Below are 72,089 nucleotides of genomic sequence, written 5' to 3'. Positions count from 1 at the left end.
TAGAGCCAGCAGAGTGCTGCCCATATACAGTATAGAGCCATCAGAGAGCCCCCATATACAGTATAGAGTTAGCAGAGTGCCCCCATATACAGTATAGAGCCAGCAGAGTGCTCCTCATATACAGTATAGAGCCATCAGAGAGCCCCCATATACAGTATAGAGCCAGCAGAGCGCCCCCATATACAGTATAGAGCCAGAAGAGTGCCTCCATATCCAGTATAGAGCCAGCAGTGTCCCCATATACAGTATAGAGCCAGCAGAGTGCTCCTCATATGCAGTATATAGCCATCAGAGAGCCCCCATATACAGTATAGAGTTAGCAGAGTGCCCCCATATACAGTATAGACCCAGCAGAGTGCTCCTCATATACAGTATACAGCCATCAGAGAGCCCCCATATACAGTATAAATTTAGCAGAGAGCCCCCATATACAGTATAGAGCCAGCAGTGTCCCCATATACAGTATAGAGCCAGCAGAGTGCTCCCCATATATAGAGCCAGCACAGGGTCCCCATATACAGTATAGAGCCAGCAGAGTGCTCCCCATATACAGTATAGAGCCAGCAGAGTGCTCCCCATATACAGTATAGAGCCAGCAGAGTGCTCCCCATATACAGTATAGAGCCAGCACAGTGCCCCCATATACAGTATAGAGCCAGAAGAATGCCCCTATATACAGTATAGAGCCAGCAGAGTGTCCCCATATACAGTATAGGCCAGCAGAGTGTCCCCATATACAGTATATAGCCAGCAGAGTGCTCCTCATATACAGTATAGAGCCAGAAGAGTGCCCCCATATACAGTATAGAGCCAGCAGAGGGTCCCCATATACAGTATAGATCCAGCATAGTGTCCCCATATATAGAGCCAGCAGAGTGTCCCCATATACAGTATAGAGCCAGCAGAGTGCTCCCCATATACAGTATAGAGCCAGCAGAGTGTCCCCATATACAGTATAGAGCCAGCAGAGTGCCCCCATATACAGTATAGAGCCAGCAGAGTGTCCCCATATACAGTATAGAGCCAGCAGAGTGCTCCCCATATACAGTATAGAGCCAGCAGAGTGCTCCCCATATACAGTTTAGAGCCAGCAGAGTGCTCCCCATATACAGTATAGAGCCAGCAGAGCGCTCCCCGTATACAGTATAGAGCCAGCAGAGTGCTCCCATATACAGTATAGAGCCAGCAGAGAGCCCCCATATACAGTATATAGCCAGCAGAGTGCTCCCATATATAATGCTAGCAGAGTGCTCCCATATACAGTGTAGAACCAGCAGAGTGTCCCCATATACAGTATAGACCCAGCACAGTGCCCCAATATACAGTATAGAGACAGAAGAATGCCGCTATATACAGTATAGACCCAGCAGAGTGCCCCCATATACAGTATAGAGCCAGCAGTGTGCCCCCATATACAGTATAGAGCCAGCAGAGTGCTCCCTATATACAGTATAGGGCCAGCAGAGTGCTCCCCATATACAGTATAGAGCCAGCAGAGAGCCCCCATATACAGTATAGAGCCAGAAGAATGCCCCTATATACAGTATAGAGCCAGCAGAGTGCTCCCTATATACAGTATAGAGCCAGCAGAATGCTCCTCATATACAGTATAGAGCCAGCAGTGTCCCCATATACAGTATAGAGCCAGCAGAGTGCCCCCATATACAGTATAGAGCCAGTAGAGTGCTCCTCATATACAGTATAGACCCAGCAGAGTTCTCCCTATATACAGTATAGAGCCAGCAGAGTGCTCCCTATATACAGTATAGAGCCAGCAGTGTCCCCATATACAGTATAGAGCCAGCAGAGTGCTCCCTATATACAGTATAGAGCCAGCAGAGAGCCCCCATATACAGTATAGAGCCAGCAGAGAGCCCCCATATACAGTATAGAGCCAGAAGAATGCCCCTATATACAGTAAAGAGCCAGCAGATTGCTTCCAATATACAATATAGAGCCAGCAGAATGCTCCTCATATACAGTATAGAGCCAGCAGAGTGTCCCCATATACAGTATAGAGCCAGCAGGGTGCTCCCCATATATAGAGCCAGCAGAGTGCTCCTCATATACAGTATAGAGCCAGCAGTGCCCCCATATACAGTATAGAGCCAGCAGAGTGCCCCCATATACAGCATAGAGCCAGCAGAGTGTCCCCATATATAGAGCCAGCAGAGTGTCCCCATATACAGTATAGAGCCAGAAGAATGCCCCTATATACAGTAAAGAGGCAGCAGATTGCTTCCAATATACAATATAGAGCCAGCAGAATGCTCCTCATATACAGTATAGAGCCAGCAGAGTGTCCCCATATACAGTATAGAGCCAGCAGGGTGCTCCCCATATATAGAGCCAGCAGAGTGCTCCTCATATACAGTATAGAGCCAGCAGTGCCCCCATATACAGTATAGAGCCAGCAGAGTGTCCCCATATACAGTATAGAGCCAGCAGAGTGTCCCCATATATAGAGCCAACATAGTGTCCCCATATACAGTATAGAGCTAGAAGAATGCCCCTATATACAGTATAGAGCCAGCAGAGTGCTCCCTATATACAGTATAGAGCCAGCAGAATGCTCCTCATATACAGTATAGAGCCAGCAGTGTCCCCATATACAGTATAGAGCCAGCAGAGTGCCCCCATATACAGTATAGAGCCAGTAGAGTGCTCCTCATATACAGTATAGACCCAGCAGAGTTCTCCCTATATACAGTATAGAGCCAGCAGAGTGCTCCCTATATACAGTATAGAGCCAGCAGTGTCCCCATATACAGTATAGAGCCAGCAGAGTGCTCCCTATATACAGTATAGAGCCAGCAGAGAGCCCCCATATACAGTATAGAGCCAGGAGAGAGCCCCCATATACAGTATAGAGCCAGAAGAATGCCTCTATATACAGTATAGAGCCAGCAGATTGCTCCCTATATACAGTATAGAGCCAGCAGAATGCTCCTCATATACAATATAGAGCCAGCAGAGTGCCCCCATATACAGTATAGAGCCAGCAGAGTGTCCCCATATATAGAGCCAGCATAGTGTCCCCATATACAGTATAGAGCCAGCAGAGTGTCCCCATATACAGTATAGAGCCAGCAGAGAGCTCCCCATATACAGTATAGAGCCAGCAGAGTGCTCCCCATATACAGTATAGAGCCAGCAGAGTGTCCCCATATACAGTATAGAGCCAGCAGAGTGTCCCCATATACAGTATAGAGCCAGCAGAGTGCTGCCCATATACAGTATAGAGCCATCAGAGAGCCCCCATATACAGTATAGAGTTAGCAGAGTGCCCCCATATACAGTATAGAGCCAGCAGAGTGCTCCTCATATACAGTATAGAGCCATCAGAGAGCCCCCATATACAGTATAGAGCCAGCAGAGCGCCCCCATATACAGTATAGAGCCAGAAGAGTGCCTCCATATCCAGTATAGAGCCAGCATTGTCCCCATATACAGTATAGAGCCAGCAGAGTGCTCCTCATATGCAGTATATAGCCATCAGAGAGCCCCCATATACAGTATAGAGTTAGCAGAGTGCCCCCATATACAGTATAGACCCAGCAGAGTGCTCCTCATATACAGTATACAGCCATCAGAGAGCCCCCATATACAGTATAAATTTAGCAGAGAGCCCCCATATACAGTATATAGCCAGCAGAAAGCCCGCACATACAGTATAGCGTAAGCAGAGTTCTCCCCATATACAGTATAGAGTAAGCAGAGTGCTCCCCATATATAGAGCCAGCAGTGTCCCCATATACAGAATAGAGCCAGCAGTGTCCCCATATACAGTATAGAGCCAGCAGAGTGCCCCCATATACAGTATAGCCCCAGCAGTGTCCCCATATACAGTATATAGCCAGCAGAGTGCTCCTCATATACAGTATATAGCCATCAGAGAGCCCCCATATACAGTATAGTTAGCAGAGTACCCCCATATACAGTATAGAGCCAGCAGAGTGCTCCTCATATACAGTATATAGCCATCAGAGAGCCCCCATATACAGTATAGAGCCAGCAGAGTGCCCCATATACAGTATAGAGCCAGCAGAGTGCTCTCTATATACAGTATAGAGCCAGCAGAGTGTCCCCATATATAGAGCCAGCAGAGTGTCCCCATATACAGTATAGAGCCAGCAGAGTGTCCCCATATACAGTATCAAGCCAGCAGAATGCTCCTCATATACAGTATAGAGCCAGCAGCGTGTCCCCATATACAGAATAGAGCCAGCAGAGTGCCCCCATATTCAGTATAGATCCAGCAGAGTGCTCCCATATACAGTATAGAGCCAGCAGAGTGCTCCCATATATAGAGCTAGCAGAGTGCTCCCATATACAGTATAGAGCCAGAAGAATGCCCCTATATACAGTATAGAGACAGCAGAGTGCCGCCATATACAGTATAGAGCCAGCAGTGTGCCCCCATATACAGTATAGAGCCAGCAGTGTGCCCCCATATACAGTATAGAGCCAGCAGAGTGTCCCCATATATAGAGCCAGCAGAGTGTCCCCATATACAGTATAGAGCCAGCAGAGTGCTCCCCATATATAGAGCCAGCATAGTGCTCCTCATATACAGTATAGAGCCAGCAGAGTGCCCCCCATATACAGTATAGAGCCAGCAGAGTGCCCCCATATACAGTATAGAGACAGCAGAGTGCCGCCATATACAGTATAGAGCCAGCAGTGTGCCCCCATATACAGTATAGAGCCAGCAGAGTGTCCCCATATATAGAGCCAGCAGAGTGTCCCCATATACAGTATAGAGCCAGCAGAGTGTCCCCATATACAATATAGAGCCAGCAGAGTGTCCCCATATATAGAGCCAGCAGAGTTCCTCATATACAGTATAGAGCCAGCAGAGTGTCCCCATATACAGTATAGAGCCAGCAGAATGCTCCTCATATACAGTATAGAGTCAGCAGAGTGTCCCCCTATAAAGTATAGAGCCAGCAGAGTGCCCCCATATACAGTATAGAGCCAGCAGAGTGCTCCCATATACAGTATAGAGCCAGCAGAATGCCCCTATATACAGTATAGAGCCAGCAGAGTGCTCCCCATATACAGTAGAGAGCCAGCAGAGTGCTCCCTATATACAGTATAGAGCCAGCAGAGTGCTCCCCATATATAGAGCCAGCAGAGTGCTCCTCATGTACAGTATAGAGCCAGCAGAGTGCCCCCATATACAGTATAGAGCCAGCAGAGTACCCCCATATACAGTATAGAGCCAGCAGAGTGCTCTCTATATACAGTATAGAGCCAGTAGAGTGCCCCCATATACAGTATAGAGCCAGCAGAGTGTCCCCATATATAGAGCCAGCAGAGTGTCCCCATATACAGTATAGAGCCAGCAGAGTGTCCCCATATACAGTATCGAGCCAGCAGAATGCTCCTCATATACAGTATAGAGCCAGCAGAGTGTCCCCATATACAGAATAGAGCCTGCAGAGTGCCCCCATATACAGTATAGAGCCAGCGGAGTGCTCCCATATACAGTATAGAGCCAGCAGAGTGCTCCCATATATAGAGATAGCAGAGTGCTCCCATATACAGTATAGAACCAGCAGAGTGCTCCCATATATAGAGCTAGCAGAGTGCCCCCATATACAGTATAGAGCCAGAAGAATGCCCCTATATACAGTATAGAGCCAGCAGATTGCTCCCTATATACAGTATAGAGCCAGCAGAATGCTCCTCATATACAGTATAGAGCCAGCAGAGTGTCCCCATATACAGTATAGAGCCAGCAGAGTGCTCCCATATACAGTATAGAGCCAGCAGAGTGCTCCCATATACAGTATAGAGCCAGCAGAGTGCTCCCCATATACAGTATAGAGCCAGCAGAGTGCTCCCTATATACAGTATAGAGCCAGCAGGGTGCTCCCCATATATAGAGCCAGCAGAGTGCTCCTCATATACAGTATAGAGCCAGCAGAGTGCCCCCATATACAGTATAGAGCCAGCAGAGTGCCCCCATATACAGTATAGAGCCAGCAGAGTGCCTCCATATACAGTATAGAGACAGCAGAGTGCCCCCATATACAGTATAGAGCCAGCAGAGTGCCCCCATATATAGAGCCAGCAGAGTGTCCCCATATACAGTATAGAGCCAGCAGAGTGCCCCCATATATAGAGCCAGCAGAGTGTCCCCATATACAGTATAGAGCCAGCAGAGTGCCCCCATATACAGTATAGAGCCAGCAGAGTGCCTCCATATACAGTATAGAGACAGCAGAGTGCCCCCATATACAGTATAGAGCCAGCAGAGTGTCCCCATATATAGAGCCAGCAGAGTGTCCCCATATACAGTATAGAGCCAGCAGAGTGTCCCCATATACAGTATAGAGCCAGCAGAGTGTCCCCATATATAGAGCCAGCATAGTGTCCCCATATACAGTATAGAGCCAGAAGAATGACCCTATATACAGTATAGAGCCAGCAGTGTCCCCATATACAGTATAGAGCCAGCAGAGTGCCCACATATACAGTATAGAGCCAGCAGAGTGCTCCTCATATACAGTATAGACCCAGCAGAGTTCTCCCTATATACAGTATAGAGCCAGCAGAGTGCTCCCTATATACAGTATAGAGCCAGCAGAATGCTCCTCATATACAGTATAGAGCCAGCAGAGTGCCCCCATATACAGTATGGAACCAGCAGAGTGCTCCCATATACAGTATAGAGCCAGCAGAGGGCTCCCTATATACAGTATAGAGCCAGCAGTGTCCCCATATACAGTATAGAGCCAGCAGAGTGCCCACATATACAGTATAGAGCCAGTAGAGTGCTCCTCATATACAGTATAGACCCAGCAGAGTTCTCCCTATATACAGTATAGAGCCAGCAGAGTGCTCCCTATATACAGTATAGATCCAGCAGAATGCTCCTCATATACAGTATAGAGCCAGCAGAGTGTCCCCATATACAGTATAGAGCCAGCAGAGTGCCCCCATATACAGTATGGAACCAGCAGAGTGCTCCCATATACAGTATAGAGCCAACAGAGGGCTCCCTATATACAGTATAGAGCCAGCAGGGTTCTCCCCATATATAGAGCCAGCAGAGTGTCCCCATATACAGTATAGAGCCAGCAGAGTGCCCCATATACAGTATAGAGCCAGCAGAGTGCTCCCTATATACAGTATAGGGCCAGCAGAGTGCTCCCCATATACAGTATAGAGCCAGCAGAGTGCTCCCTATATACAGTATAGAGCCAGCAGGGTGCTCCCCATATACAGTATAGAGCCAGCAGAGTGTCCCCATATACAGTATAGAGCCAGCAGAGTGCCCCCATATACAGTATGGAACCAGCAGAGTGCTCCCATATACAGTATAGAGCCAGCAGAGTGCTCCCCATATACAGTATAGAGCCAACAGAGGGCTCCCTATATACAGTATAGAGCCAGCAGGGTTCTCCCCATATATAGAGCCAGCAGAGTGTCCCCATATACAGTATAGAGCCAGCAGAGTGCCCCATATACAGTATAGAGCCAGCAGAGTGCTCCCTATATACAGTATAGGGCCAGCAGAGTGCTCCCCATATACAGTATAGAGCCAGCAGAGTGCTCCCTATATACAGTATAGAGCCAGCAGAGTGTCCCCATATACAGTATAGAGCCAGCAGAGTGCTCCATATATACAGTATAGAGCCAGCAGACTGCTCCCCATATACAGTATAGAGCCAGCAGAGTGCTCCATATATACAGTATAGAGCCAGCAGAGAGCCCCCATATAAAGTATAGAGCCAGAAGAATGCCCCTATATACAGTATAGAGCCAGCAGAGTGCTCCCTATATACAGTATAGAGCCAGCAGAATGCTCCTCATATACAGTATAGAGCCAGCAGACTGCTCCCCATATACAGTATAGAGCCAGCAGAGTGCTCCCCATATACAGTATAGAGCCAGCAGAGAGCCCCCATATACAGTATAGAGCCAGAAGAATGCCCCTATATACAGTATAGAGCCAGCAGAGTGCTCCCTATATACAGTATAGAGCCAGCAGAATGCTCCTCATATACAGTATAGAGCCAGCAGTGTCCCCATATACAGTATAGAGCCAGCAGAGTGCCCCCATATACAGTATAGAGCCAGTAGAGTGCTCCTCATATACAGTATAGACCCAGCAGAGTTCTCCCTATATACAGTATAGAGCCAGCAGAGTGCTCCCTATATACAGTATAGAGCCAGCAGTGTCCCCATATACAGTATAGAACCAGCAGAGTGCTCCCTATATACAGTATAGAGCCAGCAGAGAGCCCCCATATACAGTATAGAGCCAGGAGAGAGCCCCCATATACAGTATAGAGCCAGAAGAATGCCCCTATATACAGTATAGAGGCAGCAGATTGCTCCATATATACAGTATAGAGCCAGCAGAATGCTCATCATATACAATATAGAGCCAGCAGTGTGTCCCCATATACAGTATAGAGCCAGCAGAGTGCCCCCATATACAGTATAGAGCCAGCAGAGTGCTCCTCATAAACAGTATAGAGCCAGCAGAGTGCCCCCATATACAGTATAGAGCCAGCAGAGTGCCCCCATATACAGTATAGAGCCAGCAGAGTTCTGCCATATACAGTATAGAGCCAGCAGAGTGCTCCTCATAAACAGTATAGAACCAGCAGAGTGCCCCCATATACAGTATAGAGACAGCAGAGTTCCCCATATACAGTATAGAGCCAGCAGAGTGCCCCCATATACAGAATAGAGCCAGCAGAGTGTCCCCATATATAGAGCCAGCAGAGTGTCCCCATATACAGTATAGAGCCAGCAGAGTGACCCCATATACAGTATAGAACCAGCAGAGTGCTCCTCATAAACAGTATAGAGCCAGCAGAGTGCCCCCATATAGAGTAGAGAGACAGCAGAGTGCCCCATATACAGTATAGAGTCAGCAGAGTGCCCCCATATACAGTATAGAGCCAGCAGAGTGTCCCCATATATAGAGCCAGCAGAGTGTCCCCATATACAGTATAGAGCCAGCAGAGTGTCCCCATATACAGTATAGAGCCAGCAGAGTGTCCCCATATATAGAGCCAGCATAGTGTCCCCATATACAGTATAGAGCCAGAAGAATGCCCCTATATACAGTATAGAGCCAGCAGAGTTCTCCCTATATACAGTATAGAGCCAGCAGAATGCTCCTCATATACAGTATAGAGCCAGCAGTGTCCCCATATACAGTATAGAGCCAGCAGAGTGCCCCCATATACAGTATAGAGCCAGTAGAGTGCTCCTCATATACAGTATAGACCCAGCAGAGTTCTCCCTATATACAGTATAGAGCCAGCAGAGTGCTCCCTATATACAGTATAGAGCCAGCAGTGTCCCCATATACAGTATAGAACCAGCAGAGTGCTCCCTATATACAGTATAGAGCCAGCAGAGAGCCCCCATATACAGTATAGAGCCAGGAGAGAGCCCCCATATACAGTATAGAGCCAGCAGAATGCTCATCATATACAATATAGAGCCAGCAGTGTGTCCCCATATACAGTATAGAGCCAGCAGAGTGCCCCCATATACAGTATAGAGCCAGCAGAGTGCTCCTCATAAACAGTATAGAGCCAGCAGAGTGCCCCCATATACAGTATAGAGCCAGCAGAGTGCCCCCATATACAGTATAGAGCCAGCAGAGTGCTCCCATATACAGTATAGAGCCAGCAGAGTGCTCCTCATAAACAGTATAGAGCCAGCAGAGTGCCCCCATATACAGTATAGAGACAGCAGAGTGCCCCATATACAGTATAGAGCCAGCAGAGTGCCCCCATATACAGTATAGAGCCAGCAGAGTGTCCCCATATATAGAGCCAGCAGAGTGTCCCCATATACAGTATAGAGCCAGCAGAGTGCCCCCATAAACAGTATAGAACCAGCAGAGTGCTCCTCATAAACAGTATAGAGCCAGCAGAGTGCCCCCATATACAGTATAGAGACAGAAGAGTGCCCCATATACAGTATAGAGTCAGCAGAGTGCCCCCATATACAGTATAGAGCCAGCAGAGTGTCCCCATATATAGAGCCAGCAGAGTGTCCCCATATACAGTATAGAGCCAGCAGAGTGTCCCCATATACAGTATAGAGCCAGCAGAGTGTCCCCATATATAGAGCCAGCATAGTGTCCCCATATATAGTATAGAGCCAGCAGAGTGTCCCCATATACAGTATAGAGCCAGCAGAGTGCTCCCCATATACAGTATAGAGGCAGCAGAGTGTTCCCCATATACAGTATAGAGCCAGCAGAGTGTCCCCATATACAGTATAGAGCCAGCAGAGTGTCCCCATATACAGTATAGAGCCAGCAGAGTGCTGCCCATATACAGTATTGAGCCATCAGAGAGCCCCCATATACAGTATAGAGTTAGCAGAGTGCCCCCATATACAGTATAGAGCCAGCAGAGTGCTCCTCATATACAGTATAGAGCCATCAGAGAGCCCCCATATACAGTATAGAGCCAGCAGAGCGCCCCCATATACAGTATAGAGCCAGAAGAGTGCCTCCATATCCAGTATAGAGCCAGCAGTGTCCCCATATACAGTATAGAGCCAGCAGAGTGCTCCTCATATGCAGTATATAGCCATCAGAGAGCCCCCATATACAGTATAGAGTTAGCAGAGTGCCCCCATATACAGTATAGACCCAGCAGAGTGCTCCTCATATACAGTATACAGCCATCAGAGAGCCCCCATATACAGTATAAATTTAGCAGAGAGCCCCCATATACAGTATAGAGCCAGCAGTGTCCCCATATACAGTATAGAGCCAGCAGAGTGCTCCCCATATATAGAGCCAGCACAGGGTCCCCATATACAGTATAGAGCCAGCAGAGTGCTCCCCATATACAGTATAGAGCCAGCAGAGTGCTCCCCATATACAGTATAGAGCCAGCAGAGTGCTCCCCATATACAGTATAGAGCCAGCACAGTGCCCCCATATACAGTATAGAGCCAGAAGAATGCCCCTATATACAGTATAGAGCCAGCAGAGTGTCCCCATATACAGTATAGGCCAGCAGAGTGTCCCCATATACAGTATATAGCCAGCAGAGTGCTCCTCATATACAGTATAGAGCCAGAAGAGTGCCCCCATATACAGTATAGAGCCAGCAGAGGGTCCCCATATACAGTATAGATCCAGCATAGTGTCCCCATATATAGAGCCAGCAGAGTGTCCCCATATACAGTATAGAGCCAGCAGAGTGCTCCCCATATACAGTATAGAGCCAGCAGAGTGTCCCCATATACAGTATAGAGCCAGCAGAGTGCCCCCATATACAGTATAGAGCCAGCAGAGTGTCCCCATATACAGTATAGAGCCAGCAGAGTGCTCCCCATATACAGTATAGAGCCAGCAGAGTGCTCCCCATATACAGTTTAGAGCCAGCAGAGTGCTCCCCATATACAGTATAGAGCCAACAGAGCGCTCCCCGTATACAGTATAGAGCCAGCAGAGTGCTCCCATATACAGTATAGAGCCAGCAGAGAGCCCCCATATACAGTATATAGCCAGCAGAGTGCTCCCATATATAATGCTAGCAGAGTGCTCCCATATACAGTGTAGAACCAGCAGAGTGTCCCCATATACAGTATAGACCCAGCACAGTGCCCCAATATACAGTATAGAGACAGAAGAATGCCGCTATATACAGTATAGACCCAGCAGAGTGCCCCCATATACAGTATAGAGCCAGCAGTGTGCCCCCATATACAGTATAGAGCCAGCAGAGTGCTCCCTATATACAGTATAGGGCCAGCAGAGTGCTCCCCATATACAGTATAGAGCCAGCAGAGAGCCCCCATATACAGTATAGAGCCAGAAGAATGCCCCTATATACAGTATAGAGCCAGCAGAGTGCTCCCTATATACAGTATAGAGCCAGCAGAATGCTCCTCATATACAGTATAGAGCCAGCAGTGTCCCCATATACAGTATAGAGCCAGCAGAGTGCCCCCATATACAGTATAGAGCCAGTAGAGTGCTCCTCATATACAGTATAGACCCAGCAGAGTTCTCCCTATATACAGTATAGAGCCAGCAGAGTGCTCCCTATATACAGTATAGAGCCAGCAGTGTCCCCATATACAGTATAGAGCCAGCAGAGTGCTCCCTATATACAGTATAGAGCCAGCAGAGAGCCCCCATATACAGTATAGAGCCAGCAGAGAGCCCCCATATACAGTATAGAGCCAGAAGAATGCCCCTATATACAGTAAAGAGCCAGCAGATTGCTTCCAATATACAATATAGAGCCAGCAGAATGCTCCTCATATACAGTATAGAGCCAGCAGAGTGTCCCCATATACAGTATAGAGCCAGCAGGGTGCTCCCCATATATAGAGCCAGCAGAGTGCTCCTCATATACAGTATAGAGCCAGCAGTGCCCCCATATACAGTATAGAGCCAGCAGAGTGCCCCCATATACAGCATAGAGCCAGCAGAGTGTCCCCATATATAGAGCCAGCAGAGTGTCCCCATATACAGTATAGAGCCAGAAGAATGCCCCTATATACAGTAAAGAGCCAGCAGATTGCTTCCAATATACAATATAGAGCCAGCAGAATGCTCCTCATATACAGTATAGAGCCAGCAGAGTGTCCCCATATACAGTATAGAGCCAGCAGGGTGCTCCCCATATATAGAGCCAGCAGAGTGCTCCTCATATACAGTATAGAGCCAGCAGTGCCCCCATATACAGTATAGAGCCAGCAGAGTGTCCCCATATACAGTATAGAGCCAGCAGAGTGTCCCCATATATAGAGCCAACATAGTGTCCCCATATACAGTATAGAGCTAGAAGAATGCCCCTATATACAGTATAGAGCCAGCAGAGTGCTCCCTATATACAGTATAGAGCCAGCAGAATGCTCCTCATATACAGTATAGAGCCAGCAGTGTCCCCATATACAGTATAGAGCCAGCAGAGTGCCCCCATATACAGTATAGAGCCAGTAGAGTGCTCCTCATATACAGTATAGACCCAGCAGAGTTCTCCCTATATACAGTATAGAGCCAGCAGAGTGCTCCCTATATACAGTATAGAGCCAGCAGTGTCCCCATATACAGTATAGAGCCAGCAGAGTGCTCCCTATATACAGTATAGAGCCAGCAGAGAGCCCCCATATACAGTATAGAGCCAGGAGAGAGCCCCCATATACAGTATAGAGCCAGAAGAATGCCTCTATATACAGTATAGAGCCAGCAGATTGCTCCCTATATACAGTATAGAGCCAGCAGAATGCTCCTCATATACAATATAGAGCCAGCAGAGTGTCCCCATATACAGTATAGAGCCAGCAGAGTGTCCCCATATATAGAGCCAGCATAGTGTCCCCATATACAGTATAGAGCCAGCAGAGTGTCCCCATATACAGTATAGAGCCAGCAGAGAGCTCCCCATATACAGTATAGAGCCAGCAGAGTGCTCCCCATATACAGTATAGAGCCAGCAGAGTGTCCCCATATACAGTATAGAGCCAGCAGAGTGTCCCCATATACAGTATAGAGCCAGCAGAGTGCTGCCCATATACAGTATAGAGCCATCAGAGAGCCCCCATATACAGTATAGAGTTAGCAGAGTGCCCCCATATACAGTATAGAGCCAGCAGAGTGCTCCTCATATACAGTATAGAGCCATCAGAGAGCCCCCATATACAGTATAGAGCCAGCAGAGCGCCCCCATATACAGTATAGAGCCAGAAGAGTGCCTCCATATCCAGTATAGAGCCAGCATTGTCCCCATATACAGTATAGAGCCAGCAGAGTGCTCCTCATATGCAGTATATAGCCATCAGAGAGCCCCCATATACAGTATAGAGTTAGCAGAGTGCCCCCATATACAGTATAGACCCAGCAGAGTGCTCCTCATATACAGTATACAGCCATCAGAGAGCCCCCATATACAGTATAAATTTAGCAGAGAGCCCCCATATACAGTATATAGCCAGCAGAAAGCCCGCACATACAGTATAGCGTAAGCAGAGTTCTCCCCATATACAGTATAGAGTAAGCAGAGTGCTCCCCATATATAGAGCCAGCAGTGTCCCCATATACAGAATAGAGCCAGCAGTGTCCCCATATACAGTATAGAGCCAGCAGAGTGCCCCCATATACAGTATAGCCCCAGCAGTGTCCCCATATACAGTATATAGCCAGCAGAGTGCTCCTCATATACAGTATATAGCCATCAGAGAGCCCCCATATACAGTATAGTTAGCAGAGTACCCCCATATACAGTATAGAGCCAGCAGAGTGCTCCTCATATACAGTATATAGCCATCAGAGAGCCCCCATATACAGTATAGAGTTAGCAGAGAGCCCCCATATACAGTATAGAGCCAGCAGTGTCCCCATATACAGTATAGAGCCAGCAGAGTGCTCCCCATATATAGAGCCAGCACAGGGTCCCCATATACAGTATAGAGCCAGCAGAGTGCTCCCCATATACAGTATAGAGCCAGCAGAGTGCTCCCTATATACAGTATAGAGCCAGCAGAGTGCCCCCATATACAGTATAGCCCCAGCAGTGTCCCCATATACAGTATATAGCCAGCAGAGTGCTCCTCATATACAGTATATAGCCATCAGAGAGCCCCCATATACAGTATAGTTAGCAGAGTACCCCCATATACAGTATAGAGCCAGCAGAGTGCTCCTCATATACAGTATATAGCCATCAGAGAGCCCCCATATACAGTATAGAGTTAGCAGAGAGCCCCCATATACAGTATAGAGCCAGCAGTGTCCCCATATACAGTATAGAGCCAGCAGAGTGCTCCCCATATATAGAGCCAGCACAGGGTCCCCATATACAGTATAGAGCCAGCAGAGTGCTCCCCATATACAGTATAGAGCCAGCAGAGTGCTCCCCATATACAGTATAGAGCCAGCAGCGTGCCCCCATATTCAGTATAGAGCCAGAAGAATGCCCCTATATACAGTATAGAGCCAGCAGAGTGTCCCCATATACAGTGTAGGCCAGCAGAGTGTCCCCATATACAGTATATAGCCAGCAGAGTGCTCCTCATATACAGTATAGAGCCAGAAGAGTGCCCCCATATACATTATAGAGCCAGCAGAGGGTCCCCATATACAGTATAGATCCAGCAGAGTGTCCCCATATATAGAGCCAGCAGAGTGTCCCCATATACAGTATAGAGCCAGCAGAGTGCTCCCCATATACAGTATAGAGCCAGCAGAGTGTCCCCATATACAGTATAGAGCCAGCAGAGTGCCCCCATATACAGTATAGAGCCAGCAGAGTGCCCCCATATACAGTAGAGAGCCAGCAGAGTGCTCCCCATATACAGTATAGAGCCAGCAGAGTGCTCCCCATATACAGTTTAGAGCCAGCAGAGTGCTCCCCATATACAGTATAGAGCCAGCAGAGCGCTCCCCATATACAGTATAGAGCCAGCAGAGTGCTCCCATATACAGTATAGAGCCAGCAGAGAGCCCACATATACAGTATAGAGCCAGCAGAGTGCTCTCATATACAGTGTAGAACCAGCAGAGTGTCCCCATATACAGTATAGACCCAGCACAGTGCCCCAATATACAGTATAGAAACAGAAGAATGCCGCTATATACAGTATAGACCCAGCAGAGTGCCCCCATATACAGTATAGATCCAGCAGAGTGCCCCCATATACAGTATAGAGCCAGCAGAGTGCTCCCTATATACAGTATAGGGCCAGCAGAGTGCTCCCCATATACAGTATAGAGCCAGCAGAGAGCCCCCATATACAGTATAGAGCCAGAAGAATGCCCCTATATACAGTATAGAGCCAGCAGAGTGCTCCCTATATACAGTATAGAGCCAGCAGAATGCTCCTCATATACAGTATAGAGCCAGCAGTGTCCCCATATACAGTATAGAGCCAGCAGAGTGCCCCCATATACAGTATAGAGCCAGTAGAGTGCTCCTCATATACAGTATAGACCCAGCAGAGTTCTCCCTATATACAGTATAGAGCCAGCAGAGTGCACCCTATATACAGTATAGAGCCAGCAGTGTCCCCATATACAGTATAGAGCCAGCAGAGTGCTCCCTATATACAGTATAGAGCCAGCAGAGAGCCCCCATATACAGTATAGAGCCAGCAGAGAGCCCCCATATACAGTATAAAGCCAGAAGAATGCCCCTATATACAGTATAGATCCAGCAGATTGCTTCCAATATACAATATAGAGCCAGCAGAATGCTCCTCATATACAGTATAGAGCCAGCAGAGTGTCCCCATATACAGTATAGAGCCAGCAGAGTGCCCCCATGTACAGTATAGAGCCAGCAGAGTGCTCCCATATACAGTATAGAGCCAGCAGAGTGCTCCCCATATACAGTATAGAGCCAGCAGAGTGCTCCCTATATACAGTATAGAGCCAGCAGGGTGCTCCCCATATATAGAGCCAGCAGAGTGCTCCTCATATACAGTATAGAGCCAGCAGAGTGCCCCCATATACAGTATAGAGCCAGCAGAGCGCCCCCATATACAGTATAGAGCCAGCAGAGTGACTCCATATACAGTATAGAGACAGCAGAGTGCCCCCATATACAGTATAGAGCCAGCAGATCGCCCCCATATACAGTATAGAGCCAGCAGAGTGCTCCCTATATACAGTATAGAGTAATCAGAGTGCCCCCATATACAGTATAGACCCAGCAGAGTGCTCCCCATATACAGTATAGAGCCAACAGAGTGCTCCCCATATATAGAGCCAGCAGAGTGTCCCCATATACAGTATAGACCCAGCAGAGTGCCCCCATATACAGTATAGAGCCAGAAGAATGCCGCTATATACAGTATAGAGCCAGCAGAGTGCTCCCTATATACAGTATAGAGTAATCAGAGTGCCCCCATATACAGTATAGAGCCAGCAGAGTGCTCCCCATATACAGTATAGAGCCAGCAGAGTGCTCCCCATATATAGAGCCAACAGAGTGTCCCCATATACAGTAAAGACCCAGCAGAGTGCCCCCATATAAAGTATAGAGCCAGAAGAATGCCGCTATATACAGTATAGAGCCAGCAGAGTGCTCCCTATATACAGTATAGAGCCAGCAGAGTGCTCCCCATATATATTATAGAGCCAGCAGAGAGCACCCTATATACAGTATAGAGCCAGCAGAGTGCTCCCTATATACAGTATAGAGCCAGCAGAGTGCTCCCCATATACAGTATAGAGCCAGCAGAGTGCCCCCATATACAGTATAGAGCCAGCAGAGTGACCCCATATACAGTATAGAGCCAGTAGGGAGCACCCTATATACAGTATAGAGCCAGCAGAGAGCCCCCATATACAGTATAGAGCCAGTAGAGTGCTCCTCTTATACAGTATAGACCCAGCAGAGTGCTCCCTATATACAGTATAGAGCCAGCAGAGTGCTCCTTATATGCAGTATAGAGCCAGCAGTGTCCCCATATACAGTATAGAGCCAGCAGAGTGCAACCTATATACAGTATAGAGCCAGCAGAGTGCCCCCATATACAGTATAGAGCCAGCAGAGTGCCCCCATTTCCTGTATAGAGCCAGCAGAGTGCTCCCTATATACAGTATAGAGCCAGCAGTGTCCCCATATACAGTATAGAGCCAGCAGAGTGCTCCCTTATACAGTATAGAGCCAGCAGTGTCCCCATATACAGTATAGAGCCAGCAGAGTGCTCCCTATATGCAGTATAGAGCCAGCAGTGTCCCCATATACAGTATAGAGCCATCAGAGTGCTCTCTATATACAGTATAGAGCCAGCAGAGAGCTCCTATATACAGTATAGAGCCAGCAGTGTCCCCATATACAGTATAGAGCCAGCAGAGTGCCCCCATATACAGTATAGAGCCAGCAGAGTGCCCCCATTTACAGTATAGAGCCAGCAGAGTGCTCCCTATATGCAGTATAGAGCCAGCAGTGTCCCCATATACAGTATAGAGCCATCAGAGTGCTCTCTATATACAGTATAGAGCCAGCAGAGTTCCCCCATATACAGTATAGAGCCAGCAGTGTCCCCATATACAGTATAGAGCCAGCACAGTGCTCCCTATATACAGTATAGAGCCAGAAGAATGCTCCTCATATACAGTATAGAGCCAGCAGAGTGTCCCCATATACAGTATAGAGCCAGCAGAGTGCCCCCATATACAGTATAGAGCCAGCAGAGTGCTCCCATATACAGTATAGAGCCAGCAGAGAGCCCCCATATACAGTATAGAGCCAGCAGAGTGCTCCCCATATACAGTATAGAGCCAGCAGAGTGCCCCCATAGACAGTATAATGCCAGCAGAGAGCCCCCATATACAGTATAGAGCCAGCAGAGTGTCCCCATATATAGAGCCAGCAGAGTGCCCCCATAGACAGTATAGAGCCAGCAGAGTGCCCCCCATATACAGTATAGAGCTAGCAGAGTTCTCCCTATATACAGTATAGAGCCAGCAGAGTGCCCCCATATACAGTATAGAGCCAGAAGAATGCCCCTATATACAGTATAGAGCCAGCAGAGTGCTCCCTATATACAGTATAGAGCCAGCAGAATGCTCCTCATATACAGTATATAGCCAGCAGAGAGCACCCTATATACAGTATAGAGCCAGCAGTGTCCCCATATACAGTATAGAGCCAGCAGAGTGCCCTCATATACAGTATAGACTCAGCAGTGTCCCCATATACAGTATATAGCCATCAGAGAGCCCCCATATACAGTATAGAGCCAGCAGAGTGCTCCCCATATAGAGTATAGAGCCAGCAGAGTGTCCCCATATACAGTATATAGCCAGCAGAGTGTCCCCATATACAGTATAGAGCCAGCAGAGTGCCCCCATATACAGTATAGAGCCAGCAGAGTGCCCCCATATACAGTACAGAGCCAGCAGAGTGCCTCCATATACAGTATAGAGCCAGCAGAGTGCTTCCCATATACAGTATAGAGCCAGCAGATTACCCCCATATACAGTATAGAGCCAGCAGAGTGTCCCCATATATAGAGCCAGCAGAGTGCCACCATAGACAGTATAGAGCCAGCAGAGTGCCCCCATATACAGTATAGAGCTAGCAGAGTTCTCCCTATATACAGTATAGAGCCAACAGAGTGCTCCCCATATACAGTATAGAGCCAGCAGAGTGCCCCCATATACAGTATAGAGCCAGAAGAGAGCCCCCATATACGGTATAGAGCCAGCAGAGTGCTCCCTATATACAGTATAGAGCCAGCAGAATGCTCCTCATATACAGTATAGAGCCAGCAGAGTGCTCCCTATATACAGTATAGAGCCAGCAGAGTGCTCCCTATATACAGTATAGAGCCAGCAGAATGCTCCTCATATACAGTATAGAGCCAGCAGAGAGCACCCTATATACAGTATTGAGCCAGCAGTGTGCCCTCATATACAGTATAGACTCAGCAGTGTCCCCATATACAGTATATAGCCATCAGAGAGCCCCCATATACAGTATAGAGCCAGAAGAATGCCCCTATATACAGTATAGAGCCAGCAGAGTGCCCCCATATACAGTATAGAGCCAGCAGAGTGTCGCCATATACAGTATAGAGCCAGCAGAGTGCTTCCCATATACAGTATAGAGCCAGCAGAGTGCTCCCCATATACAGTATAGAGCCAGCAGAGTGCTCCCACATACAGTATAGAGCCAGCAGAGTGCTTCCCATATACAGTATAGAGCCAGCAGAGTGCTTCCCATATACAGTATAGAGCCAGCAGAGTGCCTCCATATACAGTATAGAGCCAGCAGAGTGTTCCCATATACAGTATAGAGCCAGCAGAGTGCCCCCATATACAGTATAGAGCCAGCAGAGTGCTTCCCATATACAGTATAGAGCCAGCAGATTGCCCCCATATACAGTATAGAGCCAGCATAGTGCCCCCATATACAGTATAGAGCCAGCAGAGTGCTTCCCATATACAGTATAGAGCCAGCAGATTGCCCCCATATACAGTATAGAGCCAGCATAGTGCCCCCATATATAGTATAGAGCCAGCAGAGTGCTCCCATATACAGTATAGAGCCAGCAGATTGCCCCCATATACAGTATAGAGCCAGCAGAGTGCTTCCCATATACAGTATAGAGCCAGCAGATTGCCCCCATATATAGTATAGAGCCAGCAGAGAGCCCCCATATACAGTATAGAGCCAGCAGAGTGCCCCCATATACGGTATAGAGCCAGAACAATGCCCCTATATACAGTATAGAGCCAGCAGAGAGCACCCTATATACAGTATAGAGCCAGCAGAGTGTCCCCATATACAGTATAGAGCCAGCAGAGTGCCCCCATATACAGTATAGAGCCAGCAGAGTGCCCCCATATACAGTATAGAGCCAGTATAGTGCCCCCATACACAGTATAGAGCCAGCAGAGAGCCCCCATATACGGTATAGAGCCAGAACAATGCCCCTATATACAGTATAGAGCCAGCAGAGAGCACTCTATATACAGTATTGAGCCAGCAGAGTGCTCCCATATACAGTATAGAGCCAGCAGAGTGTCCCCATATACAGTATATAGCCAGCAGAGTGCCCCCATATACAGTATAGGGCCAGCAGAGTGTCCCCATATACAGTATAGAGCCAGCAGAGTGCCCCCATATACAGTATAGAGCCAGTATAGTGCCCCCATACACAGTATAGAGCCAGCAGAGTGCCCCCATATACAGTATAGAGCCAGTATAGTGCCCCCATACACAGTATAGAGCCAGCAGAGTGCTCCCTATATACAGTATAGAGCCAGCATAGTGCTCCCTATATACAGTATAGAGCCAGCAGAGTGCCCCCATATACAGTATAGAGCCAGCAGAGTGCCCCCATATACAGTATAGAGCCAGCAGAGTGCCTCCATATACAGTATAGAGCCAGCAGAGTGCTTCCCATATACAGTATAGAGCCAGCAGAGTGCTTCCCATATACAGTATAGAGCCAGCAGATTGCCCCCATATACAGTATAGAGCCAGCAGAGTGTCCCCATATATAGAGCCAGCAGAGTGGCCCCATATACAGTATAGAGCTAGCAGAGTTCTCCCTATATACAGTATAGAGCCAACAGAGTGCTCCACATATACAGTATAGAGCCAGCAGAGTGCCCCCATATACAGTATAGAGCCAGAAGAATGCCACTATATACAGTATAGAGCCAGCAGAGTGCTTCCCATATACAGTATAGAGCCAGCAGATTGCCCCCATATATAGTATAGAGCCAGCAGAGAGCCCCCATATACAGTATAGAGCCAGCAGAGTGCCCCTATATACAGTATAGAGCCAGCAGAGAGCCCCCATATACGGTATAGAGCCAGAACAATGCCCCTATATACAGTATAGAGCCAGCAGAGTGCTCCCATATACAGTATAGAGCCAGCAGAGTGCTCCCACATACAGTATAGAGCCAGCAGAGTGTCCCCATATACAGTATATATCCAGCAGAGTGTCCCCATATACAGTATAGAGCCAGCAGAGTGTCCCCATATACAGTATAGAGCCAGCAGAGTGCCCCCATATACAGTATAGAGCCAGTATAGTGCCCCCATACACAGTATAGAGCCAGCAGAGAGCCCCCATATACGGTATAGAGCCAGAACAATGCCCCTATATACAGTATAGAGCCAGCAGAGAGCACCCTATATACAGTATAGAGCCAGCAGAGTGCTCCCATATACAGTATAGAGCCAGCAGAGTGTCCCCATATACAGTATATAGCCAGCAGAGTGCCCCCATATACAGTATAGGGCCAGCAGAGTGTCCCCATATACAGTATAGAGCCAGCAGAGTGCCCCCATATACAGTATAGAGCCAGTATAGTGCCCCCATACACAGTATAGAGCCAGTAGAGTGCTCCTCTTATACAGTATATAGCCAGCAGAGTGCCCCCATATACAGTATAGAGCCAGCAGAGTGCCCCCATATACAGTATAGAGCCAGTATAGTGCCCCCATACACAGTATAGAGCCAGCAGAGTGCTCCCTATATACAGTATAGAGCCAGCAGAGAGCCCCCATATACGGTATAGAGCCAGTATAGTGCCCCCATACACAGTATAGAGCCAGCAGAGTGCCCCCATATATAGTATAGAGCCAGTATAGTGCCCCCATACACAGTATAGAGCCAGCAGAGTGCCCCCATATACAGTATAGAGCCAGTATAGTGCCCCCATACACAGTATAGAGCCAGCAGAGTGCTCCCTATATACAGTATAGAGCCAGCAGAGAGCCCCCATATACGGTATAGAGCCAGAACAATGCCCCTATATACAGTATAGAGCCAGCAGAGAGCACCCTATATACAGTATAGAGCCAGCAGAGTGCTCCCATATACAGTATAGAGCCAGCAGAGTGCTCCCACATACAGTATAGAGCCAGCAGAGTGTCCCCATATACAGTATATATCCAGCAGAGTATCCCCATATACAGTATAGAGCCAGCAGAGTGTACCCATATACAGTATAGAGCCAGCAGAGTGCCCCATATACAGTATAGAGCCAGTATAGTGCCCCTATATACAGTATAGAGCCAGCAGAGAGCCCCCATATACGGTATAGAGCCAGAACAATGCCCCTATATACAGTATAGAGCCAGCAGAGAGCACCCTATATACAGTATAGAGCCAGCAGAGAGCACCCTATATACAGTATAGAGCCAGCAGAGTGCTCCCATATACAGTATAGAGCCAGCAGAGTGTCCCCATATACAGTATATAGCCAGCAGAGTGCCCCCATATACAGTATAGGGCCAGCAGTGTCCCCATATACAGTATAGAGCCAGCAGAGTGCCCCCATATACAGTATAGAGCCAGTATAGTGCCCCCATACACAGTATAGAGCCAGTAGAGTGCTCCTCTTATACAGTATATAGCCAGCAGAGTGCCCCCATATACAGTATAGAGCCAGCAGAGTGCCCCCATATACAGTATAGAGCCAGCAGAGTGCCCCCATATACACTACAGAGCCAGTATAGTGCCCCCATACACAGTATAGAGCCAGCAGAGTGCCCCCATATATAGTATAGAGCCAGTATAGTGCCCCCATACACAGTATAGAGCCAGCAGAGTGCCCCCATATACAGTATAGAGCCAGTATAGTGCCCCCATACACAGTATAGAGCCAGCAGAGTGCTCCCTATATACAGTATAGAGCCAGCAGAGAGCCCCCATATACGGTATAGAGCCAGAACAATGCCCCTATATACAGTATAGAGCCAGCAGAGAGCACCCTATATACAGTATAGAGCCAGCAGAGTGCTCCCATATACAGTATAGAGCCAGCAGAGTGCTCCCACATACAGTATAGAGCCAGCAGAGTGTCCCCATATACAGTATATATCCAGCAGAGTATCCCCATATACAGTATAGAGCCAGCAGAGTGTCCCCATATACAGTATAGAGCCAGCAGAGTGCCCCATATACAGTATAGAGCCAGTATAGTGCCCCTATATACATTATAGAGCCAGCAGAGAGCCCCCATATACGTTATAGAGCCAGAACAATGCCCCTATATACAGTATACAGCCAGCAGAGAGCACCCTATATACAGTATAGAGCCAGCAGAGTGCTCCCATATACAGTATAGAGCCAGCAGAGTGTCCCCATATACAGTATATAGCCAGCAGAGTGTCCCCATATACAGTATAGGGCCAGCAGAGTGTCCCCATATACAGTATAGATCCAGCAGAGTGCCCCCATATACAGTATAGAGCCAGTATAGTGCCCCCATACACAGTATAGAGCCAGTAGAGTGCTCCTCTTATACAGTATAGAGCCAGCAGAGTGCCCCCATATACAGTATAGAGCCAGCAGAGTGCCCCCATATACACTACAGAGCCAGTATAGTGCCCCCATACACAGTATAGAGCCAGCAGAGTGCCCCCATATATAGTATAGAGCCAGTATAGTGCCCCCATACACAGTATAGAGCCAGCAGAGTGCCCCCATATACAGTATAGAGCCAGTATAGTGCCCCCATACACAGTATAGAGCCAGCAGAGTGCCCCCATATATAGTATAGAGCCAGCAGAGTGTCCCCATATACAGTATAGAGCCAGTATAGTGCCCCCATATACAGTATAGAGCCAGCAGAGTGCCCCCATATACAGTATAGAGCCAGTATAGTGCCCCCATACACAGTATAGAGCCAGCAGAGTGCTCCCTATATACAGTATAGAGCCAGCAGAGTGCCCTCATATTCAGTATAGAGCCAGCAGAGTGCCCCCGTATACAGTATAGACCGGCAGAGTGCTCCCTATATACAGTATAGAGCCAGCAGAGTGCCCTCATATTCAGTATAGAGCCAGCAGAGTGCCCCCGTATACAGTATAGACCAGCAGAGTGCCCCCATATACAGTATAGACCAGTAGAGTGCCCCCATATACAGTATAGACCAGCAGAGTGCCCCCATAATCAGCGCCAGACGAGATACTCTCATGAACACTACTGAACACTCTCATGGACCCTATAAATATTTGTGAATGTGTCACCCCCATAACCAGTTACCAGGATATTGCTTCCTCACAGTGACACCTGGTAATCATTGCCAATAAAATAAAAAACAATCTCCCCACCTATAGCTGGCAGTGGGATCTCCATATCTACAGGTGAATCTCTGTTACATCAGGTGCCAACAGACATTGCAGCTAGGCCTGAGTCACTGATGGAGCAGATTGACAGTGTAAAGCATGGTGGATGGAGATACCAGTAGACTGAGTGGATGTACTGCGACTCCCACAGGCACCAACGGACATTGCACCTTCCAGTGACACAAATGACGACGTGCACAATGAATAGCGCCATCCGGCGGTCTTACCCCCCACCCATCCATGGTGACACTCACAGGAGTCACACTGGAGCAGTCTCATCTGTGATGGTGACGTATTCTCCGCCAGTCCCAGAACCTCTCATCTTCCCAGGGGATTATCCTCCGTAATCATCACCTACCTCGGCTCCCGCTGCTTTCATCTTTCACACCCCACTAGTTTTCCTGCTCCATTATTTAGCGTCTCATTGGTCATCACACAGACTGTAATGTGACGCCTCACTGACAGCGACAACAGCAAAAATAACACGTAGCCTCAATAGTCGCCAATTCCAAGATGCATGGAAATGGAAAAGTTTGTTACCCATGTGTGGTCACATCTGTAAAATCCCACAGCCCCAAAGGGATTTGATGAGACCCTGACAACAAATCCGGGGATCTTTATTGTTCACATAGGGTACAGATATTTCACGACTTTATCACTTTTTCAAGGAAAATCAAAATCTGGTTCGTACAATTCATGGGATGTAAAAAAAAAAAAAAAAATCACTCTGATCGACTCCGACTGATGAAGCTAAATGTTTATTTCTTGTACTACACCGCCACCTAGAGGCTCCTGCATGCACTGCGTCATGGAAGATTGAGTACATTATTATTATTATTATTGTAGCGCCATTTATTCCATGGCGCTTTACATGTGAGGAGGGGTACACATAATACATACAAGTACAGTAATCTAAAACAATACAAGTCATAACTGGTACAGGAGGAGAGAGGACCCTGCCCGCGAGGGCTCACAGTCTACAAGGGATGGGTGAGGATACAGTAGGAGGTGAGGGTAGAGCTGGTCGTGCAGCGGTTTGGTCGATCGGTGGTTACTGCAGGTTGTAGGCTTGTCGGAGGAGGTCGGTCTTCAGGCTCTTTTTGAAGGTTTCGATGGTAGGTGAGAGTCTGACATGTTGTGGTAGAGAGTTCCAGAGTAGGGGAGATGTGCGGGAGAAATCTTGTATGTGATTGTGGGAAGAGGAGATAAGAGGGGAGTAGAGAAGGAGATCTTGTGAGGATCGGAGGTTGCGTGCAGGAAAGTACCGGGAGACGAGGTCACAGATGTATGGAGGAGACAGGTTGTGGATGGCTTTGTATGTCATGGTTAGGGTTTTGTACTGGAGTCTCTGGGCAATGGGCAGCCAGTGAAGGGATTGACAGAGGGGAGAAGCTGGGGAATAGCGGGGGGACAGGTGGATTAGTCGGGCAGCAGAGTTTAGAATAGATTGGAGGGGTGCGAGAGTATTAGAGGGGAGGCCACAGAGCAGGAGGTTGCAGTGGTCAAGGCGAGAGATGATGAGGGCATGGACTAGGGATTTTGCAGATTCTTGGTTGAGGAATGTGCGGATCCGGGAAATATTTTTGAGTTGAAGTCGGCAGGAAGTGGAAAGGGCTTGGATATGTGGTTTGAAAGAGAGATCAGTGTCAAGGATTACCCCGAGGCAGCGAGCTTGTGGGACTGGGGAGAGTGGGCAGCCATTTACTGTAATGGATAGGTTCGTTGGGGGGGTCACGTGAGATGGGGGAAAGATGATGAATTCTGTTTTGTCCATATTAAGTTTTAGAAATCTAGCGGAGAAGAAGGATGAAATAGTGGACAGACATTGAGGGATTCTGGTTAGTAGGGAGGTGATATCTGGTCCAGAGATGTAGATCTGTGTGTCATCAGCATAGAGGTGATACTGAAAGCCATGAGATTCTATGAGCTGTCCCAGGCCAAAGGGGTAAATAGAGAACAGCAGGGGCCCTAGGACTGAACCTTGTGGGACTCCGACAGATAGGGGGCGAAGTGAGGAGGTGGTGTGTGAGTGGGAGACGCTGAATGTCCGGTCTGTTAGGTATGATGAGATCCAGGATAGGGCCAAGTCTGTGATGCCAAGAGATGAGAGGGTCTGTAATAGTAGGGAATGGTCCACTGTGTCAAAGGCAGAGGACAGGTCCAGGAGGAGGAGGACAGAGTAGTGTCGCTTGGCCTTGGTGGATAGTAGGTCATTGGTGACCTTAGTAAGGGCAGTTTCAGTGGAATGGTGTGGCCGGAAGCCGGATTGCAAGTGGTCAAGGAGGGAGCAAGAAGAGAGGTGGGAGGATAGTTCAAGATGGACGTGTTGTTCCAGTAGCTTGGAGGCATAGGGGAGATGTGATATAGGGCGATAGCTAGATACAGAGGATGGGTCAAGAGAGGGCTTTTTGAGGATAGGTGTGATTGAGGCATGTTTAAAGCTTGAGGGGAAAACATCAGTTGTTAGTGATAGTTTGAAGAGATGGGTTAGGGTTGGGATGAAGACTGTGGTGAGGTTTGGAATGAAGTGTGATGGGATCGGGTCAAGCGCACAGGTGGTGAGATGTGATCTTAAGAGTAGAGTGGAGAGTCGGTCTTCTGTAATGGTGGAGAAGTTGGTTTTGGAGGAGGAGGGCAGGGCAGTTAGGAGGAAGGGCACTGGGGGTTGTTGACCACAACTGTCTCTGATGTTATCAATCTTCTCCTTGAAAAATGAGGCAAAGTCTTCAGCTGAGATGAGTGGAGAGGGAGGAGGTGCTGGGGGGCGGAGGAGAGAATTGAAGGTGTTGAATAACTGTTTAGGGTTGTGAGACAGGGAGGATATGAGAGATGAGAAGTAGGTTTGTTTTGCTGCAGTGAGTGTGTCCTTGAAAGTAGTGAGGGACTGTTTGAATGCGATGAAGTCATCATTGGAGTGGGATCTTTTCCATCTCCACTCAGCAGCCCTGGAAGCTCGCCTCAGTTCTTTGGTCAGACTGGTGTGTCAGGGCTGTCTGTTGATTTTTCGAGCTTTGGTATGTCGGACGCCCTCACAACCAGGGCTGTGGGGTAGTCGGTACCGGGCTCGGTGGACCTCAATGGGAGTTGTCACGGTAGCTGTGACCCGGCCCGTGGCCCTGGGCGCCCATGGTAAATGTTCAGTGTGAATGAATGATTCGTGACGCCACCTGTGGTGTTCGGCAATGAAGATGTTAGGCCAACGCTGCAGACAGATCCTCTGGGAGAGATGGTGTGGTGCAGCAGTGATGGTATAGCCCTCCACAGGCAGGGCTGTTGTCCCAGGGCAGAGTAGATATGGTGACACTTAGATGGTGTAGTGTCAGGCGCAGGGGATGTAGCAGTGCTGGGCAGGTTGATGCTGGAATAAGCGGAGGACACCGGGGCATGTAGTTCCAAAGCTTTACTCACAGTCTGTTGCACAAACAGGTGCCTGCTTCTGTGCCATGCAAAACACAAGCCACGGAGACACCATCACATGTTTCTCAACGCAAGCAATGACCAGCCAGGTCTTTCCCCGGGAAGGAACAACCACGGGAAGGGCAGTCTCCAATGAAGGAGACCACCTATGCCAAAACATGGTATCCATCCACAGACAGCTGTTTCGGGGTATTGCCCCTCATCAGTGTGAAGTAGGAAACTGGCTAGTAGGAGCAATGTCTAGTAAAAGACTGTGAAAAAAGAGGATGAATGAACTCATGGAGCTCTCATGCGTTGAGAAACATGTGATGGTGTCTCCGCGGCTTGTGTTTTGCATGTTTTTGCATATTTCCCATAAGGGATGGGAGCATTGCTCTAGAATCACTGCATTGAGAAACGTGATGGTGTCTCCGCAGTGTTGGATGTTGATCTCCATGAGTTGATTCATCCTCATTTTTCACATGTTTCTGTGCCGTGTCCTCCAGGTTTGGGAATCAGTCAACCCTCCAGGCCAGATGGAATACTCCTTTCCAACACTCCGCCAACATGTGCTTTTCTGAACGTCACCTCTTATAGCGCCTTTAGATGAAACACTCCTAGTACTGAGTTACACTGGAGTTCCTCCTGTCCGATGTTCTTTTGAACTCTACTTGTACGGCAGACAGCTGTAGCCTGCTTCGGGGACTCCTTGCTACTAAGTCCCGGCTCATTATCCAGTTGCTGTTGTGCCCCCAAGTCTTGTGCGGGAATAAAGTGGTGACAACTTCTATTCCTCTGGTGTCTGCTGCAGGACCATTAGCATACATACAACCTCGGGGACCGGGCCCCGGCCTTGCGCTTAGAACTTCTAGGAAGGGTTCTCTTCTAACCCACGTCCTCTGTTCCCTTTTACTCCTCACGTTCCGTACTAATTCTTTCCTTCTATGGAGAGTCAGGCTTTCAGTCTATGTTGCTCTCTAGTTCTCTCTTTCCCGTGCCAGCAGACCCAGGTCACTGGGATCTGCTGCAGCACTTCCATCCATCCATCCATCCATCCATCCGTCTCTCTAGGGATCTTATCCTCTCTCTCTAACTACTGACTCCCCAACTTAAACTCTTCCGGCTCCTTGTAATGTAATCTAACTCCACCCACCTCCCAGCACGTTTCGTGTTCCAAGCAGGGAGCCACCAATGGGTGCTTTGCTACACTCCAAGCAGGGAGCCGCCGAAGGTGCTTTGCTACACTACTTTGTGGTGTGGGATGCAGGTGTTGGAGTGTGGTCAGGAGTCTCCACCTTACCTGGATGGTGGGGTACCACACCTCAGGAGGAGGTGCAGTACCTCTGTGGTGACTGAGCCTCAGGGGCGCCACATATGTGTGAGAGGGGCAACTGATTCCAAAGCTACAGCTATTGTGGTGTTATATAGAGCGGCAGCGGCATCTGCATTGTGTAGGGAACTTATGTCTGTAGGAGGGATTCAGACAGTGAGTGTAGGTCGAGGTGTTGAAGATTTGTTCGAGGGTGTGCGAGTTTTTGAGGTGGGGATTGTGGACCTGAGGAGGAGAGGGAAGAGAATGTGAGAAGGTTGTGGTCAGAGAGAGGAAGAGGTGAGTTAGAGAGGTTAGATAGGGAGCAGAGGCGGGTGAAGATGAGGTCCAGTGTGTGGCCATCTTTGTGAGTGGCTGCAGAAGACCATTGAGTGAGGCCAAAGGAGGAGATAGAAGTTTAGTGGCAGCTGAGAGGGAAGTGTCAATGGGGATGTTGAAGTTGCCCATGATGATAATGGGGATATCAGTGGAAAGGAAATGGAGTAGCCAGGTGGTGAAGTGGTTAAAGAAGGTGGTGGCTGACATTATGGCTCTAAAAGGCAAATTACATCTCCTCCAGAAGGAAGGAAGCAGACCCTCCAGTGCCCCCTGTTGGAGGAAGTCACCCACTACAGGCTGTAAATGCAAACCATCCCCTACGTATGAAAAGTCCATCCCAGCAATCACACTGTCCGGAATCATAAAGTCACAGACTAACCCTAACCCCATTCTCTCATTCAGACATTTTTTTATTTTCCTCTTCTTTTTCCAAGACCGATAACTTTGTTATTATAACATATTTCTCCTTCATCGCGGCCGTACAAGGGTTTTTTTGCTGTTTTTTGGGGTTTTTTTTGCAGAACCAGTTGTAGTTTTAATGCCACCATTCATTTTACCATATAAAGTAATGAAAAATGGGGGGAAAAAATTCACAATGAGCAGCATTAAAGGAAAAAACTGGAAATTTTGGCATTTTGGGGGGAGGTTTTATGATGTTCAATCTATGGTAAAAAATGACCTGGTGACTTTGTCCTACGGGTCAGGACGGTCGCGGAGACTCCAAATTTGTACAGTTTTTTTTTCATTACTTAAAAAAAAAAAAAAAACAACTTGCAGCTAAATGTTGGCTCCAGTCACCACATTCTGTGAGCTGTAGCGGTTTTATTTTTGGGGTTGGTAGCGATGTATACGGCTTTATTTTTTTTTCACCATTTTGGGTTCTTTATAACATTCAGATCTCTTTTTATTCCATTTTTTAGAGGTGAGTTGATAAAAAAAAACCCAGCAATTCTGCCATTTCAATATTTTCTTTAAATTTTAACCTTTATCATGTGGGATAAAGACCTTTTTATAATTCCTTAGCTTGGACATTTATGCACGCAATTATACAAAATATGGTAATTTTTTTACATGATTTTTTTTGGGCAGGAGAAAGAAGGAGATTTAATCTTTTGTATTTTCTTTTCATTTTTTTATATTTTTTTATGTTTCTTTTAGCCCCCTTAGGGACCTGCGATTGCTTGAGCACTTATTCAATAAGCAGTTTATTATATAATTGACTGTCTTCCACAATCCCAACCACCGGTTGCTAATGTCGCCGATGTCATCATCGTCAGTAGCTCAACTATCTTGGGTGCCATCTGTATAACGCAGCCAGCAGCCGGGGAGCACTCAGCTCCTCTACATAGTGAGGTCACACATTCATTGGAAATGTACGGCAGATATTACTAAAGGGTTAATGCAGCACCGCTGTAATGCCAGATGCAACCAACGCGGCCATCCTAGCCACCATGGCGCATGAAGATGGAGGAGCCGCCTGCCAGATGTATCTCAGGCCAATGGGTCTGTACTACAACTTACCAGATGTGTCCCCATGTAGACTTGGTGAGAATATACTGTATATCTACAATGCGCTGAAACTGCTATGGCCCCAACATTTCCATGATGCCTGTTTAGAATCAGTGGCGTAGCAACTGTTTGTGGCGCCCGGGGCGGTCGAAAAATTTGCCGCCCCTTTGGTCGTTGATAATTCAGAAGCATCCAAAGAGCCCACACTACACTCAAAGGGGGCGGACGCTGACAGCTTGGGGCCCCTGTGCAAGAAATGTGTCCGGGTCCCCCTCCTTTTATGGCGTCAAAGCTACGTGTGTGTGTGTGTATGTATACAGATAGATAGATAGATAGATAGATAGATAGATAGATAGATAGATATTGATATTATATAGCCACACACATGTATATATATTACATTGTCTCTTTTATTATGTATATTTATTATGTCTTATTACACAGTGCCCTCTCTTGTTATGTACACCTCCTTCCCTTACATATTGGATTATATATAGCCCCTGTCTTTATTACATACCGTCCTGTCTTGTTAGCTGTATAATGCAATGATGGCTGATGGAGCATGGGAAAGCTTGCTTTGTAATGGAGGAGCTGATGGACTGGTCGTCTCGTCACCGGCTCCTCGATCAGCAGTCATTTTATATCTAAGAGAGGGGACTATGTAATAAAAGAGGGCGCTGTGAATAACAAGAATACGCTATGTAAGAGACAGCACTGTACATAACAGCAGAGGAAGCTATATAATAAGGGACGGCACCATATATAACTAGAGAGGATGGTACGTAATAAGGGACGGTGTTATACATAATAAGAGGAAACTATGTAACTAAGGATGGTGTTATACAGAATTAGTGAGTACACTATATGCTAAGGGACTGTGTTATACATAATAAGTACGTACACTATATACTAAGGGGACGGTGTTACACATAGTAAGTGAGTACACTATATACTAAGGGACTGTGATAGACATAGTAAGTGAGTACACTATATACTAAGGGACTGTGATAGACATAGTAAGTGAGTACACTATATACTAAGGGGATGGTGTTACACATAGTAAGTGAGTACACTATATACTAAGGGACTGTGTTAGACATAATAAGCGATAATGTCTTCCTCCACCTCCCCCTGTTCCTAAGGCCATTATAAGTCCCCCTTCCTCCCATCCCAATCCCCCACACCCCTCATTATCCTCCTCCCCTCGCACCCCATCATTGCCCTCTTCACCACCTCCATCATTTTCTTCTCCCCCACCACTATCTTTGCTTTCTCCCCCACCACTCCCATCATTGCCCATTCCAACACCTCCATCATTTCCTCCTCCTCCATCATTTCCTCCTCCTCCACCACCCCCATTTATTGCCCTTTCCACCACCACCATCATTGCATTCTCCCCCACCACCCCATCATTTATTTTTACCCCATCACTCCCATCATTGCCTGCTCCATCACCCCCATCATTGCCTGCTCCATCACCCCCATCATGGCCTTCTCCCATTACCCCCTCATGGCCTTCTCCCATTACCCCCTCAAGCCCTTCTCCCATTACCCCCTCATGGCCTTCTCCCATTACCCCCACATGGCCTTCTCCCATTACCCCCTCATGGCCTTCTCCCATTACCCCCTCATGGCCTTCTCCCATTACCCCCTCATGGCCTTCTCCCATTACCCCCTCAAGGCCTTCTCCCATTACCCCCTCATGGCCTTCTCCCATTACCCCCACATGGCCTTCTCCCATTACCCCATCATGGCCTTCTCCCATTACCCCCTCATGGCCTTCTCCCATTACCCCCTCATGGCCTTCTCCCATTACCCCCTCAAGGCCTTTTCCCATTACCCCCTCATGGCCTTCTCCCATTACCCCCACATGGCCTTCTCCCATTACCCCCTCATGGCCTTCTCCCATTACCCCCTCAAGGCCTTCTCCCATTACCCCCACATGGCCTTCTCCCATTACCCCCACATGGCCTTCTCCCATTACCCACTCATGGCCTTCTCCCATTACCCCCTCAAGGCCTTCTCCCATTACCCCCTCAAGGCCTTCTCCCATTACCCCCACATGGCCTTCTCCCATTACCCCCTCATGGCCTTCTCCCATTACCCCCTCATGGCCTTCTCCCATTACCCCCTCAAGGCCTTCTCCCATTACCCCCTCAAGGCCTTCTCCCATTACCCCCTCAAGGCCTTCTCCCATTACCCCCACATGGCCTTCTCCCATTACCCCCTCAAGGCCTTCTCCCATTACCCCCACATGGCCTTCTCCCATTACCCCCTCATGGCCTTCTCCCATTACCCCCTCATGGCCTTCTCCCATTACCCCCTCAAGGCCTTCTCCCATTACCCCCTCAAGGCCTTCTCCCATTACCCCCACATGGCCTTCTCCCATTACCCCCTCATGGCCTTCTCCCATTACCCCCTCATGGCCTTCTCCCATTACCCCCTCAAGGCCTTCTCCCATTACCCCCTCAAGGCCTTCTCCCATTACCCCCACATGGCCTTCTCCCATTACCCCCTCAAGGCCTTCTCCCATTACCCCCTCAAGGCCTTCTCCCGTCACCCCAGGCATCATGGACTTCTCTCCCCATCACGGTCTTCTCATGTCCCCATCTCCTCCAGGGCCAGGCTAACCTACAGACACACACACAGACATACATACACACAGACACCACCTCTCTCCTCTCACGTGTCCGCAGCATCGCCCGCGCTTCCTCGCTCACACAGCAGCGGCCGCTGAATGATGACGTCATTCAGCGGCGCTCCTCTGTGTCAAACAGGAAGCGCGGCCTCCGGGCAGGAAGCAGGACGGACCCTTGCAGCTCTGCTCCTGCTATTCCCTCTTGCAGGCAGCGGAGCTGCTGTGATTGCTCCCTGCCCGCCGCTGCACTGCACTGTGCCTCCGCGCTTCTCCCACAGAGAGGAATTGCTGCTGTTGCCGCGCCGCCCCCACACACGTGCCACCTGGGGCGAACCACCCCCCCACGCTGCGCCACTGTTTAGAATCCCGCTCTATCACACCCTTGTCCTACGGCCGCTACATTGACGACATTCTAATAATCTGGGCTGACTGTAAGTGAACTAAAACAATTCCATGAAGGAATCAGGGACGTTACCAGTGTGTGACACATGTGGATCAGGACAGCAGACTGTCAGTCCTTACATGTCTCACGCTAGTGACGCCCCCTTTCATTTAAAATGATCTCTGAAGGCGGAGTTTAATGGAGATCTATGTCCCCGCCCAAAGATCTTAACATCTCATTTACATATCAAGAAAAACGTGGATTTTTCTGGAATAAGACATCGGATCGCGCGTATCATTTTATCCAGCTTCCTATGACCTACATGTCCGTATAGACAGCAGAGCGTGAGATTACAGAAATCTCATTCACTTTGCTGGTACCGTAAAATGCTGCATTTTTTCCCTGGGCAAATAAATCTGTCTATGAATGTAATTTTGGGGAGAAGCCCGGTGCCGCCTCTTCTCTTCATTTGGCGGTTGCTATTTAGTATATTTGATTTATTTTGTGACTCCTGCGGCGGTGACGTGTTGGTAGGTAACACAGGAGCACTGTATTCTACCAGCGGTCACAGATTCCAGAGCCTAAAAGCTACAAATAAAAAGCACAAAATAATCATAACTCATTAAAAAATAATAAACCCATCGGGCCAGTTTTCTAATTTTTTTTTTCTTTTTCCACTATATTTTATGGCAAATTAAATCATGTCATTAAAAACTATAACTCGTCCCACATCCAAAAGGAAGTAAAAAAGTCTTCATCAAATGTTGATAGAATAATAAAAAATGAAACAGTGTTAATTTAAAAAAAATATATATATGTTATGGAGGGATTTATTTCCAATTCTGTATAGAAAACCTCCAGTGACTGCTATTCTGGCTCCTACCACTAGAGGGCGACAATAGACAACCCCTGAGATGGATGATTGCAGACTGGACACATTGTAGCAAACTCCCAGCTGTGTGAGTGATCAGACCAATTCACTCACAGCAATCAGAGTGAGTGTGAGGGCTCAGCCGCCTTCATTGCAGAGAGACTGAAGGCGACCCCCAGCGGCTGAGAGTGACAGAGCAGAGGACCAGGCACTTCCTGGAGAGGGCGGGCTCAGGGCTTCAGGGGGAGGGGCACACAGGGTTGGGGGCGTGGTTTAGAATGCAGGATATTGATACAACATTGCTACATGGTATCCGCGCGGCGCCCCGCCCCCCGGCCCGGCTGTAGCTCCGCCCGCTGCCCTCTCTGTAGCTCCGCCCCTCCGGCCGGTCCTGTCTCGTCTCTCGGTGTTTCCTCCTCGGGCGGCAGAGCTCAGAGCGGACCCGGTGCACCGGAGCCTCAGCTGGACGTGTGTGTGCCGGGAGGCTCTGACGGTGCAGCGCCATGACGGGGAAGGTGGGAAGGAAGTGTCTGCTGAGGTGATCCAGGATGGGGGCCCCCCGACTGCTGCTGCTGCTGATCTCCCTGGGGGTCCTGTGCCCTCCGGGGGCCAGCTCTACTCAGGGTAAGTGCAGAATCGCCCCCAAACCCATACAGGTGCCATGACCCCATAGTCTCATACTGTGCCCCCCCAGAGACCAGCTGTATCCCCCCATAGTCTCATACTGTGCCCCCCCAGAGACCAGCTGTATCCCCCCATAGTCTCATACTGTGCCCCCCCAGAGACCAGCTCTATCCCCCCATAGTCAGATACTGTGCCCCCCCCGAGACCAGCTGTATCCCCCCATAGTCAGACACTGTGCCCCCCCCAGAGACCAGCTGTATCCCCCATAGTCTTATACTGTGCCCCCCCAGGTGCCAGCTGTATCCCCCATAGTCTTATACTGTGCCCCCCAGGTGCCAGCTGTATCCCCCATAGTCTTATACTGTGCACCCCCCCCAGAGACCAGCTGTATCCCCCATAGTCTTATACTGTGCCCCCCCAGGTGCCAGCTGTATCCCCCATAGTCTTATACTGTGCCCCCCAGGTGCCAGCTGTATCCCCCATAGTCTTATACTGTGCACCCCCCCCAGAGACCAGCTGTATCCCCCATAGTCTTATACTGTGCCCCCCCAGAGACCAGCTGTATCCCCCATAGTCTTATACTGTGCCCCCCCAGGTGCCAGCTGTATCCCCCATAGTCTTATACTGTGCCCCCCAGGTGCCAGCTGTATCCCCCCATAGTCTCATACTGTGCCCCCCAGGTGCCAGCTGTATCCCCCATAGTCTTATACTGTGCACCCCCCCCAGAGACCAGCTGTATCCCCCATAGTCTTATACTGTGCCCCCCCAGGTGCCAGCTGTATCCCCCATAGTCTTATACTGTGCCCCCCAGGTGCCAGCTGTATCCCCCATAGTCTTATACTGTGCACCCCCCCCAGAGACCAGCTGTATCCCCCATAGTCTTATACTGTGCCCCCCCAGGTGCCAGCTGTATCCCCCATAGTCTTATACTGTGCACCCCCCCCAGAGACCAGCTGTATCCCCCATAGTCTTATACTGTGCCCCCCCAGGTGCCAGCTGTATCCCCCATAGTCTTATACTGTGCCCCCCAGGTGCCAGCTGTATCCCCCATAGTCTTATACTGTGCCCCCCCCAGGTGCCAGCTATATCCCCCCATAGTCTTATACTGTGCCCCCCCCAGGTGCCAGCTATATCCCCCCATAGTCTTATACTGTGCCCCCCCCAGGTGCCACCTGTATCCCCCCATAGTCTCATACTGTGCCCCCCCCAGGTGCCAGCTATATCCCCCCATAGTCTTATACTGTGCCCCCCCCAGGTGCCAGCTATATCCCCCCATAGTCTTATACTGTGCCCCCCCCAGGTGCCACCTGTATCCCCCCATAGTCTCATACTGTGCCCCCCCCCAGGTACCAGCTGTATCCCCCATAGTCTTATACTGTGCCCCCCCAGGTGCCAGCTGTATCCCCCATAGTCTTATACTGTGCCCCCCCAGGTGCCAGCTGTATCCCCCATAGTCTTATACTGTGCCCCCCAGGTGCCAGCTGTATCCCCCATAGTCTTATACTGTGCCCCCCCAGGTGCCAGCTGTATCCCCCATAGTCTTATACTGTATCCCCCATAGTCTTATACTGTGCCCCCCAGGTGCCAGCTGTATCCCCCATAGTCTTATACTGTGCCCCCCCAGGTGCCAGCTGTATCCCCCATAGTCTTATACTGTGCCCCCCCCAGGTGCCAGCTGTATCCCCCCATAGTCTCATACTGTGCCCCCCCCAGGTACCAGCTGTATCCCTCCATAGTCTTATACTGTGCCCCCCCCCCCAGGTGCCAGCTGTATCCCCCATAGTCTTATACTGTGCCCCCCCAGGTGCCAGCTGTATCCCCCATAGTCTTATACTGTGCCCCCCCAGGTGCCAGCTGTATCCCCCATAGTCTTATACTGTGCCCCCCAGGTGCCAGCTGTATCCCCCATAGTCTTATACTGTGCCCCCCCAGGTGCCAGCTGTATCCCCCATAGTCTTATACTGTGCCCCCCCAGGTGCCAGCTGTATCCCCCATAGTCTTATACTGTGCCCCCCCAGGTGCCAGCTGTATCCCCCATAGTCTTATACTGTGCCCCCCAGGTGCCAGCTGTATCCCCCATAGTCTTATACTGTGCCCCCCAGGTGCCAGCTGTATCCCCCCATAGTCTTATACTGTGCCCCCCAGGTGCCACCTGTATCCCCCCCATAGTCTCATACTGTGCCCCCCCAGGTACCAGCTGTATCCCTCCATAGTCTTATACTGTGCCCCCCCCAGGTACCAGCTGTATCCCCCCATAGTCTCATACTGTGCCCCCCCAGGTGCCACCTGTATCCCCCTATAGTCTTATGCTGTGCCCCCCCCCAGGTGCCAGCTGTATCCCCCATAGTCTTATACTGTGCCCCCAGGTGCCAGCTGTATCCCCCATAGTCTTATACTGTGCCCCCAGGTGCGAGCTCTACACCTGATAAATACAGCATTGCCCTACTGGTGCCAGCCAACTCCTCCTACAAGCCTTTTGGGATACCGTGCCCCCCAGGTGCCACTTCTACTCCAGCTAAGTACAGAAATACCAACCCCTCCCAATCCATGTAGCTTCATAAGTCTTCTTATAATATGCCCCCCCAGGTGCCAACACTACTCGGGGTATATACAGAGTTGTCAGCCATGAAGTTCCATAAGTCTTATGATGCCATGCCCCCAGCCCATGTGCCCGTGATTCCCTACACCCCCTTTTCTGAGCCCCATGTACCCCGAGTCTCTATCCCTACTGAGTTCAGACCCCCATACTGCTGCTGGCACTGTAGGGGCATCTCTATGGGTTGATACATTGCTTTCTAGCTTTAGGTGGCATACCAATATCATTGTGGCAACGTCTGTGAGGGCACAGACTTGTGGAGCTCTGATAGGTGGCAGAGGAGGAACCCTGGGCATCACCGGTACCTAGTGTTCTGGCCAGGGCTGTGGAGTCGGTAAGCCAAACCTGCAACTCCGACTCCGACTCCTCAATTTCTCTTACTCCGACTCCGACTCCACGACTCCGACTCCGACTCCCACACATATTGCTTATATTTAAGTGAAAAATTTATTGTAGTACAATGTGAACCTCAGACATTTAATCATTTTTATGATCCAATAATCAAGATATTTAGATAGAACAGAATATATATTGGTGTACTACCCGGTTTTCATTCTTTTTGGTACAGATAAGACATGGATAGACAGATATGGATAAATGGATAGATAGAGCAGACTTCTAATCTGCTTTTGCTATTGAAAACATTATCTATGAGCTCAAAAACCTTTCAGGTGATGCAGTTTTTTAAAAAGATGATCAACTTTTGCAGCTGAAAAACGTATCCTCAAAAAACACAGGAAAAACGCTGTGTGTGAATGTAGCCTTAGATCAGGAATAGAACAGCCATTTATAGGACATTTCATAACTTTCCCAAATTCCTATGAAAAAATATTCAGCACATCCTGCATTGAATTACAGTACCCAATTTATTAGATATTTTAGGAGTCGGTCCATTTTATACCGACTCCAACTCCGACTCCGACTCCACCAAAATGAGCACCGACTCCGACTCCACGACTCCGACTCCACAGCCCTGGTTCTGGCAGGGTAGTAGTGCCCGTATCTATCCTGAAGTCTGTGTCTCGCCCCTGGAGAGCGGCATTCTGTGGCCAGGCTTTGCACAGAGCAGAGTTGGCACCATTTTGCCCGTGGGCACAGAGTCTCCGTGTTCTTCATTTGTCATGACAGCCGTTCCCAGTGCACTAATATTCAGATGTGTCCGATCAGCGTCGCCGATGCCCCCGGGCGCCGTGTATACTCTACTCCATGTGTTTATTACGGCACATTACAGTAATTATCAGCTATCCCTGGCACTCGGCTCCTCTGCCCTGCAGTCACCAGCTGTGCCCGTCATAGCTGTTATTTAAAGGGACAGCATCTGTTATCCCAGAGGACTGAACCATTAGGTCTGATAACCCCACGGTCCGATATGGGGAGCCCAGCACGGTTATGTCTGTTGATAGGCACCAGGTTTGAGGAATTTCTAGGATATTGAAATAGTAGGATCCTTAAAGGGATAGTACACCTTTTTATGCTTTTCTGTTATCATGTAGGTGCTAGACCTTCCATGTTTCCTTAAGGACATTAACCCTGTGCACCTGTTGGGTCAATTTCCCTTTACATTCCTTGACTGGGCAAAGTGCATGTAAGGATTAGTTGTACCTGATTACATTGTGTGTCATGTCATGGAGATTTGCCACAGCTCAGGCTGGAGTCACACACCAGCGATCCTGACAATGATATCAATGTGTCATATCAGTCACAAGAAAAAGGAGGGTGTTACGCAATGATGACACAAGTCGCCTTTGGCCCTAATCAGCCCCCGCTCCTGTATTCACATGTATAGAACCTTCAGAAGCTCGTGATCGCCGGTGACGAGACCTGATCTCGTGATCGCCGGTGACGAGACCTGATCTCGTGATCGCCCAGTGGTCTCAGTCATTGAAACCCCGGCGATCATGCATTAATAACCTATCGTGTGGATTTTGTTCAAAGGATCACCCCCTTTAATAGGTCACAAGCCGCCCCATAGTATGAGAACCCTGCAAACAGCACCTCATATCTCAGCTTCCAGATTTACAATTCTTGGCATAGTTCTCTTTTAAATGATTGCAAAGTTCGGTGAGCGGTTAGTTTTCCTTTAACGTAAATGTTTTTACTAGTGACACATAACCAGTAAATGCCGTCACATAGTGTAACTCATGATTTCTTAAAGGAATTGTCCACCCAGAACATCGCACAACATGAGTTGGGAGTCTAAAGCTGGGGTTTGACATCAATATATCCTAAAAGGGTATATGGGCAAGCTTTGTCCTTCTTGGATGACCCCATTAAAGGGAATACGCCGATGGAAGGGCCCCTTTAAATTTTGCTGTGCCAATTATCTAGCAACCAATGAGAGTTTAGTTTACAGTCTTACATACGCAAAATGTGGCTTCTGATTGGTTGCCATGGGCAACAGGATTAATTGATACACAAGACCATTAATGTTTAAAGGGCAAATACAATGAAAATGTATGCGACGCCTCCAATAACCACAGCACACATATATAAAAGTCTACATCTAGAAAATAAATATGTACCCCCCTCATTATAATATGCTGGACAGGTATTAGCATATTCTTGTTTGTTTACTGGGCTTGTTTTCTGTTGTTTCAGTTGCAAATAATCCTGAATTCTCTTGGGGAAACCTGTGGGTTTTTTTTGTTTGTTTTTTTTTTTATTTTCCTGCTTTTCCCCTCATGTGACTGTCAGCTGAGTATCTGGCAATGAACATCTCCCCTCCCCCCATTGTTTTACTAGTGACACATCTGTGATACTCCCTGGGGCCATTGTGGGTTACCTGTGAAAATTACACAAAGTGATGTGACCCAAGGAGATGTTGGGGGAAAAAAAAAAAAAAAAAGTTTCACTGGTATTAAAGAAAATTGCATAACTAGCAACTCCCCCATTACACTAATATATAGATCAAAAAATAAAAAAAAAAAACACAGCCAGATATCACTGAATGAAAAATCCCAGTTGCAAATCTTTATTCATTACATAATGGAATGTGTTGAGAGCAATAAAACATAAAAAATCATCAATGTAAAAAATCATGATTAATATCCCATGGAGGTCTGGGATTTGGAATTATACTCAAAAGCAATGTAGAAAATCAAAGGAAATGATGCTCAGCAGTGTGTGTGTGGCCTCCATGTGCCTGTATGACCTCCCTGCAATGGTGCTGATGAGGCGGCGGATGTTCCCCTCATGCATCTTTTCTTTGTCTTGAGGCATTTCCACTGAAGTTGGATCTGCCTGTAATTTGATTTTCCACTTTAATGATCATTCCTAATCCAGACTTCCATGATGTATTGATTTTGATTCACAATGATCATTTTTATGTTTTATTGTTCTCAACGCATTCCACTATGTAATGAATAAAGATTTGCAACTGGAATATTTACTTCAGTGATATCTAGGTTGTGGGATTTTATTGTTCCCTTTATTTTTTAAGCAGTGTGTGTGAATATTTAAAAAAAAATAAAAATACCGTATATAGATATATATCCAAAATTGTTACCACCCTTTCACTTGTTCCAAAAAAATGAAGTATTTCTCCCAGAAAGTTATTTCAGTTACACATGTTTTATTCACAACACAAAATAAAACGGAGGAAAAAAAGGCAAATTGGACAATTTCACAGAAAACCCCAAAAATATGCCGGACAAAATCGTTATCACCCTCAAATTAATATTTGGTTGCACGCCCTTTGGAATAAATAACTGCAATCAGTCGCTTCCTATAACCATCAACAAGCTGCTTGCACCTCTTGGCTGGAATTTTGGATCACCCTTCTTTTGCAGATTGCTCTTGGTCTCATATTTCGCCTTCTCCCAACAGGAATTTTAAGATCTCTCCACAGGTGATCAATGGGATTTAGATCTGGGCACATTGCTGTCACTTCAGAACTCTCCAGCGCTTTGTTTCCAATCCATCCATTTCTGGGGGCTTATTGAAGTATGTTTGGGGTCATTGTTCTGCTGGAAGACCCATGACTTAGAATGCAATCCCAACTTTCTGACACTGAGTAATACATTGTGCCTCAAAATCCTTTGGTATTCTTTGGTTTTCACAATGCCTTGCACACAGTCAAGGCCTCCAGTGCCAGAGGCAGCAAAACATCTTTGAACCTCCACCATATTTGACTGTAGGTACTGTGTTCTTTTCTTAGTAGGCTTCATTCTGTTTTCAGTGAACAGTAGAATGATGTGCTTTACCAAAAAGCTCTATCTTGGTCTCATCTGTCCACAAGACGCTTTCCCAGAAGGATTTTGGCTTAGTCACATACATTTGGGCAGTTTAGCTGTTTGTCTGTGACAGCAGTGGGGTCCTCCTGGGTCTTCTGCCATAGCGTTTCATTTCATTCAAATGTCGACGTATAGTCCGCACCGACACTGATGCACCCTGAGCCTTCAGGACAGCTTGATTTTTTTGGAACTTGATTGGGGCTCTTTATCCACCATAAGGACTGTTCTGCTTTGCAACCTTATATCATTTTTTCTCTGCTGTCCATGTACAGGGTGGTTAGCTACAGTGCCATGGGTTGTAAACTTCTTGATTATGTTGTGGACAAAGGAGTAAGATCTCTGGAGATGGACTCGTAACCTAGAGCTTGTTGATATTTTTGAGCAATTTTTTTTTTTGTTCTCCTGTCCTCAGACAGTTCTCTACTCCTCGTTCTGTTCTCCGTGCTTATTGTGGCACAGATTCAGTCAACTTCTCCCCTTTATATCTGGTTTCAGGTGTGATTTTCATATTGCCCACACCTGTTACTTGCTTGAAATAAAGTTGTGTGCCAACACTTTTTTGTCCTGCCCATTTCTGGGGGTTTGTGTGACATTATGTCCAATTGCTTTCTGGAAGATTTTCAAGGCCTTTAACATATATAGAAAATTATTATTTTTTTCTGTCCATTTGAGGCCTCGGATGACAGAAATCTGCCACAGCATGTAGCGACAGGCAGGCACCACACCCTGGGGCGTAGAGCAGCGGCTCCGGCACAGTCATGGTTAATCACCCATTCCCGGCATAACTACGCAAACAAAAACCTGCTATCTTGGGTGTAAAGGCTGATAATGGCGTCCACAATTTGCTGCATGCCCGCTCTGCCCAGTAAAGAGGGAGCAGATGAAGGCCATGAATTTCTGCTAGCACAGTTGCTTTAAAGGGATGTTCCTCTTAATTTTTACTTTGAGAGTTGTTGTCCTCAATGGTCCAGTCCAGCTTGGTCCTGCTTGACAGTTTGGTTGCTATGGATAAACTGCTTAGCAACCAGAGACATTTAAATAGAGGTCGTCAGGTAGTTTCTCCCTAGCAACCAGTCTGACTATGGTTTCTAAGCTCTTTATCAGGTAGTGTTCCCCTAGCAACCAGTCTGACTTGGATTACCAAGCTCTTTATCCGGTAGTGTGCTCCTAGCAACCAGTCTGACTTGGATTACTAAGCTCTTTATCAGGTAGTGTTCCCCTAGCAACCAGTCTGACTTGGATTACCAAGCTCTTTATCTGGTAGTGTGCTCCTAGCAACCAGTCTGACTTGGATTACTAAGCTCTTTATCTGGTAGTGTGCTCCTAGCAACCAGTCTGACTTAGATTACCAAGCTCTTTATCTGGTAGTGTGCTCCTAGCAACCAGTCTGACTTGGATTACCAAGCTCTTTATCTGGTAGTGTGCTCCTAGCAACCAGTCTGACTTAGATTACCAAGCTCTTTATCTGGTAGTGTGCTCCTAGCAACCAGTCTGACTTGGATTACTAAGCTCTTTATCAGGTAGTGTGCCCCTAGCAACCAGTCTGACTATGGTTACTAAGCTCTTTATCAGGTAGTGTGCCCCTAGCAACCAGTCTGACTTGGATTACTTAGCTCTTTATCAGGTAGTGTGCCCCTAGCAACCAGTCTGACTTGGATTACTAAGCTCTTTATCAGGTAGTGTGCTCCTAGCAACCAGTCTGACTTGGATTACTAAGCTCTTTATCAGGTAGTGTGCCCCTAGCAACCAGTCTGACTATGGTTACTAAGCTCTTTATCAGGTAGTGTGCCCCTAGCAACCAGTCTGACTTGGATTACTAAGCTCTTTATCAGGTAGTGTGCCCCTAGCAACCAGTCTGACTTGGATTACTAAGCTCTTTATCAGGTAGTGTGCCCCTAGCAACCAGTCTGACTTGGATTACTAAGCTCTTTATCAGGTAGTGTGCCCCTAGCAACCAGTCTGACTTGGATTACTAAGCTCTTTATCAGGTAGTGTGCCCCTAGCAACCAGTCTGACTTGGATTACTAAGCTCTTTATCAGGTAGTGTGCCCCTAGCAACCAGTCTGACTTGGATTACTAAGCTCTTTATCAGGTAGTGTGCCCCTAGCAACCAGTCTGACTTGGGTTAATAATGTGTTACATTTTAACATAGATTTGCCCCTGAATTGGGGCCAAAGTCATCTGAAGATGCATGTTGATGATCAGGAACGGTCTGCCCATGATTTCTCTTTCTCTCTGACAGCTCTGCAGGGAAGCTGTAAATGTCTCCCAGCTTTTCCCAGAAATCAATACACACAAATGGCGCCTCTACAAAACTCTAAAAATCACTGGCCCAAAGCCTGAGGCTGCACTACTGACATGTTCCGATGACCATACTTCCCTTCTTGTTCCGGTCAGGTGCAGTGACGTCGCGGAGACCTTTGAACTTTCACATTAATATGTCTACCATCTGCCTCGAATAGCTGCGTATGTAGGTGGAGAAGTTGATGTAGATGACGACTGCCGTCCGCTCAAGGTCTCCATGACATCACTGCACCTGACGGGAGGAGACGTGAGGTCATCAGGACCTCCTCAGTAGTGCAGCCTCAGGCTGCGGGCCTAGATTTCGTACACTAGCCGCCATGTTTTATTAAGTCTTATTACATGGACATAGTGACCGGGGAGAAAGCTAGAAAACCCAATCACAACTCCGAGTCTGATCATTTCTCATCTTTGCCATTTCTTCGGTGTCTGTCCTGCATCTTCGCCGTTCCTGACTCAGCCGCTGTAAGGACTTCTGTTTCCTGTAAATGATTAATCAGAAGATTCTCCTGTAATTACAGAGCATTTCCTCCATTTAGAAAACACTATGGCGGTCATTAAAGGCACAACTCTGAAATCCACCAGTCATTATATCTGTATATAACATTTGCGTTTCAAGCCTTTTAATAATATGGATCCACACATAGCAACTCTTCCAATATCGGCATTAGAGCATCTTCGTAGTAGTTCTGCCTTAGGCTTCGGCCTAGGAATGAATAAAGTATTATTATAAACATGTCGCTCGGCTCTCCTAGTTTCCTGAGTGGCCTATATACAACAGGGCATACTTCACTAGGTGAATGTCGGCCATTTTTGTTATTATCCGGCTTCCACAGAAATGTAACAAACTAGAAAGAAGAGAAAGGAATGAAGAGTATTCTCATCTCCAAGATCTATCCCGATATGTTGTATGTATAACAATATTAGCAAATACCTCCAATTAGAAATGTAGTATAGTTCTTCTGATTAGCTATGTTGCTTACCCCATGTAAGGGCATTGCAGTAGCTTAGGTATCCATGGTTATGACCACTCATATGGTGACAGTTGGTTGTAACCCTGGATACCTAAGTTACTGCAATGCCCTGTGTGGGGTAAGTGACCTAGCAAATCAGGAGAACTATACTGAATTTCTAATTGGAGGTATTTGCTAATATTATTATTTCTACACCTACTACATAATGGGATAGGAGCTTGAAGATGGAAATACCCCTTGTTAAGGATATTTCTCAAAAAAAAAATTTTTTTGTGTTATTTACATACAGACAGGGGGCGGCCATTTTGTAAGCTATACAGAAGCATTCAGTTTGTTGCATGTAAAAACAGTGGCGTAGCTCAAAATTTGTGGAAAAATTGAAAAAAGGGGGTTCCGACATCAGCATCTTCATTAAAAAAAAAAAGGTTGCAAATCCAGAGCTGAAATTGGCTGGCAAACGGGTTTCAGACATACGTCCTTTAGTCGTTGCATAACATCCGTCTGAAAGGCGTTTGCCAGCCAATTTCAGCTCTGGATTTGCGACCTTTTTTTTTTTTTTTTTGTTTTGACACCAATGCGAAATCTCCAACTAATCAAAGTCTAGCATGGTGTGCCCATATGGGCCAGGCGGACCTTCATGGCCTGGATGCTGTGGATGCGTCCCAGTATGAGCCGCAGACCTTCTGAATTTATACTGTGCGTACCGGTAGCTTCTTTATCTCGTTGGTAGGTTGTGGTAGTTCATGGTAGTTTAGCCACTAGGTGGCGCTGTCTCAGGAGCATTGTTTTTCTTACAGATCTCTCCTATGTTTCGGAGATGTTTTCCCAGACTCCCCAGCGATTGTCGTTCTTCAGCTGGTACGGGAACGTGCGGCTCTTCCAGTTCCAGGTGCCCGCGGATGCCGTGCTGCTCCGGTGGCTTTTTCAGGCCACGCGAGGGAAAGGAAGCGGCTGTGAAGACGTAGAGATCACCGTGTAAGTCTCATCCGGCAGAATCTCACCACCACGTCCTATACTTAGGACCCCTCTAACCCGGAGTCTTGTCTTGTATTTTCCAGACACTTCCGTTACGGAGCCCCACCTGTGATTAACCCCTTGGGCTACAGCTTTGCGCCAAATACGAGTGTCCCGTTCTCTTTCAATCAGACAATGACGTTTCGGAACACTCTGCAGAGTAACTTATACTTGAATATCAGTAACCCCACGCCCGGGGACTGGTTTGTAGCTGCTCACCTGCCCAAAGACACCGAAAAAATTGAGATTCAGGTAAGGCGATGAATTTTTTCTTGGTTACTATTTGTTTCACTTTAACCCCTTCCTTTGGCAGTTATTTTTTTTTTTACATTTTTTTCCATTTTAGAGCATTTATTATCCGAGTATATGATTGCGGTGATAGTATTTTGTTTTACATATATTATTTAAAAAAAAAATAAATTCAAGACTTTGTTAAAGATCATTTTCTTTTTTCCCATTGGTGGGGTGGTGCGAGGGTTTATTTTTCATGTGGTGACCTGACATTTTTATTTTGGGGTACAAACCGTACTTTCCTAATTTTTATTGCATTTTGGAGGGGTGATGACTGGATAAATAGGCATATTTTGTGTTTCAACTTTTTTCTCGTTTTTATGATTTTTTTTTTTTCCCCTTTTTGTTTTTTTTTCATCTTCCTTTTAGTGTTTTTTACTTTTATTTGTTCTCTTAGTGGCAAACTGAGATTTGTTCTGCTGATGCATGAGGATTATTTAGACTTGATAGAACTGTAACAAAACCTCAGCTGTGAGCAGTATTGGGAACATGCAGCTGTCCTGTGCAGTGAAGGGTTGTCCTTTCTTGGCAGCGATCCCAGTGGGCACAGATGTTCCTCTCTGTCGTTCCAGGGTCTCACCAAGTCCTGCACGTACATCTTCCAGCCAGAACTGTATGTCCTCAGAGAGGTGGACGTGCCAATCCTGCAGGAGGACGCACCGACGCTGCAAGTGCTGGAGTCAGTAAAGAACCCGGCCCGATACAAGTAATTACCTGGAAGGCAAGGTGTGGTGGATGGGGGCAATTGCTGGACGGTGGGGGCAATTGCAGTCTCGGGTCACAAGGGAGAGAAGGGCGAGACTCCACCGTCATTGTGTGATGATAGATATTCGGGAATAAATTGCGGCTGTGTATGCCTGATTAGATACAATGAGCCGTGTATCTAATCCTCTCCTGTGTGATACTGACTGCTGAGCCGTGTATCTAATCTTATCCTGTGTGATACTGACTGCTGAGCCGTGTATCTAATCCTCTCCTGTGTGATACTGACTGCTGAGCCGTGTATCTAATCTTATCCTGTGTGATACTGACTGCTGAGCCGTGTATCTAATCCTCTCCTGTGTGATACTGACTGCTGAGCCGTGTATCTAATCCTCTCCTGTGATACTGACTGCTGAGCCGTGTATCTAATCCTCTCCTGTGTGATACTGACTGCTGAGCTGTGTATCTAATCCTCTCCTGTGTGATGCTGACTACTGAGCCGTGTATCTAATCTTATCCTGTGTGATACTGACTGCTGAGCCGTGTATCTAATCCTCTCCTGTGTGATACTGACTGCTGAGCCGTGTATCTAATCCTCTCCTGTGTGATACTGACTGCTGAGCCGTGTATCTAATCCTCTCCTGTGTGATACTGACTGCTGAGCCGTGTATCTAATCCTCTCCTGTGTGATACTGACTGCTGAGCCGTGTATCTTATCTTATCCTGTGTGATACTGACTGCTGAGCCATGTATCTAATCCTCTCCTGTGTGATACTGACTGCTGAGCCATGTATCTAATCCTCTCCTGTGTGATACTGACTGCAGAGCCGTGTATCTAATCCTCTCCTGTGTGATACTGACTGCTGAGCCGTGTATCTAATCCTCTCCTGTGTGATACTGACTACTGAGCCGTGTATCTAATCCTCTCCTGTGTGATACTGACTGCTGAGCCGTGTATCTAATCCTCTCCTGTGTGATACTGACTACTGAGCCGTGTATCTAATCTTATCCTGTGTGATACTGCCTGCTGAGCCGTGTATCTAATCCTCTCCTGTGTGATACTGACTGCTGAGCCATGTATCTAATCCTATCCTGTGTGATACTGACTGCTGAGCTGTGTATCTAATCCTATCCTGTGTGATACTGACTGCTGAGCTGTATATCTAATCCTATCCTGTGTGATACTGTCTGCTGAGCCGTGTATCTAATCCTATCCTGTGTGATGCTGTCTGCTAAGCCGTGTATCTAATCCTATCCTGTGTGATACTGTCTGCTGAGCCGTGTATCTAATCCTATCCTGTGCGATACTGTGCTGAGCTCTGTATCCAATCCTGTGTGATACTGATGAATGACACCATGTGTTTTTGCTCCTCAGGCTTTTTGTCCCAGAATACACCCAGGAGCTCCGGATACAGCTGCTTAGATGCACTTCTAATGCCTCCGGATGCCCGCTGAAGGTCTCAGTGGGGTCTTTCACCCAGCCGGACTCCCCTTCCCACGAGGTGAACTGCAGTGAAGTTTCGGACTGTCGCATCATCCTGCAGTCTCCACCTTGGGAGAAGTGGCTGACGGTCATTGTGGAGAAGCCGCAGTGGCTTAACAGCAGCGTGTCCTTCCAGCTGATGTACAACCTGTCAGGTATTATCGATTGGGCATATCTGGGAACCTTTCTGATATCACTGGGGGGATTGGGCATATCGGCGTACCTTTCTGATATCACTGGGGGGATTGGGCATATCGTCGATGTTCCTGATATGTGAATGTCTGTGACTCCGGGGATCTCCGCCTTCTCTGGCGATGACTACTACCCATCTTTCCCAGTAACTTTTAACCCTTTCTTTTCTTGCAGTCTGTAAACCAGGAAGTATAGGATCCAGAATGTTCCAGTCATTCCTGAACCTGTTCTCCCCGAACAACTCCGCCTCGATAACAGACGGCCAGCAGACGACCCCCAGCACCACCGTCCTGCTGAACGAGGGCCCCACGTCCTGTCTGCGCAGATACCCCGTTATCCGGGAGGACGTGGACGTGGTATCGGTCCGGTTCCTCCCGGTGACTACTCCGTCGGTGCCCGTTGCGCCCCAGCTGCCCAGCGTGGTCCTGCTTGACCTCAGCTCGGAGACAGACAATGGCGGGATGCTGGTCGTGAATTTGCAGCTGAATAAGGTGAATATTATTTATTTTCTTAAAGGGACTGTCCACTTTCTGATGAAGTCCCTACAACTCCATATATTCCCATAAAACCCCTAACCCACCCCGTGTATTTTTATGGCATCTCCCTGGTTCTAGTGACACTCCGCCCATAGATCCGGTGGCTCCAAACCGCTCAAGATGGCGGCGATCTTGTGATTTACCCACATGTCCGTTTCCTTAGCTGTCACTTGTCTGGGGGTACCACCGTTCCTTGAGGGTCCCATGTTTTGTCTAATACCATTTGAGGCTTGTACGTTGCCGCGATGACCCTGGGACTACTCCCCCCATCATTGTGCTCTTCCTACCAGACAGGTGTGAGCAGTGTGAACAGCACGGTGGTGGCGTGTCTGAGTCCGGCCGCTCCCGTCCTTCATCTGAACGTCACGCAGCATTGCAATACAGGTAACATAACCCGATAGTTTATTTTTCTTGCCTTAAAGGGGGTTTTTGACTTTTGCAACATCTGGTCGGATTTGTTACAGTGGGTCATAAGACAGAACTGGCCCTTTAATTTGTAGATTAGTCAGTGGCTGCGGGAACTGACCGGACCGGTAGAGCGGGCGGTAGATCCGGTGTGCGGGAGGTGACCTGAGGCCACAGCTTAGATCTCCGAGTATATTTCTGTATTGTGGGAGGAACGTCCATTGTCATCTGTCCAATATTACCAAATAGAAGGGATCGTCCCGGTGCGGGGTGTGACGGTCAGCCGGTCGCCCATGTACCTGCCCGTAACCAGATAGTAGACGGATATATATATAATCAGATATCTCCCCCAGGCAAATACCAAGCCTCCAATATAGAAGATCATAAATATTATATATTAGCTGAGAAGCCCGGCGCTGCCTGGGTATAGTGACTAACTACGGTCAGTTATAGCAAATTATAATGATTATATCTCTATATATAAAGCTGAGCCCACTCCGCATAGCCACATTCACTATAATATCCCACATCATCCCGTCAGCCAGAGCCACCGGACTACTACCCCTAATATCCCACATCGTCCCGTCATCCAGAGCCACCGGACTACTACCCCTAATATCCCACATCGTCCCGTCAGCCAGAGCCACCGGACTACTACCCCTAATATCCCACATCGTCCCGTCATCCAGAGCCACTGGACTACTACCCCTAATATCCCACATCATCCCGTCAGCCAGAGCCACCGGACTACTACCCCTAATATCCCACATCATTCCATCAGCCAGAGCCACCGGACTAATACCCCTAATATCTCACATCATCCCGTCAGCCAGAGCCACCGGACTACTACCCCTAATATCCCACATCATCCCGTCCGCCAGAGCCACAGGACTACTACCCATAATATCCCACATCATCCCGTCAGCCAGAGCCACCGGACTACTACCACTAATATCCCACATCATCCCGTCCGCCAGAGCCACCGGACTACTACCATTAATATCCCACATCATCCCGTCCGCCAGAGCCACCGGACTACTACCACTAATATCCCACATCATCCCGTCCGCCAGAGCCACCGGACTACTACCATTAATATCCCACATCATCCCGTCCGCCAGAGCCACCGGACTAATACCCCTAATATCCCACATCATCCCGTCAGCCAGAGCCACCGGACTACTACCCCTAATATCCCACATCATCCCGTCCGCCAGAGCCACAGGACTACTACCCATAATATCCCACATCATCCCGTCAGCCAGAGCCACCGGACTACTACCACTAATATCCCACATCATCCCGTCCGCCAGAGCCACCGGACTACTACCATTAATATCCCACATCATCCCGTCCGCCAGACCCACCGTACTACTACCCCTAATATCCCACATCATCCCGTCAGCCAGAGCCACCGGACTACTACCACTAATATCCCACATCATCCTGTCAGCCAGAGCCACCGGACTACTACCACTAATATCCCACATCATCCCGTCAGAGCCACCGGACTACTACCCCTAATATCCCACATCATCCCATCAGCCAGAGCCACCGGACTACTACCCCTAATATCCCAAATCATCCCGTCAGCCAGAGCCACCGGGCTACTACCCCTAATATCCCACATCATCCCATCAGCCAGAGCTACCGGACTACTACCCCTAATATCCCACATCATCCCGTCAGCCAGAGCCACCGGGCTACTACCCCTAATATCCCACATCATCCCGTCAGCCAGAGCCACCGGACTACTACCCCTAATATCCCACATCATCCCATCAGCCAGAGCCATCGGACTACTACCCCTAATATCACACATCATCCCGTCAGCCAGAGCCACCGGACTACTACCCCTAATATCCCACATCATCCCATCAGCCAGAGCCATCGGACTACTACCCCTAATATCCCACATCATCCCGTCAGCCAGAGCCACCGGACTACTACCCCTAATATCCCACATCATCCCGTCAGCCAGAGCCACCGGGCTACTACCCCTAATATCCCACATCATCCCGTCAGCCAGAGCCACCGGACTACTACCCCTAATATCCCACATCATCCCGTCAGAGCCACCGGACTACTACCCCTAATATCCCACATCATCCCATCAGCCAGAGCCATCGGACTACTACCCCTAATATCACACATCATCCCGTCAGCCAGAGCCATCGGACTACTACCCCTAATATCCCACATCATCCCATCAGCCAGAGCCATCGGACTACTACCCCTAATATCCCACATCATCCCATCAGCCAGAGCCATCGGACTACTACCCCTAATATCCCACATCATCCCGTCAGCCAGAGCCACCGGACTACTACCCCTAATATCCCACATCATCCCGTCAGCCAGAGCCACCGGGCTACTACCCCTAATATCCCACATCATCCCGTCAGCCAGAGCCACCAGGCTACTACCCCTAATATCCCACATCATCCCATCAGCCAGAGCCACCGGACTACTACCCCTAATATCCCACATCATCCCGTCAGAGCCACCGGACTACTACCCCTAATATCCCACATCATCCCGTCAGCCAGAGCTACCGGACAACTACCCCTAATATCCCACATCATCCCGTCAGCCAGAGCCACCGGACTACTACCCCTAATATCCCACATCGTCCCGTCAGCCAGAGCCACCGGACTACTACCCCTAATATCCCACATCATCCCGTCAGCCAGAGCCACCGGACTACTACCCCTAATATCCCACATCGTCCCGTCATCCAGAGCCACTGGACTACTACCCCTAATATCCCACATCATCCCGTCAGCCAGAGCCACCGGACTACTACCCCTAATATCCCACATCATTCCATCAGCCAGAGCCACCGGACTAATACCCCTAATATCTCACATCATCCCGTCAGCCAGAGCCACCGGACTACTACCCCTAATATCCCACATCATCCCGTCCGCCAGAGCCACAGGACTACTACCCATAATATCCCACATCATCCCGTCAGCCAGAGCCACCGGACTACTACCACTAATATCCCACATCATCCCGTCCGCCAGAGCCACCGGACTACTACCATTAATATCCCACATCATCCCGTCCGCCAGAGCCACCGGACTACTACCACTAATATCCCACATCATCCCGTCCGCCAGAGCCACCGGACTACTACCATTAATATCCCACATCATCCCGTCCGCCAGAGCCACCGGACTAATACCCCTAATATCCCACATCATCCCGTCAGCCAGAGCCACCGGACTACTACCCCTAATATCCCACATCATCCCGTCCGCCAGAGCCACAGGACTACTACCCATAATATCCCACATCATCCCGTCAGCCAGAGCCACCGGACTACTACCACTAATATCCCACATCATCCCGTCCGCCAGAGCCACCGGACTACTACCATTAATATCCCACATCATCCCGTCCGCCAGACCCACCGTACTACTACCCCTAATATCCCACATCATCCCGTCAGCCAGAGCCACCGGACTACTACCACTAATATCCCACATCATCCTGTCAGCCAGAGCCACCGGACTACTACCACTAATATCCCACATCATCCCGTCAGAGCCACCGGACTACTACCCCTAATATCCCACATCATCCCATCAGCCAGAGCCACCGGACTACTACCCCTAATATCCCAAATCATCCCGTCAGCCAGAGCCACCGGGCTACTACCCCTAATATCCCACATCATCCCATCAGCCAGAGCTACCGGACTACTACCCCTAATATCCCACATCATCCCGTCAGCCAGAGCCACCGGGCTACTACCCCTAATATCCCACATCATCCCGTCAGCCAGAGCCACCGGACTACTACCCCTAATATCCCACATCATCCCATCAGCCAGAGCCATCGGACTACTACCCCTAATATCACACATCATCCCGTCAGCCAGAGCCACCGGACTACTACCCCTAATATCCCACATCATCCCATCAGCCAGAGCCATCGGACTACTACCCCTAATATCCCACATCATCCCGTCAGCCAGAGCCACCGGACTACTACCCCTAATATCCCACATCATCCCGTCAGCCAGAGCCACCGGGCTACTACCCCTAATATCCCACATCATCCCGTCAGCCAGAGCCACCGGACTACTACCCCTAATATCCCACATCATCCCGTCAGAGCCACCGGACTACTACCCCTAATATCCCACATCATCCCATCAGCCAGAGCCATCGGACTACTACCCCTAATATCACACATCATCCCGTCAGCCAGAGCCATCGGACTACTACCCCTAATATCCCACATCATCCCATCAGCCAGAGCCATCGGACTACTACCCCTAATATCCCACATCATCCCATCAGCCAGAGCCATCGGACTACTACCCCTAATATCCCACATCATCCCGTCAGCCAGAGCCACCGGACTACTACCCCTAATATCCCACATCATCCCGTCAGCCAGAGCCACCGGGCTACTACCCCTAATATCCCACATCATCCCGTCAGCCAGAGCCACCAGGCTACTACCCCTAATATCCCACATCATCCCATCAGCCAGAGCCACCGGACTACTACCCCTAATATCCCACATCATCCCGTCAGAGCCACCGGACTACTACCCCTAATATCCCACATCATCCCGTCAGCCAGAGCTACCGGACAACTACCCCTAATATCCCACATCATCCCGTCAGCCAGAGCCACCGGACTACTACCCCTAATATCCCACATCGTCCCGTCAGCCAGAGCCACCGGACTACTACCCCTAATATCCCACATCATCCCGTCAGCCAGAGCCACCGGACTACTACCCCTAATATCCCACATCGTCCCGTCAGCCAGAGCCACCGGGCTACTACCCCTAATATCCCACATCATCCCGTCAGCCAGAGCCACCGGACTACTACCCCTAATATCCCACATCATCCCGTCCGCCAGAGCCACAGGACTACTACCCATAATATCCCACATCATCCCGTCAGCCAGAGCCACCGGACTACTACCACTAATATCCCACATCATCCCGTCCGCCAGAGCCACCGGACTACTACCATTAATATCCCACATCATCCCGTCCGCCAGACCCACCGTACTACTACCCCTAATATCCCACATCATCCCGTCAGCCAGAGCCACCGGACTACTACCACTAATATCCCACATCATCCCGTCAGCCAGAGCCACCGGACTACTACCCCTAATATCCCACATCATCCTGTCAGCCAGAGCCACCGGACTACTACCACTAATATCCCACATCATCCCGTCAGAGCCACCGGACTACTACCCCTAATATCCCACATCATCCCATCAGCCAGAGCCACCGGACTACTACCCCTAATATCCCAAATCATCCCGTCAGCCAGAGCCACCGGGCTACTACCCCTAATATCCCACATCATCCCGTCAGCCAGAGCCATCGGACTACTACCCCTAATATCACACATCATCCCGTCAGCCAGAGCCACCGGACTACTACCCCTAATATCCCACATCATCCCGTCAGCCAGAGCCACCGGGCTACTACCCCTAATATCCCACATCATCCCGTCAGCCAGAGCCACCGGACTACTACCCCTAATATCCCACATCATCCCATCAGCCAGAGCCACCGGACTACTACCCCTAATATCCCACATCATCCCGTCAGCCAGAGCCATCGGACTACTACCCCTAATATCACACATCATCCCGTCAGCCAGAGCCACCGGACTACTACCCCTAATATCCCACATCATCCCATCAGCCAGAGCCACCGGACTACTACCCCTAATATCCCACATCATCCCGTCAGCCAGAGCCACCGGACTACTACCCCTAATATCCCACATCATCCCGTCAGCCAGAGCCACCGGACTACTACCCCTAATATCCCACATCATCCCGTCAGCCAGAGCCACCGGACTACTACCCATAATATCCCACATCATCCCGTCAGCCAGAGCCACCGGACTACTACCCATAATATCCCACATCATCCCGTCAGCCAGAGCCACCGGACTACTACCACTAATATCCCACATCATCCCGTCAGAGCCACCGGACTACTACCCCTAATATCCCACATCATCCCATCAGCCAGAGCCACCGGACTACTACCCCTAATATCCCAAATCATCCCGTCAGCCAGAGCCACCGGGCTACTACCCCTAATATCCCACATCATCCCATCAGCCAGAGCTACCGGACTACTACCCCTAATATCCCACATCATCCCGTCAGCCAGAGCCACCGGGCTACTACCCCTAATATCCCACATCATCCCGTCAGCCAGAGCCACCGGACTACTACCCCTAATATCCCACATCATCCCATCAGCCAGAGCCATCGGACTACTACCCCTAATATCACACATCATCCCGTCAGCCAGAGCCACCGGACTACTACCCCTAATATCCCACATCATCCCATCAGCCAGAGCCATCGGACTACTACCCCTAATATCCCACATCATCCCGTCAGCCAGAGCCACCGGACTACTACCCCTAATATCCCACATCATCCCGTCAGCCAGAGCCACCGGGCTACTACCCCTAATATCCCACATCATCCCGTCAGCCAGAGCCACCGGACTACTACCCCTAATATCCCACATCATCCCGTCAGAGCCACCGGACTACTACCCCTAATATCCCACATCATCCCATCAGCCAGAGCCATCGGACTACTACCCCTAATATCACACATCATCCCGTCAGCCAGAGCCATCGGACTACTACCCCTAATATCCCACATCATCCCATCAGCCAGAGCCATCGGACTACTACCCCTAATATCCCACATCATCCCATCAGCCAGAGCCATCGGACTACTACCCCTAATATCCCACATCATCCCGTCAGCCAGAGCCACCGGACTACTACCCCTAATATCCCACATCATCCCGTCAGCCAGAGCCACCGGGCTACTACCCCTAATATCCCACATCATCCCGTCAGCCAGAGCCACCAGGCTACTACCCCTAATATCCCACATCATCCCATCAGCCAGAGCCACCGGACTACTACCCCTAATATCCCACATCATCCCGTCAGAGCCACCGGACTACTACCCCTAATATCCCACATCATCCCGTCAGCCAGAGCTACCGGACAACTACCCCTAATATCCCACATCATCCCGTCAGCCAGAGCCACCGGACTACTACCCCTAATATCCCACATCGTCCCGTCAGCCAGAGCCACCGGACTACTACCCCTAATATCCCACATCATCCCGTCAGCCAGAGCCACCGGACTACTACCCCTAATATCCCACATCGTCCCGTCAGCCAGAGCCACCGGGCTACTACCCCTAATATCCCACATCATCCCGTCAGCCAGAGCCACCGGACTACTACCCCTAATATCCCACATCATCCCGTCCGCCAGAGCCACAGGACTACTACCCATAATATCCCACATCATCCCGTCAGCCAGAGCCACCGGACTACTACCACTAATATCCCACATCATCCCGTCCGCCAGAGCCACCGGACTACTACCATTAATATCCCACATCATCCCGTCCGCCAGACCCACCGTACTACTACCCCTAATATCCCACATCATCCCGTCAGCCAGAGCCACCGGACTACTACCACTAATATCCCACATCATCCCGTCAGCCAGAGCCACCGGACTACTACCCCTAATATCCCACATCATCCTGTCAGCCAGAGCCACCGGACTACTACCACTAATATCCCACATCATCCCGTCAGAGCCACCGGACTACTACCCCTAATATCCCACATCATCCCATCAGCCAGAGCCACCGGACTACTACCCCTAATATCCCAAATCATCCCGTCAGCCAGAGCCACCGGGCTACTACCCCTAATATCCCACATCATCCCATCAGCCAGAGCTACCGGACTACTACCCCTAATATCCCACATCATCCCGTCAGCCAGAGCCACCGGGCTACTACCCCTAATATCCCACATCATCCCATCAGCCAGAGCCATCGGACTACTACCCCTAATATCCCACATCATCCCGTCAGCCAGAGCCACCGGACTACTACCCCTAATATCCCACATCATCCCATCAGCCAGAGCCATCGGACTACTACCCCTAATATCCCACATCATCCCGTCAGCCAGAGCCACCGGACTACTACCCCTAATATCCCACATCATCCCGTCAGCCAGAGCCACCGGGCTACTACCCCTAATATCCCACATCATCCCGTCAGCCAGAGCCACCGGGCTACTACCCCTAATATCCCACATCATCCCGTCAGAGCCACCGGACTACTACCCCTAATATCCCACATCATCCCGTCAGCCAGAGCTACCGGACAACTACCCCTAATATCACACATCATCCCGTCAGCCAGAGCCACCGGACTACTACCCCTAATATCCCACATCATCCCATCAGCCAGAGCCATCGGACTACTACCCCTAATATCCCACATCATCCCGTCAGCCAGAGCCACCGGACTACTACCCCTAATATCCCACATCATCCCGTCAGCCAGAGCCACCGGGCTACTACCCCTAATATCCCACATCATCCCTTCAGCCAGAGCCACCGGACTACTACCCCTAATATCCCACATCATCCCGTCAGAGCCACCGGACTACTACCCCTAATATCCCACATCATCCCGTCAGCCAGAGCTACCGGACAACTACCCCTAATATCCCACATCATCCCGTCAGCCAGAGCCACCGGACTACTACCCCTAATATCCCACATCATCCCGTCAGCCAGAGCCACCGGACTACTACCCCTAATATCCCACATCATCCCGTCAGCCAGAGCCACCGGGCTACTACCCCTAATATCCCACATCATCCCGTCAGCCAGAGCCACCGGGCTACTACCCCTAATATCCCACATCGTCCCGTCAGCCAGAGCCACCGGACTACTACCCCTAATATCCCACATCATCCCGTCAGCCAGAGCCACCGGACTACTACCCCTAATATCCCACATCATCCCGTCAGCCAGAGCCACAGGACTACTACCCCTAATATCCCACATCATCCCATCAGCCAGAGCCACCGGACTACTACCCCTAATATCCCACATCATCCCGTCAGCCAGAGCCACCGGACTACTACCCCTAATATCCCAAATCATCCCGTCAGCCAGAGCCACCGGGCTACTACCCCTAATATCCCACATCATCCCGTCAGCCAGAGCTACCGGACTACTACCCCTAATATCCCACATCATCCCGTCAGCCAGAGCCACCGGGCTACTACCCCTAATATCCCACATCATCCCGTCAGCCAGAGCCACCGGACTACTACCCCTAATATCCCACATCATCCCATCAGCCAGAGCCACCGGACTACTACCCCTAATATCCCACATCATCCCGTCAGCCAGAGCCATCGGACTACTACCCCTAATATCACACATCATCCCGTCAGCCAGAGCCACCGGACTACTACCCCTAATATCCCACATCATCCCGTCAGCCAGAGCCACCGGGCTACTACCCCTAATATCCCACATCATCCCGTCAGCCAGAGCCACCGGACTACTACCCCTAATATCCCACATCATCCCATCAGCCAGAGCCACCGGACTACTACCCCTAATATCCCACATCATCCCGTCAGCCAGAGCCATCGGACTACTACCCCTAATATCACACATCATCCCGTCAGCCAGAGCCACCGGACTACTACCCCTAATATCCCACATCATCCCATCAGCCAGAGCCATCGGACTACTACCCCTAATATCCCACATCATCCCGTCAGCCAGAGCCACCGGACTACTACCCCTAATATCCCACATCATCCCGTCAGCCAGAGCCACCGGACTACTACCCCTAATATCCCACATCATCCCGTCAGCCAGAGCCACCGGGCTACTACCCCTAATATCCCACATCATCCCGTCAGCCAGAGCCACCGGACTACTACCCCTAATATCCCACATCATCCCATCAGCCAGAGCCACCGGGCTACTACCACTAATATCCCACATCATCCCGTCAGCCAGAGCCACCGGACTACTACCCCTAATATCCCACATCATCCCATCAGCCAGAGCCACCGGACTACTACCCCTAATATCCCACATCATCCCGTCAGCCAGAGCCACCGGACTACTACCCATAATATCCCACATCATCCCGTCAGCCAGAGCCACCGGACTACTACCCATAATATCCCACATCATCCCGTCAGCCAGAGCCACCGGACTACTACCTCTAATATCCCACATCATCCCGTCAGCCAGAGCCACCGGACTACTACCCCTAATATCCCACATCATCCCGTCAGCCAGAGCCACCGGACTACTACCCCTAATATCCCACATCATCCCGTCAGCCAGAGCCACCGGACTACTACCCCTAATATCCCACATCATGCCATCAGCCTGGGGTCAAAACCAGAGCGCTGAGTGGAACGGTCCTAACTTCCATACCGGGGATCCCTTTAAGAGAGCCTGGGGTCAGAACCAAAGCATTTGAAGGCAAATGCGCTGACTTCCAGGGATCCCTTTAACCCCTTCCCGACCTGTGACACAGCATATGCGTCATGAAAGTCAGTGCCAATCCGACCCATTACGCATGCGCTGTGTCATGGGTTTAAAGCCCCCCTGCAGGTCGGGTGACCAGGGTCACGGAAAGGTCACCCGACCCGCAGTGACAGGACCCTTTGTGCTTCTCCACGGGGGGGTGGCTTAGCCCCCCCGTGGCTACGATCGCTCTGATTGGCTGTTGAAAGTGAAACAGCCAGTCAGAGCTATAGTAATAGTTCATCAATGAATCGCCGCTGTGACAATCTGCCCCCCCCTCCCCCTTCCCTCCGCTCTCCCCACCTTCTGATACCCCCCCATGATACTCACTAACCCCCCTGGCCATCCCGGTGTCCCGCCTTCCTGGTCCATGGGCGCCGCCATCTTGGAAAATGGCGGGCGCATGCACAGTAGTGCGCCCACCGGCATTTCCCGGCTGCAGATTCATTTTTTTTATTTTGATCACTGTGATAAACTCTCACAGTGATCAAAATAAAAAAAAAGTAAATAACTGCCCCCCTTATCACCCCCCATAGGGACAAATAATAAAATATTTTTATTTTTCAATTAGGGATAGAAATAGGGCTAGGTTTGCGATTAGGGTTAGAGTTGGGATTAGGGTTAGGGGTGTGTTGGGGTTATGATTAGGGTTGAGATTAGGGTTAGGGGTGTGTTGGGGTTAGGGTTGGAGATAGAATTGGGGGGTTTCCACTGTTTAGGCACATCACGGGGTCTCCAAACACGACATGGCGCCACCATTTATTCCAGCCAATTTTGCGTTCAAAAAGTCGAACAGCGCTGCCTCCATTCCGAGCCCCGACGTGTGCCCAAACAGTGGTTTACCCCAACATATGGGGTATCAGTGTACTCAGAAAAAATTGCACAACAACTTTGGGGGTCTAATTTCTCCTGTTACCCTTGGGAAAATTAAAAATTGGGGGCAAAAAAATTTTTTGTTGAGAAAAACTTATTTTTTATTTTCACGGCTCTGCGTTATAAACTTCTGTGAAGCCTTTGGGGGTTCAACGTGCTCACCACAAATCTAGATTAGTTCCTTGGGGGGGTCTAGTTTCCAAAATGGGGTCACTTTTGGGGGATTTCCACAGTTTAGGTACATCAGGGGCTCTGCAAACATAACATGACGCCCGCAGACCATTCCATCAAGTCGACATTTCAAAACATCACTACTTCCCTTCCGAGCCCCGACGTGTGCCCAAACAGTGGTTCCCCCCCACATATGGGGTACCAGCGTACTCAGAACAAACTGGACAACAACTTTTGGGGTCCAATTTATCCTGTTACCCTTGTGAAAATAAAAAATAGTGGGCTAAATCTCATTTTTTAAGGGAAAAAAAATATATTTTTTATTTTCACGGTTCTGCGTTATAAACTTTTGTGAAGCACTTGGGGGTTCATAGTGCTCACCACACATCTAGATAAGCTCCTTAGGGGGTCTAGTTTCCATAATGGGGTCATTTGTGGGGGTTTTCAATGTTTAGGCACACAGGGGCTCTCCAAACGCGACATGGTGTCTGCTAACGATTGGAGCTAATTTTCCATTCAAAAAGTCAAATGGCGCTCCTTCCCTTCCGGATCCTGCCGTGCGCCCAAACAGTGGTTTATGACCACATATGAGGTATCTGTGCACTCAGGAGAAATTGCCCAACAAATTTTAGGATCCATTTTATCCTGTTGCCCATGTGAAAATGAAAAAACTGAGGCTAAAAGAAAATTTTTGTGAAAAAAAAGTACTTTTTTTTTTTTTTTTTTTTTTTTAACGGATCAGTTTGTGAAGCACCTGGGGGTTCACATTGCTCACTATGCATCTAGATAAGTTCCTTGGGGGGTCTAGTTTCCAAAATGGGGTCACTTGTGGGGGAGCTCCAATGTTTAGGCGCACGGGGGCTTTCCAAACGCTACATGGCAACCGCTAAATATTCCATCATATTTTCCATTCAAAAAGTCAAATGGCACGCCTTCCCTTCTGAGCCCTGCCGTGCACCCAAACAGTGGTTTATGACCACATATGAGGTATCGGTGTACTCAGGAGAAATTGCAAAACAAATTTTATGATCTATTTTATCCTGTTGCCCATGTGAAAATGAAAAAAATTGATGCTAAAAGAAAATTTTTGTTGGAAAAATTAAAATGTCCATTTTTTCCTTCCACGTTGCTTTAGTTCCTGTGAAACACCTGAAGGGTTAATAATCTTCTTGAATGTAGTTTTGAGTAGGTTAAGGGGTGCAGTTTTTAGAATGGTGTCACTTTTGGGTATTTTCTGTCATATAGACCCCTCAAAGTGACTTCAAATGTGAGGTGGTCCCTAAAAAAAAAAATGGTTTTGTAAATTTTGTTGTAAAAATGAGAAATCGCTGGTCAACTTTTATCCCTTATAACTTCCTAACGAAAAAAATTTTGTTTCCAAAATTGTGCTGATGTAAAGTAGACATGTGGGAAATGTTATTTAGTAACTATTTTGTGTCATATACTTCTCTGGTTTAACAGAATAAAAATTCCAAATTTGAAAATTGCGAAATTTTCACCAAATTTCCTTTTTTTTTCACAAATAAACACAAAAATTATCGACCTAAATTTACCACTAACATGAAGCCCAATATGTCACGAAAAAACAGTCTCAGAATCGCTAGGATCCGGTGAAGTGTTCCTGAGTTATTACCTCATGAAGAGACACTGGTCAGAATTGCAAAAAATGGCCAGGTCATTAAGGTCAAAATAGCCTGGGTCATAAAGGGGTTAAGAGAGGCCTGGGGTCAGAAGCAAAGCACTGGATGGATTTGCCCTCACTTCCATACCGGAGATCCCTTTAAGATAGACCTGGGGTCAGAACCAAAATGCAGATTGGATTTGCCCTCACTTCCATACCAATGATCCTTTTAAGAGACCCTGGGGTCAGAACCACAGCGCTGAGAGGAATGGTCCTAATTTCCATACCAGGGATCCCTTTAAGAGAGGCCTGGGGTCAAAACCAAAGTGCTAGATAGATTTGCCCTGACTTCCATACCAATGATCCCTTTAAGAGGGAAGACGTACCTATGGGATGGAGGATGTGTGGGAGGATTAATTTCTGTCATGTGCTCTCTGCTCCTTTCTGCGAGGCAGGCAATGGCTGGGAGCTTATGTTCCCGGGGATGCTAGATTTCTCCCACCATGTCAGTGTCCGCTGAGGTGTTGTCAAGTGGGAAAACTTGCTCGTAGCAACCAATCACAGCTCAGCTTCTTTTAACCAGCTCTGGTGAAATGAGAGATGGTTAGTGAGTGGTTGCAAGGACAACTGTTGCTCATAGCAACCAATCACAGCTCAGCTTCTTTTGAGTAGCCCTGGTGAAATGAAAGATGCTTTGTGATTGGTTGGTAATACACACACACACACACACACACACACACACACACACACACACACACACACACACACACACACACACACACACATATTCAGTTTTATATATAGGCATGATTTATTTTTTCTTTGCAGCTTTTTCAAAGGGACTTTCCTTCAATTTGTCTGATGGAGCAACTAGTGGCACCCACAACATCCCCTACCCAGTGACAGACAGGTGGTACCTCTCTATGCAAATCCTGTGCCCAGGAGATGACAGGTAATTACTGACCCCTATATAGAGCAATATTCTAGTAGTTATTTTCTTGTACATAGGGGCAGTATTATAGTAGTTATATTCTTGTACATAGGAGCAGTATTATAGTAGTGATATTCTTGTACATAGGGGGCAGTATTATAGTAGTTATATTCTTGTACATAGGAGCAGTATTATAGTAGTGATATTCTTGTACATAGGGGGCAGTATTATAGTAGTTATATTCTTGTACATAGGGGCAGTATTATAGTATTTATATTCTTGTACATAGGGGCAGTATTATAGTAGTTATATTCTTGTACATAGGAGCAGTATTATAGTAGTTATATTCTTGTACATAGGAGCAGTATTATAGTAGTTATATTCTTGTACATAGGAGCAGTATTATAGTAGTTATATTCTTGTACATAGGGAGCAGTATTATAGTAGTTATATTCTTGTACATAGGGGCAGTATTATAGTATTTATATTCTTGTACATAGGAGCAGTATTATAGTAGTTATATTCTTGTACATAGGAGCAGTATTATAGTAGTTATATTCTTGTACATAGGGAGCAGTATTATAGTAGTTATATTCTTGTACATAGGGGGCAGTATTATAGTAGTTATATTCTTGTACATAGGGGCAGTATTATAGTATTTATATTCTTGTACATAGGAGCAGTATTATAGTAGTTATATTCTTGTACATAGGAGCAGTATTATAGTAGTTATATTCTTGTACATAGGGAGCAGTATTATAGTAGTTATATTCTTGTACATAGGAGCAGTATTATAGTAGTGATATTCTTGTACATAGGGGGCAGTATTATAGTAGTGATATTCTTGTACATAGGGGGCAGTATTATAGTAGTTATATTCTTGTACATAGGGGCAGTATTATAGTAGTTATATTCTTGTACATAGGGGCAGTATTATAGTAGTTATATTCTTGTACATAGGAGCAGTATTATAGTAGTTATATTCTTGTACATAGGGGCAGTATTATAGTAGTTATATTCTTGTACATAGGGGGCAGTATTATAGTAGTTATATTCTTGTACATAGGGAGCAGTATTATAGTAGTTATATTCTTGTACATAGGGGCAGTATTATAGTAGTTATATTCTTGTACATAGGAGCAGTATTATAGTAGTTAGATTCTTGTACATAGGGGCAGTATTATAGTAGTTATATTCTTGTACATAGAAGCAGTATTATAGCAGTTATATTCTTGTACATAGGGAGCAGTATTATAGTAGTTATATTCTTGTACATAGGGGCAGTATTATAGTAGTTATATTCTTGTACATAGGGGCAGTATTATAGTAGTTATATTCTTGTATATAGGGAGCAGTATTATAGTAGTTATATTCTTGTACATAGGAGCAGTATTATAGTAGTTATATTCTTGTACATAGGGGCAGTATTATAGTAGTTATATTCTTGTACATAGGGGCAGTATTATAGTAGTTATATTCTTGTATATAGGGAGCAGTATTATAGTAGTTATATTCTTGTACATAGGGGCAGTATTATAGTAGTTATATTCTTGTATATAGGAGCAGTATTATAGCAGTTATATTCTTGTACATAGGAGCAGTATTATAGTAGTTATATTCTTGTACATAGGGGCAGTATTATAGTAGTTATATTCTTGTATATAGGGAGCAGTATTATAGTAGTTATATTCTTCTCTGAGTTGTCATATGTGGGTGTCGGGGGTCAGTGTAGCTTGTTATTCTGGGTTATTACATTGCACTGGTGATGGGACATAACTAGTATTTCCCCTCGGGGATGTGCTGCTCTGGTTGTACTGAGCTCGATACTGTCTTCTCTGTTCTCGCTGTGGATTGATTACAGTAGATATCGTTAATGTGACCTCCATTGTACATTGAATTTCAGATCCATATAAAAAAAAAAAAATTTTCTTTTCAGTACATGTCAGCAGCAGGTCTCCAGGGTGATAGTGACGGCGTACCTCAGCCCCTGCCTCAATGACTGCGGACAGTACGGGGAGTGCAGGCTGCTCCGGAGGAACGGATATCTGTACGCCGCCTGCAGCTGCAAAGCGGGTGAGAGCTGTTATCCTGGGGGGGGCCTGATGGTGGCGCCACTGTGCTCTTGAGTTGGTGTAAATCTGCAGATTAAGTTCATTTTTCCCTTATGGAGTGGACAGTCGGACGCAGTTGTGCAGAAGATTGTCGTGCGGTCACTTAATTCTGCAATTTATGGATATGGGATTTATCCAGGCTGCCCTCTGCTGGGAGCCTCAGTGTATAGCATCTATCAAATTATGGGACAGCCTTAACTTTCCAATACTCTTGCCGTTACAATTCCTCACCTGCTGCAAGATCTCTGCTTGCTGTCATTTATAACAAATATATATAGTCCGAAAGTAGACCCACCCATTCCCCGCAGTATAGCCAGGGTCGCTCATAGCCGGTCACGCCAATGGTGTCCTCTCCCATATTGCACCTGATCGCCTCTGGTTCTGTTCTAATTCTGGACATATTTTTGTCGCCGTGCACATGTTCTCTCCCTGTCCTGCAGCCATGACGCCCTCCTGAGATATGCGCACTCCTTGTCCCATAGTCGGCCTTCAATCCATGTGTTTGCGTCATGTGTCGATAGCTTACAGGCAAAAAAAAAAAAATACCACTCCAAATGTCAAAAATGTCAACTTGTTTCCTTTTGGGTCATAGATACTAAATTGTCTCCAAATACCTCAATGTGTGCATCGAAAATAATCCGCTCTTAGTAGCCGGAAAGGTGTCTAAATGCCCCAACATCAGCCCTTCACAAAATCTTCACCTTGGCAGGTGACGTACATCCGAAGACTTTTTCTCAGTTTAGGCCTCTGATAGAGCTGGTCGATGTCGACCTAATCTGATTTTGTCTGGATTTTATCTTGCTGCCAGGTTGGGCCGGTTGGAGCTGCACAGATGACCAAAACGCGCTGTCGGTGGCGCAGCAATTGATCGCCACGTTATTGCTGACGCTCAGCAACCTGATGTTTGTGCCAACCATAGTGGTTGCAATTTATCACCTGTATTTTGTGGAGGCGGCTGTCTATGCCTACACCATGTTCTTCTCTACGGTAGGTACACTGGGGTTGGGATTCATGGGCTACCATGGATTATGGGTTATCCCTCCCAGGGTGATAGAATCGTGAGGCCGTCTCCCCTCTGGGTAACAGAGACACCTGGTTCTCTCTGTGGTGAAGGCGCTCCTCCAGTTTTGTGTTTTTTGCCCCCAGGGTGACTGTGCTCCGGAGTCCTGCAAGGGTGGCTCAGTTACTGGTTTCCCCCTGTGGTGACAGAGCTACTGAATTTTTCATCCGTGGGGATGAGAAAGTGCTTGCATTTTTCACCCGGGGATGATGGAGCTTCCTTTTCCCAAAGGGAAGGTGATGGAGCTCCTGAGTTTTGTTTTTCTTCCTCAGGGAGGTGACGGAGCTTTGGAGTTTGTTTTCATCCCTGGTGGTGACTGAGCTCCTGAATTTCCTTCCAATCAGTAGAGCTTCTCAGTTTTCCATTGATGTGGTGTTCTTGGGTTTCCCCTGGGTGGTGGACATCTTAACCCAGCCGTCTCGAACTCCTGAGCTTCCAGAGCTCTTCTAACCCAGCACACCCCATAATCGTGGGTCCCTGGTCTCAATCTCTATACCCCACCATTTTTCAGATCCCAAAATTGCACATTTTGCTGTAAAATTTGTATCCATCTTTTATGCCCAGAATCTCTGCGTATTACCTTGGTGGTTGTGTGCTTTTATTTTTAATGACCATCATGCTTTATTTTAGTTCTATCACGCCTGTGACCAGCCTGGGGTGACCGTCATGTGCATCATGGACTACGACACCCTGCAGTTCTGCGACTTCTTCGGCTCTGTCGTCGCCATCTGGGTGACCATACTGTGTATGGCCCGGCTGAAGAAAATCTATAAATATGTAAGTGATTATTTTTCGCCGCGACGTCCCCGACACGAACCAGAATTTATTTCTGGAGTCCACATTGAATGTTAAAAGAAAATAAATACAAATGTTTTTGAATGAATGGATTTTTTTTTTCCCCTTCCAGGTCCTCTTCATGCTCGGCACATTAGTTATCGCAATGTCTATGCAGCTTGATCGCAGGGGGATCTGGAACATGCTGGGCCCCTGTCTTTTTGCTTTAATTCTCCTGGTGATTGTCTGGGTAAATATCAGCATTTCTTCCATTTTTTGCTGCTTTTTTTCCATCAGAAGGAAATTGCAAAATATCTGTGAACCTATGAATAGAGGGAAAGGCACTAATACCCTCAGTAGTGAATTCATTGCGGGAGGTCACGGTACGGCCTGTGGGCCACTGTTTTCCAGCCCCTAGGCTGTCTCGGTCCGTGGGCCGGTCAGGGGTGAGATTAAAATCTTGGCTTCATCCCTAAGATTTTATTTTTGAAGCTATTCTTTAATTCCGTTAACAGTCAGATTATTGTGTGTGGCTCAGAGTCTGCATTTGTTGGCTGTATTACATACCCGCTATCTGCCTGTAAATGCAGAAACCAGAGTAAACTCCAATCACTGCTGTTTAACCATCTATACCAGGGGTGGGCAATTCATTTTCCCAAGGGGCTAAATGAGAGATCGTGACTGTTGTGCAGGCCGAACCAATAGGCTGAAATTAATTCTGCTCAATATTAATATCAACATATTAATTATATTACAAATAATTATCAATAATGAGCAGAATTAAGTATGCAGACTTCCCCCCCCCCTATATATCGTTTGAACCCCAATACAACCCATTCTTTATATCGTATGAGCCCCCATGTGCAGCATGAGCCCCACCCGGCCTCGCCATGTGCAGCATGAGCCCCACCCGGCCTCCCCATGTGCAGCATGAGCCCCACCCGGCCTCCCCATGTGCAGCATGAGCCCCACCCGGCCTCCCCATGTGCAGCATGAGCCCCACCCGGCCTCCCCATGTGCAGCATGAGCCCCACCCGGCCTCCCCATGTGCAGCATGAGCCCCACCCGGCCTCCCCATGTGCAGCATGAGCCCCACCCGGCCTCCCCATGTGCAGCATGAGCCCCACCCGGCCTCGCCATGTGCAGCATGAGCCCCACCCGGCCTCGCCATGTGCAGCATGAGCCCCACCCGGCCTCGCCATGTGCAGCATGAGCCCCACCCGGCCTCGCCATGTGCAGCATGAGCCCCACCCGGCCTCGCCATGTGCAGCATGAGCCCCACCCGGCCTCGCCATGTGCAGCATGAGCCCCACCCGGCCTCGCCATGTGCAGCATGAGCCCCACCCGGCCTCGCCATGTGCAGCATGAGCCCCACCCGGCCTCGCCATGTGCAGCATGAGCCCCACCCGGCCTCCCCATGTGCAGCATGAGCCCCACCCGGCCTCCCCATGTGCAGCATGAGCCCCACACGGCCTCCCCATGTGCAGCATGAGCCCCACACGGCCTCCCCATGTGCAGCATGAGCCCCACCCGGCCTCCCCATGTGCAGCATGAGCCCCACACGGGAGGTCACGGTACGGCCCGTGGGCCACTGGTTTCCTGCCTCTAGGCTGTCTCGGTACGTGAGCCGGACTGGGACAGCCAGAAGGGGTCTGCGGGCCTCACTTTGCACAGGTCTGATCTATACTATACCATCAATCACTCACAGCGGCATTTAAATGGTTTGGTTGTCAGTGTGCGCTACATCTCCCATTGGCTCCCGCGGTGGGCCCATGGGTTATCACTGCAGCTAGTAGCCCCGCAGCTACCATATTCTTCCTTGAAGCCTCACTCCATTGTCTGGGTTTCATAGGCGATCGTCATTTTGCCTGTATACTGCATATATTATATAAACCACCCCAATATGTTTCCCTATTAAAGATAAGTGTGTGTGTATATGGATGTTGTAATGTGCCAATTTTCTATTTTAGACAACTCGAGGAGTGAAACGTCGCCACTGTTACCCGCCCAGTTGGAGACGCTGGGTATTTTTTCTCTTACCTGGCATAGCCTTGGCCTTGACCGCCATTTCAGTTTACGTCTTCGCAGAAACCAACGCCAATTACTACTACACTCACAGCCTCTGGCACGTCATGGTGGCAGCCAGCGTAGCATTTCTTCTACCACCTCGCGAAAGAAGCAAGAAGTCCTGGCAGTGGTCTCAGCTGCTGGACTGCGACTATAAAATCTGCAAGGATGACCGTGAGGAATTATACGTGGTCACATGATACATTGTGACGGACTTCATCCAGCGGAGGGAATCCTGGAGCCTGTCGCTTTAAGTTGGTGCTTGTGTTCTATATTCACACTGATCGCACAGTAGAACAGGGATTTTTTTTTTTTTTTAAATTATGCTCTTTATTTAATACGGACGATATCACTGCGGCCACAAACTGAAAGTCAGCCATCGTTTCTTCTTTATTCTTTACCTCCATGAGGGATTGGACAAGTTCTGATTTTTCCAGATCGATAAAGGATTCCACTGCGATTGGTTTGAATTGAACACCACCATGACTGACCCTAGGTGCCATTATTTTTTTTAGATTTTTACTTCTTTTTTTTTTTTTTTTGCATTGCATTTTTCACTACTCCAATTGCACAGCATTAAATGCAGTTTTTAGAAACCAAAAATATTCCCAAAAACATTTTTTTGCGGGGACCGCATGACTCCATGCCTTAACTATATATATTACGTGTGTCGACTTTACGAATGTGTGAACAATCACTACTGAATCGCATGTTATGTGACCGGGAATCTGCCTTCATTTTGGAGGTGGAAAGCAATAATTTCTGAATTAGGGCATAGCTAATTAAGGGAGGGCTGCAATGTTGTAGTTTCTGATTTTTTTTTTTCTGTATTACTCCAGATGGGATGACAGTGACTCTTTGCCTTCTTCCCCACAATAAAGTTAATTTGAACATGGTAATAGATTGGCCAGTGCCCAAGGGTCCGGCAATGAGGCATGAAATCAGTAAGCATCATGGGATGAGTTGGATCAGAATATTGATGATACATGTGAGAAGGATGTTAGGTCTTCCGAATAGGTGGTGATAGTGAGACCACCCTAAACCCAACAGATTCAAAAGTTCCTCTGCATGACCAGGTGACAGCAAAAGTAGCCTCATCATGTCTAATCTAGCCATTAATGGTAAAATCCAGACAGCTACTTCCTGTGTCAGAAACAAGGCAGGAGGGCAAAGAGCTGAGCGCAGAATGGCGTAAGTGGCCGTAGACAGCTATTCCTCCCAATTTCTTTCTGTGTAATACACTCAGAGAAATTTTTTCCCATCTTCTCTTCCTACAAAAAAATAGCCGTATATAGCGTCAGGAAGGAATTTTTTCCTCTAAGGCTGAGGTTACACGATAGTATGTTCACCATCCTAAAGAATCAGGCCAATGCTAATCAGAGTGTGATTAGCATCGGCCTGATTCTTTAGGATGGTGAACATACTATCGTGTAACCTCAGCCTTAGAGGAAAACATTCCTTCCCGACGCTATATACGGCTACGGGAAAAGTTCCCTGGATCAACACCCCATCACAGAATCTAGTGCCCATAACCCGTAATACTTGTACTTTACTCTTCAAGAAAGGCATCCAGACCGCCTTGTACTTTATATAGAAAATGTATTATCTATATTTAAAAAAATGTAAAAATATACCGTGCCCCCTAAATATATATATATATAAAAGGTATATACTGTGCCCTGTGCCTATGAAAAGAATATACACCTG

General features: G+C 48.2%; 1 protein-coding gene across 1 annotated transcript; it reads left to right on the top strand.

Annotated features, from left to right (window-relative positions):
* The first annotated feature begins 35,313 nt into the window (after nt 1-35,313).
* PGAP6 (post-GPI attachment to proteins 6) lies at nt 35,314-71,281 on the top strand. The gene is made up of 13 exons (XM_073558542.1): nt 35,314-35,625; nt 46,526-46,703; nt 46,787-46,994; nt 47,606-47,739; nt 49,111-49,373; nt 49,585-49,901; nt 50,237-50,330; nt 64,268-64,391; nt 66,307-66,443; nt 67,290-67,468; nt 68,172-68,318; nt 68,449-68,565; nt 70,286-71,281. The coding sequence occupies exons 1-13, from the start codon at nt 35,550-35,552 to the stop codon at nt 70,580-70,582; spliced, it is 2,271 nt and encodes a 756-aa protein (XP_073414643.1). The 5' UTR covers nt 35,314-35,549; the 3' UTR covers nt 70,583-71,281.
* The last annotated feature ends 808 nt before the right edge of the window (nt 71,282-72,089 follow it).

This window comes from Dendrobates tinctorius, unplaced genomic scaffold (genome assembly GCF_039654945.1).
Source record: "Dendrobates tinctorius isolate UK_male_01 unplaced genomic scaffold, ASM3965494v1 ptg000257l, whole genome shotgun sequence".
NCBI classification, from domain to species: Eukaryota; Metazoa; Chordata; class Amphibia; order Anura; family Dendrobatidae; genus Dendrobates; species Dendrobates tinctorius.
This window is presented reverse-complemented; position numbering and strand designations above follow the sequence as displayed.

What these genes read in the sequence shown, in the direction of transcription:
- PGAP6 (XM_073558542.1), top strand. Translation starts at nt 35,550, where the DNA reads ATGGGGGCCCCCCGACTGCTGCTGCTGCTGATCTCCCTGGGGGTCCTG. An exon ending in GAAGACGTAGAGATCACCGT is followed by an intron (nt 46,704 to 46,786) that starts GTAAGTCTCATC and finishes TGTATTTTCCAG; the next exon opens with ACACTTCCGTTACGGAGCCC. An exon ending in CTGTGCCCAGGAGATGACAG is followed by an intron (nt 64,392 to 66,306) that starts GTAATTACTGAC and finishes TTTTCTTTTCAG; the next exon opens with TACATGTCAGCAGCAGGTCT.